General features: G+C 46.0%; 3 protein-coding genes across 3 annotated transcripts; 2 read left to right on the top strand and 1 right to left on the bottom strand.

The window, feature by feature from the left end:
- Nucleotides 1–2,327: 2,327 nt before the first annotated feature.
- LOC308150077 (lipid transferase CIDEB-like) lies at nucleotides 2,328–32,260 on the bottom strand (the record flags this gene model as incomplete). The annotated part of the gene is made up of 4 exons (XM_080522943.1): nucleotides 2,328–2,469; nucleotides 2,591–2,781; nucleotides 31,753–31,911; nucleotides 32,189–32,260. Coding segments are annotated over 4 exons (564 nt in total), but the record flags the coding sequence as incomplete, so codon positions are not given.
- Nucleotides 29,877–31,056, top strand: LOC308151724 (non-structural maintenance of chromosomes element 4 homolog A-like; the record flags this gene model as incomplete). Its single annotated transcript, XM_080524637.1, has 2 exons — nucleotides 29,877–30,660; nucleotides 30,866–31,056. The coding sequence occupies 2 exons, from the start codon at nucleotides 29,877–29,879 to the stop codon at nucleotides 31,054–31,056; spliced, it is 975 nt and encodes a 324-aa protein (XP_080380763.1).
- A 13,000-nt stretch (nucleotides 32,261–45,260) lies between the features above and the next one.
- LOC308150076 (uncharacterized protein) lies at nucleotides 45,261–47,326 on the top strand (the record flags this gene model as incomplete). Its single annotated transcript, XM_080522942.1, has 7 exons — nucleotides 45,261–45,387; nucleotides 46,132–46,192; nucleotides 46,425–46,469; nucleotides 46,648–46,712; nucleotides 46,853–46,958; nucleotides 47,042–47,153; nucleotides 47,283–47,326. The coding sequence occupies exons 1-7, from the start codon at nucleotides 45,326–45,328 to the stop codon at nucleotides 47,324–47,326; spliced, it is 495 nt and encodes a 164-aa protein (XP_080379068.1). The 5' UTR covers nucleotides 45,261–45,325.
- Between the last annotated feature and the right edge of the window lie 13,622 nt (nucleotides 47,327–60,948).

Genomic DNA, 60,948 nt, shown 5'->3' with positions numbered 1-60,948 from the left:
AACTAGCTAGGTAGCTACAGTAAGTCATATATATCATCATAACTAGCTAGGTAGCTACAGTGGCTAGATAGTCTAATTCCATTTAGCATGTTTTTGTTGTTGTTGTTGTTGTTGTTGTTTTTAGTTCAGCTGTGGAGCCTGATTGCCATCGCAAACCCTTGCAGCAACAGATTAACACATTTTGTTAATTAATTTATCTGCATTATGACTATAGGATGGTGGGGGGGGGGTGCTCAGCATTATACCAAACACAGTCCCAATTTGTGTGTTGATGAGAGATAATTTATTTGTTCTCTTTTACACCCTCATAGGAGTTCTGTAATGACCAGGCACAGGAAGATGGACTACCATCCACCAGGGGTCGTCCATCCCTCGGACAAGACTGAGACAGCAGGCCTAGTCTTTACACCCAGACCTCCCGCTGCTCAAAGACCACGCCTGGCCTCCACCCCTGTGAAAACTCTCTCCTCTCCTCCAGAGCCTGCTGAGGGTCACAAGGGGGTAACATCTGAAGTATCCGGGGGGTGTAGTTCCGCCTCCGCCCCCACCGCCGCATTCAGCCTCAACGAAAACCACATGGTGTGTCTGCCTCTCGTCCATAACGGTCAGCTGCAGTGGGCGCGCTCAGAGCAGACCCAGGAGCTGGAGGGCACAGAGAAGCTGGTGGAGGCCTACAACGTGTTCCCCTACCTGACCCTGACGGAGACGGCCGTGCTCGCCCAGAGCTGCTCCCTGCACCCCGACCAGGTCCGAGTGTGGTTCATGGTCCGGAGGCTCCGCTTCGGCATCAGCTGGGACGGCGAGGAGATACGCGAGGTTCGCAGCAAACTGCTGCACTCCATTCCACCCCCCGACGCAATCGGCGGAGGGGGGGAAGGGAAAGGAGGCAGAAAGGGAGGAGGTGGCGAAGGAAAAGATGCTGGAGGGGCGAGTTGTCCTCAGGAGGGAGGATGTCAACAACAACAACAAGCACAAACTGTCAAACTGCCACCTCCTCCTCCTCCACCTCCTCCTCCTTCTCCTCCTCCTCCTTCTCCTCCTCCACCTCCTCCTCCTCCTCCACCTCCACCTCCTCCTCCTCCTCCTCCACCTCCTCCTCCTGTCTCCACCTCCAAACCAGGGCCCCAGAAGAAGAAAAAGCCAGAGAGCACAAGTCCGTCCAAGCCAGGCCGGGGGCCGAGGAAGGCCTCAGCAGCTCAGAAGGCCATCCTGAGGCAGGCCTTCCTCACCTGCCAGTGGCCCACCAAGGAGGACTGCACACTTTTGCAGGCGCAGACGGGTCTCACCCGCCGTAACATAACCCGGTGGTTCGGCGACACGCGCAACCACGTCCAGCACGGCCTCGAGAGATGGATAAGTGAGGAGGATCGCTGTAAGATTATAGCTGAGGCCAAAGAGAGGCAACAGAGGAAGTCACAACAAAAATCTTAATTCACTGTTCATTCATTAATGAATGTGCCAAGGCCTGCCACCTCCTACAAAGAAGAGTAGCCTTCATGAGCACCGCAAAATAAACTGCCCCCTCCTTTTTTTTATACATATTTAATTGCTTTATATATTGTATTTTATTGTAATGCCAATGGTATTTTTTGTGTAATAGTTCAAGTGTAATAGTACTTGAATGTACGTTTTTAATTTATATTGCTATGAATTGTATTGTGTCTCACAACTCCATGTGAGTGGTCCTCAACTTTTTAATGCACCTTTTGTTGCTGTTCTTTATACCATACCTGTTTGTTGAGGAGTGGTGTCAATCTATCTATCTTCATTGTTTTAATCTTCATTCACTGTTCATTCATTGTTTTAATCTTCATTCACTCTATTGCCTCCAGACTCACATGTTCTTTCTCTTTTCTTAATGAATAAACTGTTTTTTCCTTGTTCTGCAACTATTTCTCCTCATTTATATTTTGTGAGCTGCATCATTGTCAACAGATGAACTACACAGATGAAATCATGTATATAAGAGAGTAGGAGATGAATGTAATTTAAAAATGCCATCTTTGTCCATCACACATTATATCATCACTGTGTTTAACATGGTACAATTGATAGAAAAAGAGGATTATATACATCAAACATATTTGTATTCTAATTTGTACAACCAACTTTTCTACATTTTACATTATACACCAGCAGCATAATGTGTTAAGCTTATCATACTCATTGTACATATTATACTCTTAGTATTCAAAATATTACTCGAACAGAAGGTTGCCACGATTGGCACAAGTACATGTTGTGATCAGCTCCACATCTTATCTTCTATTCTCATTCGACCTGATGAGTGATTAGCCAATCACAGAGGGTTAGGGTTAGACACTCCCCTAATTCCAGTACTCCATAGAGCCTGCCGGCTGGGGCTGCCAGGACTCCGCCCCCTCGATGATCCGGCGAATCACAGAAGCAGCGCTGATCATAATATGACCAGCTGCTTGGAGGAGGGTGGAGGCAACACAGAGGGCTTCTCTGAGAGAGGAAGAACGTGAGTGAATCAGTTGAATATACAGGCAGTAATTAGTAAAAAAAAAAAAAAAGTTCAATACCCCCCCCCTTACACGCACAAAGTCACACCATATCCTCTGCTCACCTGATGGTTTTCTTGGGCCCAAGGCATTTGAAGTCTGCACTGACTGAATACCAGCCCCTGAAGGTGGCCTTCACGCTCAGAGAACCAAAGAGGTCCTTGGGGTTCAGTCTGTACAGGTCAAAGGTCACACGTGCGATGTCTTTTCCTGTCCGGGGCTTGATCTGATCTTGGGGTTTGGAGTAAGCCTTTCCCTGAGGGTTTGGTTGAGAGAAACAAGGCTTTAGTTTAGACCAGGGGTCGGCAATTAGGTTTGGCCTCAGGCCCAAAAAAAATGTAGCCACTAGATGGCGGGCCCGAACATAATCAAAGGATAATTTGTAATTAAAGTAATTGATTGTTAAAAAATGTGACACGTTCTAATGCTTTGACTTTTCTTTCGAGAAATGTACACATCGCTAGTCAACTAACACAGCTTGTTTTGTGAGCCTGCTAACAATGTAAAGTAGTGTTATAATTAACTAGGTAGCAGTCCAATCCATTTCGTTGCAGTATTAGGCTTGACTAGCGAGTTTGTGTTGTGATTCTCAACAACGTTGAAACGTAGTTTCACCCTTTTCCATAGTTTTGAATAATAAATGTGTGGACTGACGATGTATCGCAGCCTAACTTATTCTAATAATTATTTAACATACTTTTATTCTGAATGATTCCCCCCTCCTCCAGACAAGGTCACATTATTTATTATTGGATTGGTTGTTTGCGTGTCGGGTGAAGTTAGCTAAACATTTAACCTGCTAACTAGCAAGAGATACATAATGTCACTCTCCAAAGGTCTAAAGAGGAAAGTTGACGGTGAAAACAGGGCATTTAAAGAGGAATGGACAGCGAACTATACGTTCATCCTACCTGGTTTCATCAATGCAAAGCCGTTGTGTGAGACTCACATCTTCCCTGCTCACAATGTTCCCTTTCTATACATGCGAGTCATCCTTTTCCTCAATGAATGTGATAAAGACGCACGAGAGGAATCGATAGATGCATAAAAATTAAAATAAACTGCCTGCGGATTAAAGTGACGTCAATATCACCAGATATCAAGCAAAGTGTGACCGATGGGAGATGCCACTTTTCACATTAAGTGAGTACCAAGCCTGTCGTTATTGTATTTAATAACCTAATTGTATTTTGTATATTTTGAATGAATGGCTTATGGCTCATTGTAATTATTATCCCTAATAGCGCGTTTGCTCTGTCGTTTCAGGAGCATAGGCCTACCACCACTTTTGCGCCGATTTTGTTGTCAATGTTTTTCAGAAAATTAAACAGAATTTGCTTTGTTACTGTTCATATGTGTGTTGCAGTCACATACGTAAACATTACGTTTGAATGATTTAATGAGCTGATGTTATTTTTTTCAAACCACACCGCATGTCGGCTATTTCAGCACCACGCCTTGTCCACCTGCTTATGATTCTCTCTGAGGTGACTCATTAACTTCGGTGCACCCCGCTGCCTGATTGTCTGTCCCTGTGTCATTCACTCTCAACATGAATAAAAGTACAATAAGCATTATTCAGGTGGTGGTAGATTCTCTATTCGGACATTATAGGCGCGGTGTGGGACTGTCGGTCCGATATTGTAAAAAAAAAAGAAGAAAAAAAAAGAGGATTCTCAAAATAATCTGCTGGGCCAAATATTATTGGTGACGGGCCAGCAATGGCCCACGGGCCGCCTATTGCCGACCCCTGCACTATGGTAACACAGGACCTAGATAGAGTTGAATTTGTGTCCATTTCAACTGATGCTTCAAATCATGGACATGTTAAGCTGATGCCAGTACTAGTCAGGTACTGCAAAATATATGATGGGAGCCTGTCAGTAGAAACAAAGCTACTTGATTTTGTTGAGCTTAAGGGGGAAACAGCAGAGCAACTGGCAGCTGAGATCCTTGTTGTCATAGAGAAATACACTGACTCTTCAGAACAAAGTGGTGGCATTCTCTGCAGATAATACAAACACAAACTTTGGGGGCCTGAATAGGGCAGGGAGGGTCAATGTCCACACCAAAGTAAAAGATTCTCTGCAGCGGGAGGTGATTGGCTTGGGTTGTCCTGCCCACATCATCCATAATGCAACCAGAACAGCTTTGGTTGGCTCGTCAACCTGAACAGTTCTAAGAATTACTTTTAATACCACTTACAGTAATGTTGAGAGGCACATTCCAGTTGTTACACTTGAGTATTCTTGCTTGAATGTGTATACATTGGTCAAAATAAGGTCAAAATAAATGAAACCGCAATTGTCCCCGTTTCTGTATTTCATCATGATAAAATGTATACATTTTTCCTAAAAAGTTGGAAATGTCCCCAGATTGCATCTGAGAAATCTGGTCACCTTACCTTAGGTGGATACAAGATAATTAAATAACATGCATACAGGCCTACTTGGGGATGATAGTCAATTGTCTACAGTGGGCCTGTTCATGTTCTTCACTGTATGGATATTGCAATCATTGGACTTATCGGGAATGTTACCCTTATAAAGTAGTAGAGGCACAAATATGTAAATTTCTAGCCTGCAAACTGCGACACTTCAAATGAATGTGCAATAACACTATGTGCAATATGACAACCCTAGTCGTCTATCTGTACAGTATAGTATAGTGGATAGTGTACATAGCCTTTATTTATGTAAACCAGCTCCTTCCCTTGTGTTTTTTTTCGTTTTTTTTTCTTTCCTAGCACCAGGGGAGCTGTCATGCCAAAACCTGCCGCTGCCAAAAGCTGCCGGCCTAACGCGTGCCAGCTGGCGACTGTGACGCGTCAGTCTAGTGTTTTTGATTAGCGAAAAGCTGTAATTTGCCTCTACAAGTGTTAATATGTCATTTTATGAAGTTTTAATATGTTTTCAGGCGAGAAAGTAACCATATATATTCACAAAATGTATCCTAATATGTCATTTTATGAAGTTTTAATATGTTTTCAGGCGAGAAAGTAACCATATATATTCACAAAATGTATCCGGTTTATCAAAATAACCCGTTTATATAAAGAAAGAAACGGAGGTCTGATCAGCAGATCATTTCTCATAAAGTTGCAAACGCAACTTGAGCCCTGGACTAAGCATCCTAAAACAATGCACAGCAATTCAACTAAATAAAAAAAATGCGCGTTTCGTTCAAGATCCATTAGAGTAGGACATGTACAGTTATGATAAGTACAGTCATATGTAACTTAGTAGTTGATATTGTAATAAAACGTGCCAATGTCAGACGATTGAGAAAACAGAATAAACTTTATATATAAATACACAACACATCAGGGGGATAACGTTTGCAAAAGAACTGTACAGGTTACAATCAGGTATATAATAATAGTTAGGGAGTAACATATCATTCACAAATTCAACAATAATAGAACCAATATACGTATGTTACACAGTCAACTGTTAAGTGGGACAATGACAAGCTGGTCTGTGTCCAGAGGGGAGAGAAGAAGAACAAAGGATGGAAGCATTGGATTGAAGGAGGAGAATTATACTTGGTGAGCTCTTGTCCTCATACATGCATTTCTTTTTTACTACAGTAAACATTGTATCCAAGAAAAGAAAAAAAATCAAAGTAAACATTGTCAACAAGAATGAAGCCCTGCATTTTTATAACTTTATATTTGTTTCTCTCTTAGGCAAGTCTAAAGGTTGTGGTGGTGGTGTCTGATATATCAATCAATCAATCAATCAATCAATAATCGTTTAGAACGTGTCAGGACCAGGTGGTGACTGTGACGTCATTCTAGTGCGCTGTGTTTAATCCTCCGCACTTTACTCCACCATTTTGCTCTGCTGCCGCACGACGAAACACCTGCTACACGACACACCTGCTACTACAGAGAACTACTAGAGAACTACTACAGATAACCCTATCATTTCCTTTTATACGTTACTCTTATATTGTGCTTGTATTGTAAATTGTTTTATTTTAGATTGTGATTTATTTCGAACTAGCTAACTTGTGCGCACACGCGCACACACACACACACACACACACACACACACACACACACACACACACAGGGCATTGATAGCTAGCTTTCCAACCATTTATATATATATATACACAATTATTATACATATCAGATAATAGATATGGCATCCTATACTAGCCACAGTGACATTTTCTTATATCTGTCCAAAGCCCAGTTCCAGGAGGATATGTCTGCAGAGAAGAAGCAGAAGTCCTGGTCTCTTTTCTCTAATCCTTTTGATGTTGTCGATCGTCTCATGTATTATAGGCCCAAGAAGGGACAGCCACAAAGGAGGGTCATCATGTCAGACGAGGAAAAGGAGGAAGTGCTGACCGAGGTCCATGCCGGTCACTTCGGAGTGAAGCGCATGATTAACAAGATTAATCAGCGCTTCTTCTGGTTTGGCATTGTGAAGGATGTGAAAGACTGGGCAAGCAAATCTATTATTTCTTTAGTTAGTTTTTATGTTTTACAAACAGTAGCAAGATTGTATTTTACACACAGATAATATTCATTCATTCCCATTTCATTTCAACTTGCACTTTACTGATTGTTTCAAGGTCCGTACCTGCGTGGCTTGCCAGAGGTTTGAGAAGGTGAAGACTGAAGCCCCTGAGCTGAAGAGCATCAAGCCTGTTTCACCGTGGTACATGATTGGTGAGTTCTACACTTTTATATCCCAATTAATTTTTTGGGTTTTGACTTGTTTCCCACCATGCTTTCTTTCAGTATGCTCTTTAAGTGTGAATGTTTTACTTCCGCTTGTCCAATGTTAGAGTATGCCAACACATTTTTCTTGCTAGGTGTGGACCTCATCGGACCATTCAAGGCCTCATCCAAGAATAGCAATCGCTACTGCCTCACAGCGACAGATTTCTTCACCAAGTGGGTGGAGGCCATTCCTATCCAGGTGTGTTATATCTGTGTTTAGTGTTGTTTTCTCAAATATAATGATCATGACCATGCTTTTTAAAATACTTGAATGTATTGTACTTGAACAGTTCATCACCATGTATCCCAATTTTCATCTTAAAATTAACATTATAAGTATTCATATAATAGTACCATATCCTGTGTGTATACACTGCTAGGACAAGACGGCAGTGGCAACATCCCAGGCCCTGATAGACATCTTCCACACCCATGGTGCACCGGAGGTCATCCTGACTGACCAGGGCAAAGAGTTCTGCAACAAGGTCATGTACTTGCTAAAACATATGATCTTGTAACAGTTATGGACATACTTGTATGGACAAAACTAATGACTTCTGTCTTACTTTCTTTTTTAGGTCAACCAAATTTTGTTTGAGAAGTGGGGGATGAAGCACCGGATTACCTCTGCCTACCATCCCCAGACCAACGGACTGGACGAGCGGACCAATCAAACACTCAAGAGGGCTATCGGGAAATCTCTGGATGGGCACCAGGAACGGTGGGAGGACAACCTTAAGTTAATCCTTTCGCACATAACACCAGCGTCCAGGCCTCCACCAAGTACTCGCCCTACCGCCTGATGTACGGTCGGGAGCCACGGCTGTCCTCTGAGGTATGTCAACTCTTGATATTATTGTTCTTATAATATATAATTTGTTTTGCAAATTGATTCTCAATATAAACAAAAAATAAAACACTAACTCTATGCAAATGTATGTATTGCGTATCTCTATTTGCCTCTCATTTCAGATCACAGGCGACCGTCCTTTTGTGGAGGTGGACGAGATTGATGAAGACACCGCTGCAGACTATCTCCACGCCAGGGCTGAGAAGGATGAGGAGGTCTTTGACGAGGTGAAAGATATTACACAACTATATACTGAACAACCACCTGAGTGATGCTAAGTAACTGCTAAAGCAATAACAATGCCTCAGCAATATACAGAGCTATACTGCACAACAGAGAATTACAATCTCTGCTGCTTCGCTTTTTCTTCAACGATCAAGGTGCGACTCAACGTGGAGAAGGCCCAGGAGAAACAGCGGGAAAGCTACCGGAAGAGGATCAAGAAGGGAACCAAGCGGTTTGAGATCCTCCCGGGCATGGAGGTCCTGAAGAAGAATGAGAGGAAACGTGGGAGACCTGGTGGCACAATGGACCCAGACTGGCCAACTACGTACCGGTAAATGTTAGACTTTTAAGAATATTCAGAATGAGAGGGTGATGTGTGATGTCCAATTTTGCCATTATTAATACATATTTTCTTCAGGGTGACTGAGGTTGGGGACAACAATTTGGTGCAGTTGGAGACCTTGGATGGCCAACAACTGGGAACCAAAACCCCCTATGCCTCAGTGAAGCCTCTGCGGACGAGTAAGTGTAACATACAGTTCACATTTTAAAGTTAATGTAATGTGAAACTGTATTTTTTTTACCACAAGATGTCATTCTAAAATTGTTTTGTTGATTGACTTAAGGATTCCCAGCCTGCCCGCCCACTCAGAAAGCTGTGTCCCATCCACCGGAGCCAGTGTGTTCTGATGACCCTGAACCGCTAAACTCTGAGCCGGAGTGGGACTCACTTCAGGTAAACTTAAAAATCCTAGCTTCATTCATTTTAAATAATCAAAATTCCAATGGCTGAGTACTGTAACATGACAGTCCCTTTAACCCAACATCATTATGTTTTTTAGGCACCATCTCAGCTGCTAGATGTCATCATCACAGATGCTCAGCTGGGGCGGGCCTGTCCAGCTTTACGTAGCAGGTTGGAGGTGCTTAGGCCTTTCGTTCTGACTCCCAATTGTTGGCTGAATGATCTCTCCATTGACAATGCTCAGGCTCTTTTACAGGCTCAACATCCCCATGTAGGAGGCCTCTACGCCACAACGTCCCTCTCCCTCCTCTCCTCCGTGCCTGCATCAACCCAGGGGTTTGTTCAGATTTTAAATGTTTGTTCAAATCACTGGGTTACGGTAAGTAACATCAACTGCGAGGTAGGTACTGTTAACGTTTATGACTCCTCTGGTCACGGGTCGACCGAGGAGTTCATTTCTCAAATAACAGGTCTCCTCTCTTTTTCAGGTCCCAAGGTCCTTCTGCAGTGGCCTGATGTCCAGCAGCAGAGAGGCAGCTCAGACTGTGGGCTGTTTGCTATTGCGAACAGTCTCACATGCTGCAGAGGTGAGGACCCAGCAAGCAAGGAATTTGATCAGTCTGCTATGCGTAAGCACCTCTTTTCCTGCTTTCAGGATGGGCACCTGACACCATTCCGCAGCTCCATACGGTGTCCACGCACGGCCCAGTCAGTGTACACTATGGACGTTAGTGTGCACTGCATCTGCAGGAGGACCATCCGACCAGAGCTTCAGGTATCCTGCAGGAGGTGTTTCAAGTTTTTCCATTCGTCTTGTGTGTCAATTAATATTATGTTTCCTAATGAATTTGTTTGTACTGCTTGTAAAGTTGTTTTTTAAGTATTTTCCAGATTGTACACAGATAGCCCTGCTACATGGTTGACTGGGGTTTCTGACAAGCCTGCCACACACTCCCAACAGTCCAAACCCACACACCTCTACCCCCAAAAAGAAACAGCTACTTCAGTCAAGTCAGTCAAGGTGTTTTGATGTAGGTTTTTCCTGGAGTACCTCAGGGGGCAGTTCCCGAACCCGTGTTTTTCCAAAGTGCTCCATTGAAAACCCCTTAATGCATGGATGTTCTCCTTTCGTTGGAAAGTGCTTGGTCAGCTGAAAATGGCTGACTGACTGCCATACAAAAAACACCTGCCAGATTCAGTAGTTTACGATTACAATTATTTCCATCGGGTCTCAAATCAACTGATGTGTTGACATTTTAATGGCGTGTATTAATGGCATGTCACCTTTGCTTACATGCTAACTCTGTTACATCTACTGTACCTCTGATGAAACTGAAGTCGTGACAGCATGTTTTAATCACTTATGAATGGAGGGTTTTTCTAAATGTTTTGCTGTGGTTGTCAGTGTTCATTGTTGTAGTGGTGGTTTCAGTTTGAAACTGTGAACGAAACATTGAGTTAAGAATCCAAGTGCAAGTTCTTATTTTTCAACAACAAACCCAACTGTGGCAACATCCCAGGCCCTGATAGACATCTTCCACACCCATGGTGCGCCGGAGGTCATCCTGACTGACCAGGGCAAAGAGTTCTGCAACAAGGTCATGTACTTGCTAAAACATATGATCTTGTAACAGTTATGGACATACTTGTATGGACAAAACTAATGACTTCTGTCTTACTTTCTTTTTTAGGTCAACCAGATTTTGTTTGAGAAGTGGGGGATGAAGCACCGGATTACCTCTGCCTACCATCCCCAGACCAACGGACTGGACGAGCGGACCAATCAAACACTCAAGAGGGCTATCGGGAAATCTCTGGATGGGCACCAGGAGCGGTGGGAGGACAACCTTAAGTTAATCCTTTTCGCACATAACACCAGCGTCCAGGCCTCCACCAAGTACTCGCCCTACCGCCTGATGTACGGTCGGGAGCCACGGCTGTCCTCTGAGGTATGTCAACTCTTGATATTATTGTTCTTATAATATATAATTTGTTTTGCAAATTGATTCTCAATATAAACAAAAAATAAAACACTAACTCTATGCAAATGTATGTATTGCGTATCTCTATTTGCCTCTCATTTCAGATCACAGGCGACCGTCCTTTTGTGGAGGTGGACGAGATTGATGAAGACACCGCTGCAGACTATCTCCACGCCAGGGCTGAGAAGGATGAGGAGGTCTTTGACGAGGTGAAAGATATTACACAACTATATACTGAACAACCACCTGAGTGATGCTAAGTAACTGCTAAAGCAATAACAATGCCTCAGCAATATACAGAGCTATACTGCACAACAGAGAATTACAATCTCTGCTGCTTCGCTTTTTCTTCAACGATCAAGGTGCGACTCAACGTGGAGAAGGCCCAGGAGAAACAGCGGGAAAGCTACCGGAAGAGGATCAAGAAGGGAACCAAGCGGTTTGAGATCCTCCCGGGCATGGAGGTCCTGAAGAAGAATGAGAGGAAACGTGGGAGACCTGGTGGCACAATGGACCCAGACTGGCCAACTACGTACCGGTAAATGTTAGACTTTTAAGAATATTCAGAATGAGAGGGTGATGTGTGTCATCCTCGGGATGAGTTTATTGTTTATTTTTGTTTGAAGCATTTGTTGTAACTCCAGTTCTGTTTTATCGATACCAATAAGACTGTTAATTTGTCTTGGCCTGTAATAAATATCCTTATTACAAAACACCAGTAATACTTTGTTACTTCTTCTTCTCCCTAGCGAACATAGAACGTAACAAGTGGGGGCTCGTCCGTTCTGGTCAGGAAGTCTGATAAGCACTCGTACACCCGCTTGTAATCGTAGGCAGGCTGGTGGAGGAGCTGGCAGACCCTGCACTCCGAGGGGCTGCTGGCGTTGTGGCAGTGGAAGGAGCAGAGGGAGAGGGGTGCGCCCCTCATAAAGCACTCGTACTCCACCGTTAGGTCCTCCCCCAACTTCAGCAGCAGAGACTCTGCCAGACGGAGGTCAGCGTCTATATCCAGGAGGTCAAAGTTGAAGACCTGCAGGTATCCCAGCACCACCTTGTCTCTGCGGCTGCTCCACTACACACTCCTCTTGTGGGCGTTACAGTGGCACAGCCCCGCCTTCGTCCACACAGAACACTCCAAAGCTACTTTATCACAGATGTAGCAGAAGCACTGGGAACAGAACATGTGGTTACTGCCCACTTGGCCTCCGGTCTCACTGTCTGTTGCAATGAAGGGGTGTGTGCAGCAGTCATATCGTGCGTGGGGCAGCACCTCGGCTTTCTGACAGTATATGACCACCAGGTCATCTTCATCCGACAGACTCAGATCTGACACCGCTGTGTTAGCTTGGTTCTTTTGTTCTTCCACGATGAAGAGCGAGTCGTTGTTGTCAACCGAGCCGTCTTCGTCGTCACTGCTTAAAATGATCACGATGTCCTGACAGTCCTGCTGCATCGTCCCAGCTACGACCTAACCCTAACCCTAACACGGAGGCGTTCAGTCTAGTAACTTAACTACAACAACTATACAAGTTGTGCTAACAGCTCACATTTATTACGGCAAGAGTCAGAAATGTATGGCTACATAAAAGTTTATTTTTGTTTGAAGCATTTGTTGTAACTCCATTTCTGTTTTATCGATACCAATAAGACTGTTAATTTGTCTTGGCCTGTAATAAATATCCTTATTACAAAACACCAGTAATACTTTGTTACTTCTTCTTCTCCCTAGCGAACATAGAACGTAACAAGTGGGGGCTCGTCCGTTCTGGTCAGGAAGTCTGATAAGCACTCGTACACCCGCTTGTAATCGTAGGCAGGCTGGTGGAGGAGCTGGCAGACCCTGCACTCCGAGGGGCTGCTGGCGTTGTGGCAGTGGAAGGAGCAGAGGGAGAGGGGGGCGCCCCTCATAAAGCACTCGTACTCCACCGTTAGGTCCTCCCCCAACTTCAGCAGCAGAGACTCTGCCAGACGGAGGTCAGCGTCTATATCCAGGAGGTCAAAGTTGAAGACCTGCAGGTATCCCAGCACCACCTTGTCTCTGCGGCTGCTCCAGTACACACTCCTCTTGTGGGCGTTACAGTGGCACAGCCCCGCCTTCGTCCACACAGAACACTCCAAAGCTACTTTATCACAGATGTATCAGAAGCACTGGGAACAGAACATGTGGTTACTGCCCACTGGGCCTCCGGTCTCACTGTCTGTAGCAATGAAGGGGTGTGTGCAGCAGTCATATCGTGCGTGGGGCAGCACCTCGGCTTTCTGACAGTATATGACCACCAGGTCATCTTCATCCGACAGACTCAGATCTGACACCGCTGTGTTAGCTTGGTTCTTTTGTTCTTCCACGATGAAGAGCGAGTCGTTGTTGTCAACCGAGCCGTCTTCGTCGTCACTGCTTAAAATGATCACGATGTCCTGACAGTCCTGCTGCATCGTCCCAGCTTAGGGTGACCAGATGTCCCACTTTGTGCGGGACTGCACAGCATTTTCACGACTTTTAGTGCGTCCCGCAAATTGGGACGATGTCCCGCATATTTAATTATTATTGGGCAAAAAAAAAAAAAAAAGGATTTATCCAATGGCTGTGGAGAAAGCAGGGAAGGCTATCGTCACAGGGCTGTGTTTGCTGTCAATCAAACTGTAGCACACGTCAGGTGCTGGGGTCAAGTGCAGCCAGGTTAACCAATGAAAGTAAGTCCCCCCCAAACAACAACGAACGCGAGTCAAATGCAGCAGGTTCTAGAAAATGGAGGAAACTCAAACCACAGTCAGCAAGAAAAGAAGATGCACCTACAACAAAGACTGGGAAAACACTTATACGTGGGTGAAGCCAGTGCAGGGCGACTCTCAGAGAGTTTTTTGCAATCTTTGCAAGAGTTCTTTTTCAATTTCACATGGCGGTGAATACGACATCAAAAGACACAGAGAATGCGATTCTCACAAGAAACGTGTCGCTCAAAAAGAGACATCCAACTCTATGGAGACATTCCTACTCAAACCGAAAAATGATGGCCACTCTGATAAGGTAACAGCAGCAGAAATAACCAATGTTTACCATACAGTGCAACACTCCCAATCATACCGGTCAATTGACTGTGTTAACAAGCTAGCTCCGACCATTTTTCCAGACTCTGAGATAGCAAAGAAAATGTCATGTGGTCGTACTAAAGCAGCGTCCATAGTAACAGATGTGCTTGCCCCTGCCTCTGTGGAGAGTTGTTTGACAGAATTAAAGACACCACTAGTGGTTCAACAACTTCCAAGTTACAAAATAGCCCAGCCCCACACACCATTTTTTTCGGTGGCTTCAGATGCTTCAAATCATGGCACGACAAAACTCTTCCCACTGTCTCTGAGATATTGGACCCCAGAGTTGGGTTTGAAAAGTAAGATCCTTGACTTCTATGAGGATAGTGATGAGTCAGCTGCTGCCATACACCGCCAGATTACAAGCAAGCTACAAGAAAAGGGCCTGCAATCTGACATGATTTCAGCATACACTGCCGACAATGCAAGTGTAAATTATGGGAAAAACAATTCTGTTTTCCAGAAGCTAAAAGCAGACAACAGTTGCATCATAAAGGCTAACTGTATGGCCCACATAGTGCACAACAGTGCAAAGCATGCTGGAGACAGGTTGAACATTGACATTGAGTCTGTAGTGAACAAAACATTCAGTCACTTTTCATCATCTGCAAAACGTACAGCAGAATTGAAAGCAGTGTGCACTTTTTTGGAAGAAGAATATCAGGTTGTGCGGAGACACGTATCCACAAGATGGTTGAGTCTGTGGCCTGCTGTCAAGAGGCTACATGACAGCTGGACAGCTATCAAGAGTTACTTCTTGTCACTGGGAGAGGATCAGTGCCCAAAGTCACTGTGGCAGCTGTTCAAAAATGATGAGGATGGTGATGGGATACCCCTTGAGCTACAGGTCTACCTGTCCTTCCTCAATAATGTGCTGAAGATCTTCCATGAAGTTGTGCTGCTGTTGGAGAGAGAGGACGGGACCGTCTGTGAGCTATATGACATGATGCTTACTCTCAAGACAAAGCTCCAACAACGACAGATTGATTCCTTCTTTGGAATGGAGACCAGTGCTATGCTCCAACAGTTTCCAGACAAAAAGGCAGCAGCAATCAAACATGATCTTTCCAGGTTCTACCAGGCTGCTCTCAACTACCTTGAGAAGTGGTATGACTTCACAGACAACAACTACCAGAAGAATGTTGCAAGCTTGGCTCTGAAGAGCAAGTTCACATTCTCCCATCTCTGTGATGCAGTGGAGGTCCTACAGATAAGGGGGAAACTAGACATGGATGAACTGTATGATGAATACTGTGTGATTTTGCCACGCCAGCAGGACGTAGTGGAGAGAGAAGCTCCTGTTGTGGAGAAGTGGTCCACCTTGCTTAAAGGCACAAACACACCAAATCTTACTGCTGTGGCATCCTTTCTCTTAAGCATCCCCATCACTAATGCTTCGGTAGAGAGTGTGTTTTCCCTCATGACGGCAGCGTGGACTGACCAGCGGAACCGGTGCTCTGTGGAGCGTATCAAGTCTGAAATTCAAATCAAGACCAACTTTGGATACAGTTGTAAGGAATTCTACACCTATGCACTCAAGGAGAAGGCCTTATTGGAAGCTGCACGCTCAAACAAAAAGTACCAAGGCAAGAAGAGCATCTAAGGTAAGATAAACTTACTAAACTGTTTAGAATATAGGCTAGACTAAGAGTAGGATATTTTTGAATATAGTATGATATTGCTGGCCAATGTGGTGTTAGATTTTAATACGGTGCTGCTATTCTTGTGTTTCTGTTTCACACCAGGTGCTTTCCATGGTGCTGGAGTGCATAGATAGCCTGTGTGGGGGGGCCCACCTGCTGTTGCTGTGATGGAGAAAACTAAAGAGATTTGTGATGGACAAAACAGAAAATATTTCAACCAGGTGCCTTCCATGGTGCTCGGAGTGGATAGCCTGTGTGGGCTTGCCTGTGTCTGCAGCTGTTGCTGTGATGGACACAACTGAAAGGAGTTTTATGTTATTTATTATTACATTTAGTTTTTTTGCCAGTTTTTGTAGTTGTATTTTGTGCCTACTTTTACAGGAAATACACTAGTTGAATTTGGCTTAGGAAGATGCATTTATAAAGACTTGAAGTGAATAATGCCTGCTGCTTTGGTTAGCCTTAGTTTACTTTTCTTTACTAAGATACTAAATTGATACTGCACTTCACTTTCTGCTCCATAGAGATACTGTTTTGTGAGTTCACATTCAAATAAAATACATTTGTTATATAACCTATTTGTTAAGTTTTTATCTGCATAGTCTATTGGATGCTACTGAATAAACCAAACAGAATAGGAAACAGAATGGAAATGCATTTAAAAAAATAGACATATCTCTCAACTCGGCCGGGGGGGTGGCGGGGGGGGGGGGGTGTAGTACCAGGGGCACCTAAAGTTCGGTCGGGGCCTGTTGAGAGGGTGTCCCACATTGTCCCACACAAACATACTCCTTGTCCCACATTTGGGTTGTTGGGACCTGGTCACCCTATGGGACCCAGCTACGACCTAACCCTAACCCTAACACGGAGGCGTTCAGTCTAGTAACTTAACTACAACAACTATACAAGTTGTGCTAACAGCTCACATTTATTACGGCAAGAGTCAGAAATGTATGGCTACATAAAAGTTTATTTTTGTTTGAAGCATTTGTTGTAACTCCAGTTCTGTTTTATCGATACCAATAAGACTGTTAATTTGTCTTGGCCTGTAATAAATATCCTTATTACATAACACCAGTAATACTTTGTTACTTCTTCTTCTCCCTAGCGAACATAGAACGTAACAAGTGGGGGCTCGTCCGTTCTGGTCAGGAAGTCTGATAAGCACTCGTACACCCGCTTGTAATCGTAGGCAGGCTGGTGGAGGAGCTGGCAGACCCTGCACTCCGAGGGGCTGCTGGCGTTGTGGCAGTGGAAGGAGCAGAGGGAGAGGGGGGCGCCCCTCATAAAGCACTCGTACTCCACCGTTAGGTCCTCCCCCAACTTCAGCAGCAGAGACTCTGCCAGACGGAGGTCAGCGTCTATATCCAGGAGGTCAAAGTTGAAGACCTGCAGGTATCCCAGCACCACCTTGTCTCTGCGGCTGCTCCAGTACACACTCCTCTTGTGGGCGTTACAGTGGCACAGCCCCGCCTTCGTCCACACAGAACACTCCAAAGCTACTTTATCACAGATGTAGCAGAAGCACTGGGAACAGAACATGTGGTTACTGCCCACTGGGCCTCCGGTCTCACTGTCTGTAGCAATGAAGGGGTGTGTGCAGCAGTCATATCGTGCGTGGGGCAGCACCTCGGCTTTCTGACAGTATATGACCACCAGGTCATCTTCATCCGACAGACTCAGATCTGACACCGCTGTGTTAGCTTGGTTCTTTTGTTCTTCCACGATGAAGAGCGAGTCGTTGTTGTCAACCGAGCCGTCTTCGTCGTCACTGCTTAAAATGATCACGATGTCCTGACAGTCCTGCTGCATCGTCCCAGCTTAGGGTGACCAGATGTCCCGCTTTGTGCGGGACTGCACAGCATTTTCACGACTTTTAGTGCGTCCCGCAAATTGGGACGATGTCCCGCATATTTAATTATTATTGGGCAAAAAAAAAAAAAAAAGGATTTATCCAATGGCTGTGGAGAAAGCAGGGAAGGCTATCGTCACAGGGCTGTGTTTGCTGTCAATCAAACTGTAGCACACGTCAGGTGCTGGGGTCAAGTGCAGCCAGGTTAACCAATGAAAGTAAGTCCCCCCCAAACAACAACGAACGCGAGTCAAATGCAGCAGGTTCTAGAAAATGGAGGAAACTCAAACCACAGTCAGCAAGAAAAGAAGATGCACCTACAACAAAGACTGGGAAAACACTTATACGTGGGTGAAGCCAGTGCAGGGCGACTCTCAGAGAGTTTTTTGCAATCTTTGCAAGAGTTCTTTTTCAATTTCACATGGCGGTGAATACGACATCAAAAGACACAGAGAATGCGATTCTCACAAGAAACGTGTCGCTCAAAAAGAGACATCCAACTCTATGGAGACATTCCTACTCAAACCGAAAAATGATGGCCACTCTGATAAGGTAACAGCAGCAGAAATAACCAATGTTTACCATACAGTGCAACACTCCCAATCATACCGGTCAATTGACTGTGTTAACAAGCTAGCTCCGACCATTTTTCCAGACTCTGAGATAGCAAAGAAAATGTCATGTGGTCGTACTAAAGCAGCGTCCATAGTAACAGATGTGCTTGCCCCTGCCTCTGTGGAGAGTTGTTTGACAGAATTAAAGACACCACTAGTGGTTCAACAACTTCCAAGTTACAAAATAGCCCAGCCCCACACACCATTTTTTTCGGTGGCTTCAGATGCTTCAAATCATGGCACGACAAAACTCTTCCCACTGTCTCTGAGATATTGGACCCCAGAGTTGGGTTTGAAAAGTAAGATCCTTGACTTCTATGAGGATAGTGATGAGTCAGCTGCTGCCATACACCGCCAGATTACAAGCAAGCTACAAGAAAAGGGCCTGCAATCTGACATGATTTCAGCATACACTGCCGACAATGCAAGTGTAAATTATGGGAAAAACAATTCTGTTTTCCAGAAGCTAAAAGCAGACAACAGTTGCATCATAAAGGCTAACTGTATGGCCCACATAGTGCACAACAGTGCAAAGCATGCTGGAGACAGGTTGAACATTGACATTGAGTCTGTAGTGAACAAAACATTCAGTCACTTTTCATCATCTGCAAAACGTACAGCAGAATTGAAAGCAGTGTGCACTTTTTTGGAAGAAGAATATCAGGTTGTGCGGAGACACGTATCCACAAGATGGTTGAGTCTGTGGCCTGCTGTCAAGAGGCTACATGACAGCTGGACAGCTATCAAGAGTTACTTCTTGTCACTGGGAGAGGATCAGTGCCCAAAGTCACTGTGGCAGCTGTTCAAAAATGATGAGGATGGTGATGGGATACCCCTTGAGCTACAGGTCTACCTGTCCTTCCTCAATAATGTGCTGAAGATCTTCCATGAAGTTGTGCTGCTGTTGGAGAGAGAGGACGGGACCGTCTGTGAGCTATATGACATGATGCTTACTCTCAAGACAAAGCTCCAACAACGACAGATTGATTCCTTCTTTGGAATGGAGACCAGTGCTATGCTCCAACAGTTTCCAGACAAAAAGGCAGCAGCAATCAAACATGATCTTTCCAGGTTCTACCAGGCTGCTCTCAACTACCTTGAGAAGTGGTATGACTTCACAGACAACAACTACCAGAAGAATGTTGCAAGCTTGGCTCTGAAGAGCAAGTTCACATTCTCCCATCTCTGTGATGCAGTGGAGGTCCTACAGATAAGGGGGAAACTAGACATGGATGAACTGTATGATGAATACTGTGTGATTTTGCCACGCCAGCAGGACGTAGTGGAGAGAGAAGCTCCTGTTGTGGAGAAGTGGTCCACCTTGCTTAAAGGCACAAACACACCAAATCTGACTGCTGTGGCATCCTTTCTCTTAAGCATCCCCATCACTAATGCTTCGGTAGAGAGTGTGTTTTCCCTCATGACGGCAGCGTGGACTGACCAGCGGAACCGGTGCTCTGTGGAGCTTATCAAGTCTGAAATTCAAATCAAGACCAACTTTGGATACAGTTGTAAGGAATTCTACACCTATGCACTCAAGGAGAAGGCCTTATTGGAAGCTGCACGCTCAAACAAAAAGTACCAAGGCAAGAAGAGCATCTAAGGTAAGATAAACTTACTAAACTGTTTAGAATATAGGCTAGACTAAGAGTAGGATATTTTTGAATATAGTATGATATTGCTGGCCAATGTGGTGTTAGATTTTAATACGGTGCTGCTATTCTTGTGTTTCTGTTTCACACCAGGTGCTTTCCATGGTGCTGGAGTGCATAGATAGCCTGTGTGGGGGGGCCCACCTGCTGTTGCTGTGATGGAGAAAACTAAAGAGATTTGTGATGGACAAAACAGAAAATATTTCAACCAGGTGCCTTCCATGGTGCTCGGAGTGGATAGCCTGTGTGGGCTTGCCTGTGTCTGCAGCTGTTGCTGTGATGGACACAACTGAAAGGAGTTTTATGTTATTTATTATTACATTTAGTTTTTTTGCCAGTTTTTGTAGTTGTATTTTGTGCCTACTTTTACAGGAAATACACTAGTTGAATTTGGCTTAGGAAGATGCATTTATAAAGACTTGAAGTGAATAATGCCTGCTGCTTTGGTTAGCCTTAGTTTACTTTTCTTTACTAAGATACTAAATTGATACTGCACTTCACTTTCTGCTCCATAGAGATACTGTTTTGTGAGTTCACATTCAAATAAAATATATTTGTTATATAACCTATTTGTTAAGTTTTTATCTGCATAGTCTATTGGATGCTACTGAATAAACCAAACAGAATAGGAAACAGAATGGAAATGCATTTAAAAAAATAGACATATCTCTCAACTCGGCCGGGGGGGTGGCGGGGGGGGGGGTGTAGTACCAGGGGCACCTAAAGTTCGGTCGGGGCCTGTTGAGAGGGTGTCCCACATTGTCCCACACAAACATACTCCTTGTCCCACATTTGGGTTGTTGGGACCTGGTCACCCTATGGGACCCAGCTACGACCTAACCCTAACCCTAACACGGAGGCGTTCAGTCTAGTAACTTAACTACAACAACTATACAAGTTGTGCTAACAGCTCACATTTATTACGGCAAGAGTCAGAAATGTATGGCTACATAAAAGTTTATTTTTGTTTGAAGCATTTGTTGTAACTCCAGTTCTGTTTTATCGATACCAATAAGACTGTTAATTTGTCTTGGCCTGTAATAAATATCCTTATTACATAACACCAGTAATACTTTGTTACTTCTTCTTCTCCCTAGCGAACATAGAACGTAACAAGTGGGGGCTCGTCCGTTCTGGTCAGGAAGTCTGATAAGCACTCGTACACCCGCTTGTAATCGTAGGCAGGCTGGTGGAGGAGCTGGCAGACCCTGCACTCCGAGGGGCTGCTGGCGTTGTGGCAGTGGAAGGAGCAGAGGGAGAGGGGGGCGCCCCTCATAAAGCACTCGTACTCCACCGTTAGGTCCTCCCCCAACTTCAGCAGCAGAGACTCTGCCAGACGGAGGTCAGCGTCTATATCCAGGAGGTCAAAGTTGAAGACCTGCAGGTATCCCAGCACCACCTTGTCTCTGCGGCTGCTCCAGTACACACTCCTCTTGTGGGCGTTACAGTGGCACAGCCCCGCCTTCGTCCACACAGAACACTCCAAAGCTACTTTATCACAGATGTAGCAGAAGCACTGGGAACAGAACATGTGGTTACTGCCCACTGGGCCTCCGGTCTCACTGTCTGTAGCAATGAAGGGGTGTGTGCAGCAGTCATATCGTGCGTGGGGCAGCACCTCGGCTTTCTGACAGTATATGACCACCAGGTCATCTTCATCCGACAGACTCAGATCTGACACCGCTGTGTTAGCTTGGTTCTTTTGTTCTTCCACGATGAAGAGCGAGTCGTTGTTGTCAACCGAGCCGTCTTCGTCGTCACTGCTTAAAATGATCACGATGTCCTGACAGTCCTGCTGCATCGTCCCAGCTTAGGGTGACCAGATGTCCCGCTTTGTGCGGGACTGCACAGCATTTTCACGACTTTTAGTGCGTCCCGCAAATTGGGACGATGTCCCGCATATTTAATTATTATTGGGCAAAAAAAAAAAAAAAAGGATTTATCCAATGGCTGTGGAGAAAGCAGGGAAGGCTATCGTCACAGGGCTGTGTTTGCTGTCAATCAAACTGTAGCACACGTCAGGTGCTGGGGTCAAGTGCAGCCAGGTTAACCAATGAAAGTAAGTCCCCCCCAAACAACAACGAACGCGAGTCAAATGCAGCAGGTTCTAGAAAATGGAGGAAACTCAAACCACAGTCAGCAAGAAAAGAAGATGCACCTACAACAAAGACTGGGAAAACACTTATACGTGGGTGAAGCCAGTGCAGGGCGACTCTCAGAGTTTTTTGCAATCTTTGCAAGAGTTCTTTTTCAATTTCACATGGCGGTGAATACGACATCAAAAGACACAGAGAATGCGATTCTCACAAGAAACGTGTCGCTCAAAAAGAGACATCCAACTCTATGGAGACATTCCTACTCAAACCGAAAAATGATGGCCACTCTGATAAGGTAACAGCAGCAGAAATAACCAATGTTTACCATACAGTGCAACACTCCCAATCATACCGGTCAATTGACTGTGTTAACAAGCTAGCTCCGACCATTTTTCCAGACTCTGAGATAGCAAAGAAAATGTCATGTGGTCGTACTAAAGCAGCGTCCATAGTAACAGATGTGCTTGCCCCTGCCTCTGTGGAGAGTTGTTTGACAGAATTAAAGACACCACTAGTGGTTCAACAACTTCCAAGTTACAAAATAGCCCAGCCCCACACACCATTTTTTTCGGTGGCTTCAGATGCTTCAAATCATGGCACGACAAAACTCTTCCCACTGTCTCTGAGATATTGGACCCCAGAGTTGGGTTTGAAAAGTAAGATCCTTGACTTCTATGAGGATAGTGATGAGTCAGCTGCTGCCATACACCGCCAGATTACAAGCAAGCTACAAGAAAAGGGCCTGCAATCTGACATGATTTCAGCATACACTGCCGACAATGCAAGTGTAAATTATGGGAAAAACAATTCTGTTTTCCAGAAGCTAAAAGCAGACAACAGTTGCATCATAAAGGCTAACTGTATGGCCCACATAGTGCACAACAGTGCAAAGCATGCTGGAGACAGGTTGAACATTGACATTGAGTCTGTAGTGAACAAAACATTCAGTCACTTTTCATCATCTGCAAAACGTACAGCAGAATTGAAAGCAGTGTGCACTTTTTTGGAAGAAGAATATCAGGTTGTGCGGAGACACGTATCCACAAGATGGTTGAGTCTGTGGCCTGCTGTCAAGAGGCTACATGACAGCTGGACAGCTATCAAGAGTTACTTCTTGTCACTGGGAGAGGATCAGTGCCCAAAGTCACTGTGGCAGCTGTTCAAAAATGATGAGGATGGTGATGGGATACCCCTTGAGCTACAGGTCTACCTGTCCTTCCTCAATAATGTGCTGAAGATCTTCCATGAAGTTGTGCTGCTGTTGGAGAGAGAGGACGGGACCGTCTGTGAGCTATATGACATGATGCTTACTCTCAAGACAAAGCTCCAACAACGACAGATTGATTCCTTCTTTGGAATGGAGACCAGTGCTATGCTCCAACAGTTTCCAGACAAAAAGGCAGCAGCAATCAAACATGATCTTTCCAGGTTCTACCAGGCTGCTCTCAACTACCTTGAGAAGTGGTATGACTTCACAGACAACAACTACCAGAAGAATGTTGCAAGCTTGGCTCTGAAGAGCAAGTTCACATTCTCCCATCTCTGTGATGCAGTGGAGGTCCTACAGATAAGGGGGAAACTAGACATGGATGAACTGTATGATGAATACTGTGTGATTTTGCCACGCCAGCAGGACGTAGTGGAGAGAGAAGCTCCTGTTGTGGAGAAGTGGTCCACCTTGCTTAAAGGCACAAACACACCAAATCTGACTGCTGTGGCATCCTTTCTCTTAAGCATCCCCATCACTAATGCTTCGGTAGAGAGTGTGTTTTCCCTCATGACGGCAGCGTGGACTGACCAGCGGAACCGGTGCTCTGTGGAGCTTATCAAGTCTGAAATTCAAATCAAGACCAACTTTGGATACAGTTGTAAGGAATTCTACACCTATGCACTCAAGGAGAAGGCCTTATTGGAAGCTGCACGCTCAAACAAAAAGTACCAAGGCAAGAAGAGCATCTAAGGTAAGATAAACTTACTAAACTGTTTAGAATATAGGCTAGACTAAGAGTAGGATATTTTTGAATATAGTATGATATTGCTGGCCAATGTGGTGTTAGATTTTAATACGGTGCTGCTATTCTTGTGTTTCTGTTTCACACCAGGTGCTTTCCATGGTGCTGGAGTGCATAGATAGCCTGTGTGGGGGGGCCCACCTGCTGTTGCTGTGATGGAGAAAACTAAAGAGATTTGTGATGGACAAAACAGAAAATATTTCAACCAGGTGCCTTCCATGGTGCTCGGAGTGGATAGCCTGTGTGGGCTTGCCTGTGTCTGCAGCTGTTGCTGTGATGGACACAACTGAAAGGAGTTCAGTTTAGCAGACGCCTTTATCCAAAGCGACTTACAATTACGAATTACAGGGACATTCCCCCTGGAGTAACTGAGGGCTAAGTGCCTTACTCAAGGGCACACTAGTAGTGGTGTGGTTTCAGGCGGGATTTGAACTCACAACCTTCCGATCACAAGTCCAACTCACTATCCACTAGACCACCACTACCCCTAGTAGTTTACTGAAGTTAAACTACCTAGTTTACTGAAGTTAAACTAACTAGTGAACCCCTAGTAGTTTACTGAAGTTAGTATGAAGGAGACATGAGGGGGTGAGGCATGGAAAGCCAGGTGAGGATGAGGCCAGTGGAGGGGGAGGCCAGGGGAGGGGGGAGGCCAGGGGAGGGGGAGGCCAGTGGAGGGGGAGGCCAGGGGAGGGGGGAGGCCAGGGGAGGGGGAGGCCAGTGGAGGGGGGAGGGGGGAGGTGTGGGAGGCCAGGGGAGGGTGAGGCCAGGGGAGGGGGGAGGCATGGGAGGCCAGGGGAGGGGGGAGGCCAGGGGAGGGGGAGGCCAGTGGAGGGGGAGGCCAGGGGAGGGGGGAGGCCAGGGGAGGGGGAGGCCAGTGGAGGGGGGAGGGGGGAGGTGTGGGAGGCCAGGGGAGGGTGAGGCCAGGGGAGGGGGGAGGCATGGGAGGCCAGGGGAGGGGGGAGGCCAGGGGAGGGGGAGGCCAGTGGAGGGGGGAGGTGTGGGAGGCCAGGGGAGGGTGAGGCCAGGGGAGGGGAGGTGTGGGAGGGCAGGGGAGGGGGGAGGTGTTGGAGGCCAGGGGAGGTGTGGGAGGCCAGGGGAGGTGTGGGAGGCCAGGGGAGGGGGGAGGCCAGGGGAGGGGGGAGGCATGGGAGGCCAGGGGAGGGGGGAGGCCAGGGGAGGGGGAGGCCAGTGGAGGGGGAGGCCAGGGGAGGGGGGAGGCCAGGGGAGGGGGAGGCCAGTGGAGGGGGGAGGGGGGAGGTGTGGGAGGCCAGGGGAGGGTGAGGCCAGGGGAGGGGGGAGGCATGGGAGGCCAGGGGAGGGGGGAGGCCAGGGGAGGGGGAGGCCAGTGGAGGGGGGAGGTGTGGGAGGCCAGGGGAGGGTGAGGCCAGGGGAGGGGGGAGGTGTGGGAGGGCAGGGGAGGGGGGAGGTGTTGGAGGCCAGGGGAGGTGTGGGAGGCCAGGGGAGGTGTGGGAGGCCAGGGGAGGGGGGAGGCCAGGGGAGGGGTGTGCAGAGAGTGCAGTTACGACGGTCCAGATGTACCTCGATTAGTTAGTTTGATTAAGCTCATTTTGAGTAATTAATAATTATTAAGAAATTACCTTGCCCCCGCCCAGCTAGGTTTCCCCCCCTTTTTTCTCTCTTTGATTTCGTTTATTGTTTTCTTGCCATTTGCCTAAAACACATGTTGTGTGTCCAAGTAATGATGCCGTAGTTCAGTTGGCGGTTTTTTGATGTATTGTGCGCTCGCAACAGCAGAGCAGCCGTCCGTCCGAAGTGCGAAGAAGGACAAAAAGAAGATTTGGTGACCGAGATTTAACGGGATAAATCAGACCTTAGTAGATAATTTGACAACGTAAAGTCTTAAGGTGAGTTTACACATTCACATCTCTTGTGCAACGTTTTCCATCATTATAAGCCAGCTAACATTCGTTAGCTATGAGTCTAACGATTAGCTAGCTTTGTGTTAGCCAAGCCACTACATTTAGGCTACTCCGTTCACGGGTAAGTCATATATATCATCATAACTAGCTAGGTAGTAATATATATCATCATAACTAGCTAGGTAGCTACAGTAAGTCATATATATCATCATAACTAGCTAGGTAGTAATATATATCATCATAACTAGCTAGGTAGCTACAGTAAGTCATATATCATCATAACTAGCTAGGTAGCTACAGTGAGTAATATATATCATCATAACTAGCTAGGTAGCTACAGTAAGTCATATATATCATCATAACTAGCTAGGTAGTAATATATATCATCATAACTAGCTAGGTAGCTACAGTAAGTCATATACAGTATATCATCATAACTAGCTAGGTAGCTACAGTAAGTCATATATATCATCATAACTAGCTAGGTAGCTACAGTGGCTAGATAGTCTAATTCCATTTAGCATGTTTTTGTTGTTGTTGTTTTTAGTTCAGCTGTGGAGCCTGATTGCCATCGCAAACCCTTGCAGCAACAGATTAACACATTTTGTTAATTAATTTATCTGCATTATGACTATAGGATGGTGGGGGGGGGGGGGTGCTCAGCATTATACCAAACACAGTCCCAATTTGTGTGTTGATGAGAGATAATTTATTTGTTCTCTTTTACACCCTCATAGGAGTTCTGTAATGACCAGGCACAGGAAGATGGACCACCATCCACCAGGGGTCGTCCATCCCTCGGACAAGACTGAGACAGCAGGCCTAGTCTTTACACCCAGACCTCCCGCTGCTCAAAGACCACGCCTGGCCTCCACCCCTGATAAAACTCTCTCCTCTCCTCCAGAGCCTGCTGAGGGTCACAAGGGGGTCACATCTGAAGTATCCGGGGGGTGTAGTTCCGCCTCCGCCCCCACCGCCGCATTCAGCCTCAACCAAAACCACATGGTGTGTCTGCCTCTCGTCTCGAACGGTCAGCTGTTGTGGGCGCGCTCAGAGCAGACCCAGGAGCTGGAGGGCACAGAGAAGCTGGTGGAGGCCTTCAACGTGTTTCCCTACCTGACCCTGACGGAGACGGCCGTGCTCGCCCAGAGCTGCTCCCTGCACCCCGACCAGGTCCGAGTGTGGTTCATGGTCCGGAGGCTCCGCTTCGGCATCAGATGGGACGGCAAGGAGATACGCGAGGTGCGCAGCAAACTCTGCTGCACTCCATTCCACCCCCCGACGCAATCGGCGGAGGGGGGGAAGGGAAAGGAGGCAGAAAGGGAGGAGGTGGCGAAGGAAAAGATGCTGGAGGGGCGAGTTGTCCTCAGGAGGGAGGATGTCAACAACAACAACAACAAGCACAAACTGTCACCTGTCTCCACCCAGGTTAGCCGCCTGTCGTCCGGGGCTTCACCTGTTCTTCGGAAGCCCACTTCCACTGTTGCTTCTCTCAAACAGCACAGACACAACAACAAACCAGGGCCCCAGAAGAAGAAAAAGCCCCAGAGCACAAGTCCGTCCAAGCCAGGCCCCCGGCCGAGGAAGAGTACAGCTCAGCAGGCCATCCTGAGGCAGGCCTTCCTCACCTGCCAGTGGCTCACCAAGGAGGACTGCACACTTTTGCAGGCGCAGACGGGTCTCACCCGCCATTACATAACCCAGTGGTTCAGCGACACGCGCTACCACGTCAAGCAAGGCCTCGAGAGATGGATAAGGGAGGAGGATCGCTGTAAGATTATAGCTGAGGTCAAAGAGAGGCAACAGAGGAAGTCACAATAAAAATCTTCATTCACTGTTCATTCATTGTTTTAATCTTCATTCACTTTATTGCCTCCAGACTCACATGTTCTTTCTCTTTTCTTTATGAATAAACAGTTTTTTCCTTGTTCTGCAACTATTTCTCCTCATTTATATTTTGTGAGCTGCATCATTGTCAACAGATGAACTACACAGATGAAATCATGTATATAAGAGAGTAGGAGATGAATGTAATTAAAAAATGCCATCTTTGTCCATCACACATTATATCATCACTGTGTTTAACATGGTACAATTGATAGAAAAAGAGGATTATATACATCAAACATATTTGTATTCTAATTTGTACAACCAACTTTTCTACATTTTACATTATACACCAGCAGCATAATGTGTTAAGCTTATCATACTCATTGTACATATTATACTCATAGTATTCAAAATATTACTCGAACAGAAGGTTGCCACGATTGGCACAAGTACATGTTGTGATCAGCTCCACATCTTATCTTCTATTCTCATTAGACCTGATGAGTGATTAGCCAATCACAGAGGGTTAGGGTTAGACACTCCCCTAATTCCAGTACTCAATCCGCTTGTTAAGTCTGACGTCACACGTGACGTTTAGGAACTTCCGGGGCCAAACCAGAAATTCTCCGCACCAGAATAACAGTTGTACTAGCGATAACTTACCATTACACTATTATTATACTATCATACTATCTATAACTAGCTAACAATTACAAAGTTAGTCAACAATGGCTGAACCTGTGAACCTTTTCACGATCACGTCTTTCTTTAGTGAGGCACCATTGAGAGTTAAAAAGGGTCTAAATTCGTTCAATTCCAACAAAGTGGTTAGTGTCACGGTTTTCTCAGGGGGTATTATCAAGGGTAGTGTCCAGGCATCCATGAAAAAAAAGATTTACGAGGTTGAGGTGAGTTAAGTTAGCGGTAAGTTAGCTAGTTGAGATGATATGCCATGTTCTGTCTGAGGTGAGTTAAGTTAGCAGTAAGTTAGCTAGTTGAGATGATATGCCATGTTCTGTCTGAGGTGAGTTAAGTTAGCAGTAAGTTAGCTAGTTGAGATGATATGCCATGTTCTGTCTGAGGTGAGTTAAGTTAGCAGTAAGTTAGCTAGTTGAGATGATATGCCATGTTCTGTCTGAGGTGAGTTAAGTTAGCAGTAAGTTATTTATGTAAGGGTGGTTAGGGCTAAAATTGTTTTCAATGCAGGTGCACGTTGAGGGTCAGTCTGTCAGGTACAGCACCTGCGAGTGCCCAATCGGCAGAGACAAGTGCCACCATATGGCTGCTTTGTTGATTTGGGTGGAGAAAAATGTGTCCCGTACCGACGTGGAATGCGTGTGGAAGAGGGCAAAGACACCGAAAACGAATGAAATTGCAGCCAAGAGAGTGTCTGAGATGACTCCATCCACAACACAAGGTTAGTAATTAATTAGCAAGTGGTGCTTACGTTGTTACTAAATCAATACAACACATATTCTCAATTAGTATTACTCATTTCATACTATTATTTCAGCTGGAATCAAAAGACCGGTCACCCAGGAGGACAAGGAATGGGCACTGGCATCCCTGTCCAAACTTGGCCGTTTTACTGGGATGGGGTGGATTTTGAGTCCAGAAATGCCTCAGGTACGACTTATGTCTTTTGTACTTTGATATGCTTTCCATGTTACCAGAAACATCCCAATTACACAATTGAAAGGCGCTATAGAAATTAAAGTTATTATTACACTGAAACCTCATTGACTTACAAGGAAATCATTCTTATTTGTACAAATCTGACACTGTGCTTAACTTTGAATCTAGACTCTCCCTATCAAGTCCTTTGATGGGCTTGTGACCAGCCCAGGTTATGCGCAAGCTGAGCACAAGGCTCTTTATGTGCTGTCATCACTTGCAGTTACTGAGGAAGAAAAGCAGCAGATTGAGATAGCCACAGTTGGACAAGCAAAGAATGTGTTATGGTAAGAAATTGCATTAATAAGAACAAAACAAGAAACAAGCCAAATCAATTACTATTAAATGAAACTGCTCAACTTTGCAGACACTTATAGAAATTGTAGCAACTGCTAGCTGCAACAGGTCAGATTGTTTTACATGTAACTGTAATCTTCATAACAGGTCAGCATATCGACTCCCGTAGACATGAAGGATGATGATGATGACCCGGCTCGAAGGAGAGAGATCCGGAGCAAGTACCGAGTCCTCATCAGCACAGTGCAACAAAACCGAGAGGACATTTTGAAACTCGACAACAACAAACTCACTGAGGTTTTGGAGGAGACCAACATACTTTATAAAGAAGTTCGTCAGGCCCCGGAGGCAGTGCTGGATGCCCAGCTCCTCGTTCTGGCAGCAGACCTTGGCAAAGAGAAGGCCAGCCAACTGCCTGCTGGGGGATCTACTTTTGACCCGGCTGCCTTTACTGAGAACCTTCTCTCCTTCATGGGGCTGAATCGATTGGAGGAGGAGGAGGAGGAGGAGGAGGAGGAGGAAGAGAAGGATGGCGCAACCGGCGGCTACCTACCCGCTGACGCCTGGCAGAAATTGGCTAAGAGAGCAGAGTGCTGCTTCAAGACAGCCCCGACCTTCCACTACATGCTGGGCTCGTTCCTGGCAGAGCCGCCGCCACCACGGCAGCGGAGAGAGAGGCAGAGGAAGGTGCCTGGCAAGGACGCCGAGAGGACCATGCCCATGCAGTTGGAGGAACACGAAGAATCCCACCAGGAGGCAACTGAGAAGGAGGTAGAGAGGATTCTGGGATACTTGCGAAGCTACTTTGCTGATGACCCCACCACACCCATCTCATATTATGAGTTTGTCATTGATCCCAACTCGTTCTCGCGGACAGTGGAGAACATTTTCCATACGTCTTTTCTGATCAGGGACGGTTTGGCAAGGATGTACCTGGATAACGACGAGTTGCCTTGTATCGCTCCTAATTTATAATAATAATAATAATTTTGCCATTTAGCAGATGCTTTTATCCAAAGCGACTTACAGGGACATTCCCCCTGGAGTAACTGAGGGCTAAGTGCCTTACTCAAGGGCACACTAGTAGTGGTGTGGCTTCAGGCGGGATTTGAACTCACAACCTTCGGATCACAAGTCCAACTCACTATCCACTAGACCACCGCTACCTCCTCCTGTGGAGGAAGGGGAGGTGGAGGCTGGAGGGTCGTCCAGCCGACAGCAGTGTGTCATCTCCATCAGCCCTAAGAGCTGGAGGGAACTCATTGACGTCTTTGACATAACGGAGCCCTTGATCAATGCTCCAAGCACACAGGCTCAGTCAGATCTGGGTACACCTGCACTAGACAACTAGACACCTGCACTAGACAATTTGCAATCGCCTCACCACATCACATGCATATACCACATGAGTTATTATTGATTGTATTTAGTATTTTACTGCCTTATTGTGTTTATTATTCTTTTATTTCCACTAATTTTGAGAGGGTGCTCGTTTCAAGCATTACATTGTACCGTTTACATCTGTATCCTGTTTCTATGATAAATATACACTGATTTTATTTGATTTAAGTAGTTACATTTCCCTGACCCATCCCTCAATTGTTTACCAAAACAGTTGGCAGGGTGACCACTTTGTTGTTGTTTGAAACAGATTGCCTCATTAAATCTTAAATGTCTAAAAAAAAATATATATATATATATATATATATATATAAGGTTCTATCTCCATTTAGGGCAGTTCAGAGATATTGAGCGTCAATGTTTTTACAATCCATTATGTTTTGTGAGATGGAACCTTTGTATTTCATGAATTACAAACTCAAAAATGTCAACATTTAAAAAAATAACACCACACATGCATTAATAAACACCTAATGGATCAGATTATGTAAAAAACACAATTTTGACAAAAATGGAGATAGAACCTTATAATTCTAACGTCACGACAGGCTAATGTACATGCACACTGAGATGCACAGATTAGGGATGAGACTATATTAGCAAAATACTCTAATATTGATACAGTATCGGGCCACAGACAACCTACAGCAGGGGGTCTCCATGTCTGGCAAGGCTCCAGGGCCATGAGGACAGTGTTGTCAGGCAGGGACATGAAGAAGTCCTCAGAGTCCACCTCAGTCCCGTCCTCCTCACACACCAGGGACAGACACATGGTGGACAGGGACAGCAGCAGAGCTTCGCACACCTGGACAGACAGAAAGCCAAGGGATATTTTCAGGAAACAGTCCAACTAAGTGAGTATGAAGTCAAATCTGTATTATGTGTTTGGTTTTTTTCTCCTCAATATCTCTTCATTTGTGTTGCATATTTTCATAATCATTGTGTTTTGCATCAAGTCTCTCTCTCTCTCTCTCTCTCTCTCTCTCTCTCTCTCTCTCTCTCTCTCTCTCTCTCTCTCTCTCTCTCTCTCTCTCTCTCTCTCTCTCTCTCTCTCTCTCTCTCTCTCTCTCTCTCTCTCTCTCTCTCTCTCTCAGCTCCTCCAGAGTGCCGGCTGTGACGCCCTTCCTGGTCTCCCTGTCTTGGGTGACCACTCTGAACGGCAATTGCCCAAGTCATTTTTCAGTGTTTTACATAGCCTGAAACTACAGATTGTAAGCTTTCAAATGCTTTTGAAATCGGATTTTTTTTTAGGACGACACAAGTATTTGAATGTTGGTGCACCTCAGACAGAGACTGGGAGAAAAATCACTCTGCTGCAGCAACAAACGCTGTTAACAGCTAGCGGCTAACAGTGGTACATCGCTACGAACGTCTAACTACGTTTTTATAACATCACACAACATGCTGAGGGAACATGAACATGCTAAAAACACATAAATAGATGAACACACAGTCCTTGATTTTGAACACATCCTAAAACAAAAGTATGTTTACAAGTAAAGTGGTCACTTACCAGTAGCCTACGGCAAACGAGAACAGTGAATCCAATCCACAAATTATAAGTATTTAGTGATCGTTAAACTGTTGTTTGTTATATCGAGTGGGTACTTGATACTAGATATTGTTGACACAATAAGTTTCACTTTACGAGCCCTTTGAGTCAGCGGGTGGTTCGCACAAGCAGCCAGCTCCCTATATCCACGTGGGGCCGTTGCCATGGGAACATGAATGCTGTTTCCTGATAGGCTGAAGACGTTCCATAGAATCTGGACGTTCTGCTGCAACTGAACATGTCAGCGCTGGGTTGCGGCGCTTTGTTGTGGCGCGATGGACACTGGCCCCGTGGCCGCGCAAAGGGGGACATCTGGTCACCCTATTTATATGGTATCGGCCCAGAATGGTACCGGCCCAAAACCAGACCGGCCCACCGGGAAAACTCCAGATCCTCCCGATTAGCCACCCCGGGCCTGCCCGTCACTGTACCGACTTCTCACAGTAAACATGGTTCTCCCTCTCTTTGGAATCATCACTTTCTTTTCTTTGTTTTTAATCAATAAACTATTTTTGTATAGGCCTATATATGTCCAATGACAACAAAGGCACATACACAACAATCAACCAACCAGTCAATCAATCTAGGTGACAATCTGAAATTAGTGATTATTCGAAAAAGCAAGATATTATTTATTAATTTACAGTTAACCCACAGATAATGTTGATCTTTCACACAATGTGGGAATGACTAAATAGTCTTGTTAAGGTTGAGGTGGTGGGCTGACATCCAAGCAGAGATGTCTGCAAGACACAAAGAGATAGGTGGTGTTGCCACCTGTGAATCAGAGGTGGTAGGAGAAACCAGATCAGCGGTTCGAGCCCCGGCTGGTCACATGTCGAAGTGTTCTTGGGCAAGACACTGAACCCCAAAATTGCTCCCAGTGAGCGGGCCAGCGCCTTGCATGGCAGCTTGTCGCCATTGGTGTGTGAATGTTTGTTGTGAAGCGCTTTGGAGCAGCTCTGGAGGAGCAAAAAAGGCGCTAACCCTAATCCTAACCACCGCTGGACTGGCCATACAATCAGGTGGGCCGTGCTAGTTTTGGGCCGGCCGGTCGGGCAGCCCCCCCCCCCCAAAAAAAATAAAAAATATATAGATATATATATATATATATATACTGTATATAAAACTAGCGCGGCCGACCCCAAACTAGCGCGGCCCAAAATAGCGCGGCATCAACTAGCGCTGAATCAAGCGGCGGCCCCATGGGCTGGCCCAATCACATGCTTAGGCCCTGCTGTCCATCGGCCCCCTCCCCCACTCTGATCCCTCGGCCGACAACCGAAGTGCATTGTCATGTTCGTAGATAAGATAGTGAAAGGGGGTGCCCAGAAAATTAGGGAGAAAAAAAGTAAGAAGCTAGCAGAGGATGTGTTAAAAAGGCTTTGGAGGACTGAGTGGTCAAAGCGGCCAATCACTGGCCAGCAGAGGCGGGCTCTAGGAATGACGAGCGAGAGAGGAGTACTGGCAGGTTGAGGGAGAATTACGACGAGGATTGAGGAGGAATCAAAACAAGCAGTTTTACTAGCCCATGTAGTTATCAACAAACGTGGAATTACCCCCCAGTTCTGTAGGGTGTGTCTATGACATGACTCAGTTCAAGCTTATTGCACAAGTTCACGGTTTTCATTAAAGCCTTTAATAGTAACCTGGTCTGGTTATTATCTCCATGCATATAAGGACATCATAGTTCTAACCGGACTACCCACAGTGATTTGAACTATCCACCAGTCAAGTCTGTCTATATTTTTCAATGGTCCTTCGAGCCGGATAGGCAAATTACTGTGAAAGATGCAACACCCCAAACCAGATGAGATGGTCACCCGACCCAGAAGACGGGGAATAGTTCCCTCCCACCTGTCGGACTACGCCCTAAGCGGACCAGGGTCCCAGAGGCGGCTCCATACTATAGAGGTAGGGCCCCTCCACTCCAGGGCCGCATCGCCGATCAGCCAAGGCAATGCACCAGACCAGAGAGAAATGTCAAAGGAGTGGGAACAGCTGACAAAGGAGTGGGACCAGACTATACAGGTATTGGGACTTGTTACTGCACTGAAAGAAATTAAGCAACAGAACAAAGAGCTCCAGCAACAGTACCAGAGCCTGGTGTCAAATATGAGAGCCCCATCCAGGTCTGCAACCCCACAGATACCTCCACGTTCCCGCCTGCCACCAAGCCCATGCGATCGGCAAGAGAGGTGGCACCCAACACCAGCCCGGATGCAACCAACTGGGTATCCTGCTGGCCATGGAGAGGAGTACTTCCCCCCTCCTAACCATGTTGAAGAGCTAGCAGAGGATCTCTCCCACCTTAGAGTTTCACACCAGGTGAAAGAAGACCCCTCTCACACACCATACTATTCTGCCTCTCCTCACACAAGCTACCCCTGTGCAGACCAGTATGGCCAGAGAACACAGTCACGGTCAGGCTACACACCACGTGGCCCATGGGATAGGTATCCAGATGGAACAGAGAGAGGGTACACCCTGCGTCATCCTTACTATGCAGAACCACCACCCCCCAGAGAGCGTACATATAGAGGACCCAAGCCATCAATTCCACAACTGACGTCGCCAGATCCAAGAGAGTTCTCAAGGATGAGGATTGCACTGGAGAACATCCTCCCGGATGATGCCACGGAGCGGTACAAGTTCCAGATCCTCACAGACCACCTGAGATGTGAGGAGGCCTTGCTTGTGGCAGATTCTTATAGTTACTCCAGACAGCCTTACACAGACACCATGTTAGCCCTCACCAAGATGTATGGTCAGCCTCACAAGCTGGCTGTGCAACGCATCGCAGAGGTGATGGATGGTCCAGATGTCCGCAGTGGAGATGCGAAAGCCTTTCGCCTGTTTGCCCTCCGTGTACGCTCACTGGTGGGCATGTTAGAACAGCTGGGGGAGAGAGGACTTGTAGAGCTGCATTGTGGTTCCCACGTCCACAGATTGCTGGGTAAACTACCTCATGACCTCACTGCCAGCTTCAAGAGGTTCATCCACCCCCTGAGAGTAACCATCCCCACGCTCATTGACTTTGCTGAGTGGCTAGAGTATGAACTCGAAGTGCAGGAAGAAATCAATCAGTGTGTCAGCTACGAGAGGGACGAGTCATCCAACCGGAGGGGGGAGAACCAGAGGGACTCAACACAATACAGCAAGACCACCACCATTCTCCTGGGTACAAATGAGACTGCAGCGACAAGTCCCCCCACAGCGCCTGCATCGGAGCCTTCAGCCAGCCACCAAAGCAAAGTGGAGGAAGGGAAAGCCTATTGTCCATACTGCGACAACACCAGCCACTTTCTGAACAATTGTACCAACTTCAAGCAGCTGAACAAAGAGCAGAAGGTGGCATGGATCAAAGGTAACAACCGATGCTGGCGCTGTGGCCGTGGTCATCACGCAGCTAAGTGCACACTGAAGGTCCCATGCAAGACTTGCAACAGAAGACACCTGATTGTACTGCATGAAGTGAACGAGAGAGCAGAGGATGAAGTGCCAGCAACGGATATCTGTCTCGTGAACACACCTAGCCAAGTCCTGTATGTCGACCGCCCAGTATCCAACTGTAAAGTGCTCCTGAAGATCAGTAAGGTCATCATAAGAAATGGAAACAGGTCATTGGAAGCATATGCTATCTTAGACGACGGATCAGAGAGGACCATCCTTCTCCAGGCCACAGCACAGAAGTTAGGCCTGAAAGGCAAGCCAGAAGATTTGGTCCTCCGCACAGTCAGACAGGAGCTGCAGGTGCTTCACGGGGCGGCCGTATCCTTCACCATATCCCCCGTTGCTGAGCCAAAGAAGAGGTACAAGATCCAGAGTGTATTCTCCGCCGAGCAGCTGGGTCTGGCAGAGCACACCCATCCTGTCGGTGCACTACAGCAGAAGTACAAACATCTAGCCTGGTTACCTCTCCAGCCACTGAATAGAGTTCATCCAGTGTTGCTGATTGGCTCTGACTACACACACCTCATCACCCCCATAGCGCCTGTTAGATTGGGCCCGCCTGGTGGACCAGCTGCGGTGAAAACACGGCTGGGATGGACTCTGCAAGGCCCAGCTCAAGACATCAAGCTTGATCGTGACCAGCCACAGTGTCTCTTCACATCCACAGCATCCCCGACAGACCCGTCCCCTCACGTGGAGAAGTCGCGGCAGATGGACGTGCTGCCATATCGTAGTGAGAAGTTGGCCGTGAGATCGGGTCAAGACCAGGAGGCCGTGCCCCTCCTTCAAGAGCAGACGGTGAGAGTGAACGTCAATGGCATTGAGCGCCACGCCACACCCCTACTTCAAGTCAAAACCATGCCACAGCTACATGCCTCACCGGAAGCTGTGCTCCCGCAGCTGAGGGGAATTGAGAAACAGTTGGCTAAGGATCCGGAACAAACCGCTACTTACCCGGCAGAGATTCACAAACTAGAAGAAGCAGGCTACGCTGTGAAATTGGAGCCACGTCAGGTGGAGAAGACAGAAGAGGCATGGTATATACCACACCATATAGTCCAACACAATGGAAAGAACCGGGTGGTGTATAATTGCTCCTTTCCATACCAAGGCCACAACCTCAACAAGCTCCTACTTCCAGGCCCTGCCTTAGGCCACTCACTTCTGGCTGTGCTGTCAGAATCGTGTCGCTACAACGTTTTTGTGAACACTCGAGTGGCGGAGATTCAAGGACTAACAGGGTCTGCCACATGGCGATACGTGCCATCAAGAGTCAACCCAGCTGACGACCTCACGCGAAGACTCGCCCTCAAAGACCTGAGTGATGGCTGCAGGTGGACCCATGGCCCAGCATTCCTGAAACTGCCACCAACAGCGTGGCCTGAGAAGCCGGGTTCACCCGGCAACGAGCTCGACCACGAGATGAGACCTGCTGTTGCTGTGCTGACAATCTCAGTTTCACCGCTGCCAGATCTACAGCAACAACAGACCCTGCGTGACTACCTGGAAGTCATTGCCCGACAGCTTCATGGGGCGGCGGACCCGTCAACTTCCCTGACAGCTGACACCTACGCTGTTGCCGAACTGGAAGCCCTGCAACAGGCACAGAGAGACTCCTTTGCGGATGAGGTAGCCCAGCTGAAGGCCAGTAAACCGGTGGCAAAATCCAGCCGCCTCATGGCACTTGCCCCAGAGCTTGACGAGGCTACAGTACTCATCAGAGTGGGTAGACGTCTCCGCCGCAGCAGCGACCTCGCATCAGACGTGGCGGACCCTGATCCCATCACCCCCAACTGTCTCCGCATGGGGCGGCGGGATGCATCCCTACCTCAGGTCGTTTATGAGGGTCCCAAGACCCTAGGTCGCAGAAGATGGCGATATAGCCAGACATTGGCTGACCACTTTTGGAAACACTTTCTCAGGCACTACCTTCCAGGACTCCAGGCCCGTCAGAAATGGAAATCATCAGCCTCCCTGCCCTTCCTGAAGAAGAGTGATCATCGCTGCTTATCTGGACCCTCTGGCCTTTTCGGATGTTCAAATTCGCTCTGTGAATTTGGGGGCGGCTGTTAAAAAGGCTTTGGAGGACTGAGTGGTCAAAGCGGCCAATCACTGGCCAGCAGAGGCGGGCTCTAGGAATGACGAGCGAGAGAGGAGTACTGGCAGGTTGAGGGAGAATTACGACGAGGATTGAGGAGGAATCAAAACAAGCAGTTTTACTAGCCCATGTAGTTATCAACAAACGTGGAATTACCCCCCAGTTCTGTAGGGTGTGTCTATGACATGACTCAGTTCAAGCTTATTGCACAAGTTCACGGTTTTCATTAAAGCCTTTAATAGTAACCTGGTCTGGTTATTATCTCCATGCATATAAGGACATCATAGTTCTAACCGGACTACCCACAGTGATTTGAACTATCCACCAGTCAAGTCTGTCTATATTTTTCAGGATGCCTCAAAATGTCAGAAACTGACAGATATGTTCTCTGGATCGACTGTGGTGGCTAGGCCTACTACAGATACAGCAGCCATGTCTCATCACCGTGGAGTATGTCAACAGTGAGTGAGTACACTGGTTTACACTTGCATTGGTATACTTGCTGTCCATGTCACTTACTCCGCTCTATAGGTTTTTTTTAAGTGATGATTGGAGTGTGTTTTATTCACACAACCAGTTCAAACAAGTTCAGTTTGAATGTTTTAAGTTAAACCCTTCATGCATTCTTTGTTTTTTTTAGCATGTGGTCAATATCAGGCGTGTTACTATTGTTCGTTTCTACCCTGGTCTTTTGTTTTCTTTTCATGTTCTGTACCTTAAGTTGTTCTGGTAGCTTCCATTGTTCATGAGGGGTAGTGGTGGTCTAGTCTAGTGGATAGTGAGTTGGACTTGTGATCAGAAGGTTGTGAGTTCAAATCCCGCCTGAAACCACACCACTACTAGTGTGCCCTTGAGTAAGGCACTTAGCCCTCAGTTACTCCAGGGGGAATGTCCCTGTAATTTGTAATTGTAAGTCGCTTTGGATTAAAAGCGTCTGCTAAATGTCAAAATTATTATTAAATTAATTATTATTTTACAAATGGTATATTCAACAGACTGCCAGCATGTTGATCGGCGGTGTCGGACCGATTGTGTTGGGCCGGTCTGAGCCACATGGCAGGGCCTAATTGTTGTCCCAGTCCAGCCCTGCCACACACTCAATGTGGAAGAGAGTCTCAACATTTGGAGAGACTTAATTTCCCCTCCCCCAACCACGTGCAAAGGCAATTTGTTTGTACAAAATTATTTGTGCAAACTACTGACAGGAATAATTAATTTAAAAGGTAGATATGGGTTCTGTCCAGGGCTGGACTGGGACAAAAATTAGGCCCTGCCATGTGGCTCAGACCGGCCCAACACAATCGGTCCGACACCGCCGATCAACATGCTGGCAGTCTGTTGAATATACCATTTGTAAAAAAAAAACTATAGAGCGGAGTAAGTGACATGGACAGCAAATATACCAATGCAAGTGTGAACCAGTGTACTCACTCACTGTTGACGTACTCCACGGTGATGAGACATGGTGCTATATCTGTAGTAGGCCTAGCCCCCACAGTCGATCCAGAGAACATATCTGTCAGTTTCTGACATTTTGAGGCATCCTCTGCTAGCTTCTTACTTTTTTTCTCCCTAATTTTCTGGGCACCCCCTTTCACTATCTTATCTACGAACATGACACTGCACTTGGGTTGTCGGCCGAGGGATCAGAGTGGGGGAGGGGGCCGATGGACAGCAGGGCCTAAGCATGTGATTGGGCCAGCCCATGTGTTAGTATAAACGGGGGCCGCCGCTTGATTCAGCGCTAGTTGATGCCGCGCTATTTTGGGCCGCGCTAGTTTGGGGTTGGCCGCACTATTTATAAAAATTTAAAAAATGGGGGGGTCGGGCGGCCCGACCGGCCCAAAACTAGCGCGGCCCACCTGCCAGCGGGCAGGTAGATTGTATGGCCAGTCCAGCGGTGGTTCTGTCCCAACCTCTGTGATTTGAATAAACACACAAGTTGCTTTTAAAGTGCAAAACTCACTCCACACACACCACACACTCAATGTGTAAGAGAGTCTCAACATTTGGAGACTTAATTTCCCCTCCCCCAACCATGTGCAAAGGCAATTTGTCTGTGCAAAATGATTTGTGCAAACTACTGACAGGAATAATTAATTTAAAAGGTAGATATGGGTTCTGTCCCAACCTCTGTGATTTGAAGAAACACACAAGGTGCTTTTAAAGTGCAAAACTCACTCCACACACACCACACACTCAATGTGTAAGAGAGTCTCAACATTTGGAGAGACTTAATTTCCCCTCCCCCAACCATGTGCAAAGGCAATTTGTTTGTACAAAATTATTTGTGCAAACTACTGACAGGAATAATTAATTTAAAAGGTAGATATGGGTTCTGTCTCAACCTCTGTGATTTGAAGAAACACACAAGGTGCTTTTAAAGTGCAAAACTCACTCCACACACACCACACACTCAATGTGGAAGAGAGTCTCAACATTTGGAGAGAGTTAATTTCCCCTCCCCCAACCATGTGCAAAGGCAATTTGTTTGTACAAAATTATTTGTGCAAACTAGTGACAGGAATAATTAATTTAAAAGGTAGATATGGGTTCTGTCCCAACCTCTGTGATTTGAAGAAACACACAAGGTGCTTTTAAAGTGCAAAACTCACTCCACACACACCACACACTCAATGTGGAAGAGAGTCTCAACATTTGGAGAGACTTAATTTCCCCTCCCCCAACCATGTGCAAAGGCAATTTGTTTGTACAAAATTATTTGTGCAAACTACTGACAGGAATAATTAATTTAAAAGGTAGATATGGCTTCTGTCCCAACCTATCAAGAATGTTTTTTTTTTAAAAAGTCAAGCAAGACTGATATCATAAAAGGTGTAAGGCGATCAACTTCTCCAGAATTGATTTAATTGAGTCGTCACTTACAAGCGAGTCCGTTTAATCTCAACGAGACGTCCTTGATATAACTTCTAAGATAAAATGATCCAATCAAATATTCGGCACCACTACTGAACTGTTCTTTAAGAGAATATTTATTCGAGCACATCGGCAAACAATAACATCAGCATACAATAGCATTTCATTCCATGGAAAGGGGTCTTATCTAGCTTCACCTCCGCAGACCAGGATCAGCTGGTTAACTGCAGAAGTTTCACCGGACAAGAGCCCCCCTTCGCCTGGGACCACAGTCTTTATATATTTTTCTTAACATTTTGGGATGGGCTGTCCCTCTCTGGTAGGTTTTATGGTAAACGTCTGTTTTATATCGGAATGTGGCTTTCGACTCCTTTCGGTGTCCGTGCGAGTGTGTTATCCTCTTCTTCTGACCCCCCGGTCGTTTGTCATGGTGGGAGTGTTAGGACACTCTGTCTGCAACGGTATCCTGAGCAGCCCAGCACGACGCCAGACACACACACATTCCAATGTTCTTTAAGGAACCAGTAAGCATATGCACACAGCTATGTTTTTAGGATGCACAGATATCCTGATAGTTATTTTGGGTGTACTCTACATACGTTCTAAAGCACTAATTGGCCAGTTATTTACACTTTGTTCCTTCAAACACATTCCTTCCATGACCAGGTCCGTAAGCTCTATGTCCCTATCAGGATCGCTTGTGTAAACATCACTGTTGCCAGGCCCACAGACTCCCATGACTTGGGACTCGACCAACTAGTCAAAACACAATATTGAAGAATAGACCCATCATCAATCATTAGTTATGATAGTATAAAATGAGTATAGGAAAACAGAATATCATAACAGCAGGTACAAAATGGTTGTTAGCACATAGGTAAAAATAAGCAATCTACAGGCGGTTTGAACCACAACACCCTCTCCCAGTCAGGAGCCCCTTCCCCCCACGTCGCTCAAAAGCAGAACCTCTCTTCCATGACTCTGTGAGACTTCAACTGATCCCAGTCACATATTATTTAAATGAACACACAGTATTTAATACAAATCCCTAACAAAGGCTTAAAAGAAAGAAAAAGCTCCAACGTTTACGGTGTAAGTACCGGAATTTCCGGCCTGCGAGGTTTTTCCGACCCTACCAGATCCGGTCATAGGTTCAGCCCTTTCCGGCCATAGGTAGCGCTATGATTCGCTGACGACGATGATTTCCGATCACATGATGACCGCCATTTTTACCCATCAGTAATTTTGGCTGTTTATAGATCTAATCTCTGTAGCGACCTTAAGATACATGGATGTTGCGCGCGCATCCGCGCGCGACGTGAGAGAGTTTAGGTGAAAACAAGATGGAGTTTCATACAGCACTCAAGTTTTACATGATGCATGATATGTATCCTCCTGGCATACCCAAGGCTGGACACCTTAAATCAAGGATTCTAAAGGCGTCCAAGAATTACTTGATGAAAGGTAAGTCAGTGTGAATAACTATGTTATATCCACTCTTGAAGCCACTGCTTGAAATGTCGAAAATGGCGAAAATGCATAGGCCTGTATCAAAATTGAGTGTCTCATTAAGCATCTGCTAACTATTGTGTGCATAAAACCTGTTTCCAGTGGCTTTATATTTGCACTTCTAAATGAATGCTGTATTTTCCTGCTGCATCAGGTGAGGAGTTGTACTACAAGGACAAATACAAGGACAAATTAACGATGAATTGAGAATCAAGGACCCCAATTGAAATAAGCCAGTGGCTTTCTTGGGTTTTTATCCTGTTAGTTGACCTTGTATGTAATATGTACTTTCATGTACCTACTTCTGCAAATCTTCTAATAAAGTTTTCAATCAATCAATCAAAGACAAACATCGCTTGGTGGTGTGCAACAAAGATGGAGTTCGTGATGTCCTGATGGTAACTTTCTTATCTGACTTGAGTTCTTGTCCATCATCTTTCCCAATTATGACAAGATTATCATTGTTGGAGACCTCAAAACCTACTTATTCAATCTCGCCTTTTAAATGTCTGTCTTTATTGTTATTTCATCTGTACTATTGTTGTTTTATCTTCTTTGCTCTCTGTGAAGCACATTGTGTCACATTTTTGTGAGAAATGGGCTATACAAATGAAGTTTGATTTGATCTGAAGGAGTGCCACGACAACCATGGGACTGGGGGTCATCCAGGGAGACGCCGAACGCTGGAGAAGGTGACTGCGTCCTACCTCTGGTCCACCTTGCGGGAGGATGTCACAAAATGGGTGAGTTTTTGATGTTATTAGTGCATGATGTGTGTGAACATTGTAATTTATACACTGCCCATTAGCAATGATCTTTTACTCAAAGATCTCCAACTCTTGTGTAATTCTCATACTGACCACAATCTGATTCTGCACTGGAACACCCAGACCATCATACAGGCCGCGGCCCCTCAACCACAGCGGTTCTGCACCTAAGGCACTAAGCCCAGCAGCTGACCACCACCACCAAAATGAAGCCTCAACCACATCAAGAATTCTCTGACTCTAGATAATTTCCTCTGAAATGTCACTGTTTTAAAGGTTGATGAGTGCCCCCGCTGTCAACATCATGAGAAAATAAAGACAGTTGCACCTGTACTCCATCCCATCCAAGTGAAAGAGGCATGGAGTGTCCTGGGGATTGATCTCATTGGTCCACTTCCCACCACTGCAAAGGGCAAAAGGTAGCTACTGAATGTTGGGCAGAAGTATGTGTAACCCCTTTTGGTTAAAGCTAGTGAGATAAGCTGACATCATGTATTGGATAAGTCAATAAAAGTTATGAAGCAAGTTTTTGGTGGACCCCATGAGGAATAGCTGCTGCAATGCTGTAGCTAATGGAGAACAATCTGCATTTTTCATTGCAGATACATTCTGACTGCAACCGACCTCTTCACCAAGTGGGTTGTGGCAAAAACCCTCAACACCAAAACAGCCAATGAGGTGTCCAGGAAGATAGTCAACATTCTTCTTGACTTTGGACTGGTAGAGAGGATCATTACCGACCAAGGACGGGAATTTGTGAATGAGGTACAGTTATCTATATAAGACACAGTGTATGTGATGTGTGACATTTGATAATTGTAATTTAATCTAATTTAATTGCATACACTAATGCATCTGCAGGTCAACCGTGGTGTTTTTGAGGCTCTGGGTGTCAAACACTGCATCACGTCACCCTACCACCCCCAGGCCAATGGACAGGACGAGCGCACAAACCGCAACGTGAAGACTGCGCTTGCCAAGTACTGTGGGGAGGGACAGAACGACTGGGATGTCCATTTGAGGGGCGTCATAATGAGCATCAACACCTCTAAGCAGGTAGCCTACTATTGTGTAACAACTGCATATGTAAACAATTCAAACAAACATAGAAAGAAACAAAAAACAATTTAAACAATAAAGAAAGATGGTGAAATGCTATTGATTGTACTTTTGTTTTGTTTTACAGCGATCAACCAGGTACACCCCGTACATGGCACTGTTCGGACGGCACCCTCGCAGCCCAGGTGTCATCAACACAACACAGACTGAGGAGGGTGACGACTCAGCTGTGGTTGTGGTTGATTTGACAGAGGAGGATGTACAGGCGAAGACTGTCGAAGTTACAGATCTACATGCAAAGGTGATGTAAAAATGGCAATTTATGCATAATAATATCTAATAATAACAAATATGCATACAATGGCAATATATGCTATAAAATATGAATATGTTTTATCAGTAACTTATCGGCACAAGTTACTTACTTATATTACTCTGTTGCAGATTGGAAACGCATGTTTCAGATTCATCAAAGAGGCCACACAAAAACATGTAAGGTTTTGTTATTTGTTAAAACATAAATTATGCAGATGTATGCCGGTATTCATTAACACCTGTAACGTCTTTTTCAAAAAGTAGTGCAGTTTTCCCTTGATATTGCACTAATTAATTACAACATTTCTTTTTTGTGAAAAACTGTCAATATAGGGAAAAGACATCCACATTGTGGACTTGTACGTAGTCCCAACGTGGAAGTCCAAGACTGAGGACCCAATGGCTGGACTTCCTGTAAGTTCCTTTTACCTGTGACCTGTGTTGCTTGACATTGACATAGGCTTGGGCGGTATTGATGTATATCATGGTATTTGGAAATCGATAAAAAGGAATTAAAAAATAGATACCACCCAAGCCTAAAAAAATGCAAAATAACTTCTAAAATGCTAGAAGGACCTCCTGCACAAGGATGCCATCGTCATCCCTGCCTGGAGTCGACAGCCAGGAAAAGCGGATCACTTTTTGCTTTGTGTGAGTGTAATCCAAATCCTCTCAACAGTCAAAGTAAAAATGTACTCAACTTGTGCTGTACATTTCTATTCTGTTTTAGGAGAGCATGTAATGTTATCTGCTTTGTAAATGGTTGACAGATCATCAAACCTAAAGCAAAGGAGCTGCTTTTGGTGGACTCGCTAAACCCCGATAGTTTTGGCGACAGCTGTTACCATGGCGTCTTTAGGTTTTGTAACATAACGACAATAGTCAGCCCTGTTCTGTGGCTTATAAGGGAAATCTACATAATTCATAGTATTCTAATAATACAGTAAGACAGCTTATTGACCAGGGTTGTCAACTAATACAATTTAATTTATAACACATGTTCTTAGCAAACAACATGTCTGTAACAGGATACTATGAATTATAATGTTCGGCTTGTTCCAAGAAGCCTTGTTCAAAGCCTCGTTCAAAGGCTGTTTTCAAGTTATTTTGTTTACACCATGTTCAGTGGCTATCGTAACATTCATCTTTCTTAAAGCATGCAATAGTATGTTGAATGTAAGGAAACCCAGTAATATTAATTCTCTTGTCATTCTTTCACTAAGTCATATTGCAAGAGTAATTAATATACCATGTTCTGGTGCTATATTTGGGGGAAAAGAGACATTTATTATGTGTCATAGGTGACATTGTTAGGTGTTCTTGTATTGTAGCATTTTTCATATAGTTAAGAGTCAATTTGTCTGACACAAATACTCTTATGCTGGATTTTGACAGTGATCTAGCTCATCGCATCGCCCCAGGCCAGTGGGCAACCATGTACGGCAGAGACATCAAGGTACTTTTGTCCTGCATCTCATGCACTTGCACATGTCTTTATTATCCTTTTGACCACATAACTGTTATATTGCTATTAACACCTTGTCCAATTCTTTCAGGGTTTCCCTCGCCAAAACGCAGGGATTGATTGTGGTGTCTTCATATTGATGGTAAATTCCTTTCTATTCTATTGAAAATGTTGTTCATTTGAAATGGTCATAACCTAATAAGCAGATCTTTGCCTTTCACAGTATGCATTCTGTCTCACCACTGACGCTCCACTTCAGTTCACAGAGGTCAGTGTTTCTCTTCTCCGACGGTGAGGAGAGTCAAGGAGGAAACTAAATCTGTTACCATTAACATTCTAAACCATAACGGTTTGGCTGTTGTAGCATATATATATCTCTGGAAACACCCATTGCCCAAGCGCACAGAACCATTTTGACTTTACATTTCTTCTCTCAATTTTTTTAGAGGGATATGGGACGCCTGAGGAGATGGTGGTGCATCGTTCTAATGGAACGGTTCCAGATTGAGGGGTAAGACTTCACTTTAAATGTAACTTCCGAAACCGCATTTGTTATATATATATGTTATATATATATATATATATATATATATATATATATATATATATATATTGGCTTACTTTTTTATTCTGTCACTATCTCACTCAAAGCCACGGGCAGAGGTTTGCCCACTGGACCGATGAGGCCAGAGCGTTGCTCCAAGGGTCACTGCAGCCGGTTTTCAGGGTCCCCAAGAAGCGGAAGAGGGAACAGGAGGTGAGCATGATGCTGAATGGTAAATAATAGTGGTTTTTGTTAGTTCAATAGTTGTGATTGCACCATGCATTTTATTCCTTCAGTGTGAGCGGTCTGACAGTGTGGTGGGCAGCAATGCCATAAGAAATGACCACAGCTATGCAACAATGCAAGAGGAAGACGCCAAGAAAAAGAGGACAGAAGACGACAACTTCGGTATGTTTCTCTTCACCAGTACTGTATATTACTATAACCTTATATGAAAACGGTGCCACTACACCACTGGCTGTAGAACTGTTTCTATGGACCACTGTAAGAGGACTTTAAACTGTTTTTGTCTTGTAGACCGCGGCAAGTCCACCCTCCTGGGAGCGGAGTGGATGAACTAGAACGCCCACCGGCTGTAAGGGAAGGTCCAGGAGCCTGCTTTTCTGCAATTGGACAAAATACAGAGAGAGGAAATAGAGGCTAAATTGACACTGATTGAAGACGAAGAAGAACGTCAAGAATTGCTGGAAATATTTTTGTTTGAATTTGAACTTAAAATTGATTATGATTTATTTCTGTTAGAGGTCAAGGACAATCTTGGCATCCCTGTGTGCGCAAGTTTCAAGGCTCCCAGTTCGGAAGAGTGATTGATTAATTAGTGTGCTTGCAGTCGCAAATATAAAACTGAATCTGAACAATAGTGTGAACTACATGTTGGTCACATTACCCCAAATGTTAACGGTGGATGACCGATGGCCTTATTCACTTATTCCTTCCAGCTAGAGTCTGGATCTAGCTAGAGTTAGAGTCATGTCAGAGGGAGGGGCTTTTGACACGTGCATGCTGTCTGAGTCAGTCCATCCTCTCCATGGGCGTGGGTTAGATGTGGCTACAGGCCCCAAACATTTCCCAAATAAGATATATATGTATATGTACACATGCTATATTTCGGTTAACCTACACAATGTTTTTACTTGATTCCAGCTAATTTGTGAATGAATACGTTTTTGTTTGTGTATGGTCAATCCATTTGTATGTAAATATGGTTTCATGCTGTATTGATTTACAATAAATTCATTGCATTTCATTAAATCGTGTTGCTTTACTACAAAAAACACATCTGATTGAGGAAGACTACAAAACATTGAGAAAGGATTTGGTAAACCAAGTATTTCTTGCATCATATGGTAAGAAGAGGGGTGGCCATAGTAATTAATACATCTCTACCATTCTCTGAAGAGAAAGTGATAAAAGATAATAGGAGAAGATATGTAATGGTTGACCCTATTACATTAACCATAGCTAAAGGTAATGAATCTTTTTTTCATTTCATACCCTAACTCTAACCCACTCTACCCATAACTAACTCTAACTCTACCCATACTCTAACGAATTAAAATGATTAACAAGCATAATGGCACAGAGAATGCAGAGATGTGTATATATACAAAGGGTTGAAATATATGTTATTATTATTATTATTATTATTATTATTACTTTATTATCACATAACAGCTATTTGAAGCAAACTATGGAAAATGTATAACTGAGTAGTGAAAAACTCAGAAATAGTGAAATACATTCTTAGAAATGTCTACCGTGTCATAGTAATTAATAAATCTCTACCATTCTCTGAAGAGAAAGTGATAAAAGATAATAGGAGAAGATATGTAATGGTTGACCCTATTACATTAACCATAGCTAAAGGTAATGAATCTTTTTTTCATTTCATACCTATTAGTTTACTCTAACGAATTAAAATGATTAACAAGCATAATGGCACAGAGAATGCAGAGATTTGTATATATACAAAGGGTTGAAATATATGTTATTATTATTATTACTTTATTATCACATAACAGCTATTTGAAGCAAACTATGGAAAGTGTATAACTGAGTAGTGAAATACTCAGAAATAGTGAAATACATTCTTAGAAATGTCTACCGTGTCATGATTACAAAGATACCACTTGAACACACACACTGTGACACATTGGTCACACGCGCGGGCACACACGCGCGCACGCGCGATGCGCGCGAAACACACACACAACACACAGTTTCAGATCTACTAATGATAGTTATGGAGATAGACTCCAGTTCTATGAGTGGAGCGGAGCCCCATAGGGGAGCTCTGCTCCTATTGGTTTACCCGCTACCTAAAGTAGCCAATGACTGAATTTTTCAATGCCTGCGCCCGCCTGGGGTGCTATATAAAGGGGCGTACTTCGCTCCATCATTCTCCCAAACATACAAAACAGCCGGGTTTGAACAAGTCGAAGTGGGCCAGCAGCCCTATGGGGCTCCGCGCAGTGGCGTAGCGCAAAATCCCGGGGCCCCCCCGCAAGGTGGCGGCGGGGGCCCTTTCGCAACGGAGTAAAAAAAAAAAAAAAAAAAAAAACTTGCGTTTTTTAGAGGCCGATGCGTTATTGACGTTGCGAAATTTCGCAATATGCACTCTACATTCTAAATGCTTGACTTAGCAAAAGGTACAAACAAGTGAGAGCAATAGCCTATAACTAAAACCAAATGGTAGACTACACTACATCAGTAGAATGTATTATAAGTAGAATAGTACAAGCTTTATTTCTTTTAACAAAGTGTGGTGTGCACAGCAGTGTGATATCTGTAAACATATCTGTAGACTCTCCGCTAAGGGTTGCCAGATGGGATTGAGAATTTCCAACCTAACCAATCTAAACACTTCTAAATCCACCAAAAACCAGCCCATCTGGCAACCCTGTCTCCGCTGCATCAGAGTCTACTTGTTGCGTAAAATTGGCCAGGGTTAGTCAAATCCTTTGTTGGACATCTCGTATATTGGTATATTGTGGCATTTCTTTACTGTTTGCCATCTGGTCTAGGAATACCCAGGGAGACGCAGACAGCAGAAGTAGATTCGAATAGTAGAATAGAAAAAAGAAACAGCTATATATAGCCTAATCATGCTGAATTACAGTATGTACTTCTGCCTGAGTTTGAGTATGATGCTGCCCAAATAAATGTTATTGTTTAGTGCTGTACGCTTTCGTGGTATTATATTGTGTGAATTATCATCTGTATGTTGTTTTTCTTTCACTCGACTAACCGCCGAGATAATACTTGAGACATGTACTTCCGTAAACATACATTTTTTATTAGATTTTTTTACAATATCGGACCGACAGTCCCACATATAGCGGCTATAATGTCCGAATAGAGAATCTACCACCACCTAAAGAATGCTTATTGTACTTTGTATTGTATTTTCGCTTGCTCATTTTCCTTGTGTCTCGCTGCCTACGTGTGACGTCAAAGTCATGTTGCTATTGGATACGGCTAACTATGTATATCTTTTTTAATATAGGCCTATATATTAAAATTAAGGTTGACACAATGAAGGGCCACTTATTTTATTTATTTTATATTTTTTTAAATTATAAAAAAAAAAAAAAAAAAAAGTTTGGATCCAATGTTAGGGGGCCCCCTAGTGGCTGGGGCCCCCCCGCGGTGCGTCGCTTGCGGGCCCGTCCGCTACGCCACTGGCTCCGCTCCACTCATAGAACTGGAGTCTATCTCCATAACTATCGTTCTATATCGTGGAGCTCCGCCCCATAGGGGAGCTCTGCTCCTATTGGTTTAGGCGGAGCGAGCGAGGCCAAATGTACCCCCACTGAGACTATTAGTCCGAAAACAATCCCAGCGGCACCCGGAGCTGACCACTGATGTTGGTTCAAGACAACCTTAAAAAGTTGGCCCGACCCACACTGAGTCTGCTCCACTGATCTAGCCCTTACGTGAGCACGTAGGGTTGTAGATCTAACGGAACATGTCCTGGAGGAGGGTCCCCTCCCCAGGCACATCCGTAATCATCCTGACAGCACTTGAATAGAATCCCCAACCAGGGTAATCCAAGTGCCTTCCCCACTACATCAGTCATCAGCAAAACTGAGGACAGAATGAGACAAGGATGAGGAAGAAATATCACTTACCTAACCCTTACGTTGGGTTGTTGATCTAACAGAACATGTCCTGGAGGAGGGTCCCCTCCCCAGGCACATCCGTACTCATCCTGACAGCACTTGAATAGAATCCCCATGACCAGGGTAATCCAAGTGCCCTTCCCACAACATCAGTCATCAGCAAACTGAGGACAGAATGAGAAAAGGATGAGGAAGAATATCACTGATCTAGCCCTTACGTGAGCACGTAGGGTTGTAGATCTAACGGAATATGTCCTGGAGGAGGGTCCCCTCCCCAGGCACATCCGTATTCCTCCTGACAGCACTTGAATAGAATCCCCATGACCAGGGTAATCCAAGTGCCTTCCCCACTACATCAGTCATCAGCAAAAACTGAGGACAGAATGAGAAAAGGATGAGGAAGAAATATCACTGATCTAACCCGTACGTGAGCACGTAGGGTTGTTGATCTAACCGCGGAACATGTCCTGGAGGAGGGTCCCCTCCCCAGGCACATCCGTATTCATCCTGACAGCACTTGAATAGAATCCCCATGACCAGGGTAATCCAAGTGCCCTTCCCACAACATCAGTCATCAGCAAAACTGAGGACAGAATGAGAAAAGGATGAGGAAGAATATCACTGATCTAGCCCTTACGTGAGCACGTAGGGTTGTAGATCTAACGGAACATGTCCTGGAGGAGGGTCCCCTCCCCAGGCACAACCGTATTCCTCCTGACAGCACTTGAATAGAATCCCCATGACCAGGGTAATCCAAGTGCCTTCCCCACTACATCAGTCATCAGCAAAACTGAGGACAGAATGAGAAAAGGATGAGGAAGAAATATCTTTCAAGTAATACCGTACAAAAGGTGATGGCGACGACCAAGACGCCGCCTCACATATCTCCTCCACTCCCACTCCCCTGAGAATGGCCACTTATGTGGCCATGCCCCTGGTGGAATGAGCCTGAATGCCAGTCGGCACGGGCTGCCCCTTCGATTTGTATGCGAGGCTAATAGCCTCGCAAATCCAATGGGACAGCCTCTGCTTCGAGAGTGGTGCCCCGGCTTTCTGTCCGCCGTAGCAGATCAGAAGCTGGGGAGAAGATCTCAGTCCTGCTGTGCGCTTCACATATTGTGCCAACGCGCGCACCGGACATAGACAATGTAAACGCCTCTCCCTCTCTCCGTCGTGAGGAGGAGGAAAAAAGGCGCTCAGAGCACAGCTCTGAACCCTAAACCCACGATTAACCTTAGGGATAAAAGCCGGGTTAGGGCGTAACACAGCTTTTGTTTCGTCATCAGATATGATCAAACAATCTGCCCGTGTCGAGAGAGCACATCAATCACTCACTCGCTTAGCCGTAGTCAAGGCGAGGAGTAGACTCGTCTTGAGAGACAATAAACGCAACGACACAGTGTCAATGGGTTCGAATGGGGGCACGCACAGCGCCTCTAGCACAATCGACAGGTCCCATTTTGGCATTAGAGTCCTATGAGGGCGTCTAAGCCTACACACTCCAGTCAAAAAACGCTTAACCAGCGAATGACTGAACAGTGTCGTTGTCGCAAAACCCTCATGACAAGCTGAGATGGCAGCCGCGTAAACTTTAATAGTTCCCGCCGCCAATCCCTTGTCAAACAGCGACTGTAAGAAGCACAAGAACGTTTCGACCCGACAGCAGACTGGGTCAAAGTCCTGTCCCTCACACCACTGTGTAAACACTCGCCAGCGCGCCGCATATCCCTTTGCAGTGGATTGCGCGCGCGCACTCTGAATGGTCTGAATGACCGCGTCTGTCAGACCCCTGCGTTCTAACAAATCCCTCTCAGTTTTGATTGATTGAAAACTTTATTAGAAGATTTGCAGAAGTAGGTACATGAAAGTACATATTACATACAAGGTCAACTAACAGGATAAAAACCCAAGAAAGCCACTGGCTTATTTCAATTGGGGTCCTTGATTCTCAATTCATCGTTACATGTAAGACAGACAAAAAAGCTAGTACTATCTACAAGATAATACAGACAGATAACTATTACTATCTACAAGATAAACACACATCCATCATGGGAAGAACAATACAACGAAACATAAGGTATGTACAGCGGGTAGGACAGGTGGGGACATACACCACAGGTGGGGGCGGGGGACAAAACACAAAGTATGTACAGTGGGTAGTTCGGGTCTTTTAATCTGATTTTTGATTTAGAGGGTCCAGTTACGGATTGCAGCCTCCTGTAAATGTTTTTTGAGAGTGGTTTTGAAGGTGGGCAGTGTTTTGCACTCCTTTAAGATTATAGGAAGGGCGTTCCACATTTTTACTGCATAGTTTGCAAACGAGTTTAACCCCTTGTTTGTGGTGCAACGCGGTTGAACGTGGTTCGTGGAGCTTCCTCTGGTGTTGTATGTGTGGACGTTGTTCACATTTTGGAAGTATGTTGACAGGTACTTGGGTGTCTTTGTGGTGTAGCGTATCTTGAAGACCAGGCCCAGTGCAAGCTGCTGCACTCTGTCAACTACTCGTAGCCAATCAAGGCTCAAAAAATGAGCAGCGGTTAGATGTGTCCTAGGGTTGAGGCCTAGCAGAAGCCTAACCAGTTTATTTTGGGCTGTCTGGAGTCTTGTTTTATGGGCCTTTGTGGTTCTATAGTACCATGATGTTACGGCATAGTCGAAGTGACATTGAATGAGAGCTCCTGATAGGGTCCTCAGTGTGTTTTTACTGACAAGTGAGGATATCCTGTACAAGAATCTAGTTCTATGGTTCACTTTTTTGATTACTTTTGCTGCCATTTTATCTCCGGAAAGATTTGCCTCTAAGATGGAGCCCAGGTATGTAATATCCTCTTTTCTTGTGATATTAATGTTACCCACTTTTATTTTAAAATTTTCAGCCTTTCTGAGTTTAGATGGGGATCCGTATAGGATGGTTTCAGTTTTACCTAGGTGTATTGATAGTTTATTGTCAGCTAGCCAGATGCAGATTCTACTCAGTTCAGTGCTTAGCGCTTTTTCCACCTGCAATATGTCCCTGTCAGAGACCAGCAGAGCCGAGTCATCCGCGAACAGGAACAAATTGCAATCACATGCTGATGACATGTCATTCACATATATTAGGAACAGTAAAGGTCCCAAAATGCTTCCTTGTGGAACGCCGCAGGTCACTGGGAGGGGGGGGGACAGTGTTCCGTTCACACTAACCACCCTCCCCTCTAAGTAGGATTGCATCCAGCTCACCGATGTTCTATCGAACCCAATTGCTTTCAGTTTATCTAACAATATGTGGTGATCTACTGTGTCGAAGGCCTTCTGGAGGTCCAGCATGACCATGCCGCAGTACTTGCCCGAGTCCACCTCATGGTTGATGTGGTCGTTCAAATAGAGAAGGCATGTGTCAGTGGAATGGGATGTTCTGAATCCTGATTGAAATTCATACATCAGCTTTTTGTCGGTAAGGTACCTATCGACCTGTTCATAAACTATTTTTTCCATAAGTTTCGAGATGGAATTAAGAATAGAAACAGGTCGGTAGTTGCCTGGGTCTAATTTGCTTCCTTTTTTATACAGTGGGGTTACCCTTGCTATTTTAAAGTCAAGGGGGACGTGTCCCTGTTTGATGGAGAGGTTTATTATGTGGGTGATGATTGGGGTAATGGAGGCAGCTGAGTCTTTTAGAAATCTGGCTGGAATATTGTCATGGCCCGTGGCCTTTTCTGAGTGTAGAGCGCCTAGCTTTTTAAACACCTCATCGTTTGACACCATGGAGAGTTTAAAATCATCATTGCGTACACCCAGTTTATTGTAGAACTCACGGATGTGCTCTACACCATAACGCCCTGAGTGGGGTGGTAGATTGTTAACTAATTTAGTGGCTATGGTTGTAAAGAAAGTGTTTAAGCACTTAGCCACATCCAGCTTGTCTGTAAGGAGAGAATCACCAGATTTTATGCTGATGTTTGTAGACCTGGTTTTGAGTTTTTGACTGCAACCTAGTTGGCTATTAAGTAGCTTCCAAAGGTCACGTGGTTTGTTTAAGTTTTCTTCGATTTTGTTATCGAGGTATTCTTTCTTAGCAGATTTGGTCATGGTAATTACCTGATTGCATAGTTTGTTGCATTGTTTTTTAATTTTCTCAAAGTGGGTTTTGTGATCTTCGTTTAAGTGTTTCACTAATTTTGATTTGCATTTTTGAACTTCAGAGCATTTTAGGTCTCTGACTTTCATAGCATTTAGAATGTCCGAATTCATCCATGGTTCCGATCGGGTTTTAACCCTGGTGGTTCTCATGGGGGCTATACTGTCAATAATATTTAGGAATTTGGTTTTGAAACCTAGCCATGCCTCTTCAACCTGTGTGCATTTTAGTTCATCAAACCAGTCTTGATTCTCCAGTTTATGGTTTAAGGCCTCACTAGAATAGGATTTAAGGGATCTAGTGGTTACAGTTTTATGACCGCCAGCCTTGGGTTTTTGTTTTTTACGAGTGCAAAAGATCATGTAATGATCACTTAGCCCACATACAATAACCCCACTCTTGGAGATTTTGGACTCATCCGATGTTAGAATGAGATCTATGGTGGTTTGAGTAGAAATACACACCCTAGTGGGTTTGGTAATTTGTTGACGGAGACCGTGTAATTCAGAAAACCTAGTGAAGGATTTGAAAACGGATGCTTCATTTCTGAGCATGTCCGTGTTCAAATCTCCAATAAGAATATTTTCCACACAGTCAACGTCATCCATGCACCCCTCAAGAATATCATAGAAATCACTCTGATCGGGAGGTCTGTAGATAGTACCAACCAGCACTGGTTTTGCTTTGTTAAAGATAATTTCAACCCAAACAGATTCTAATTTGTCATGATTCAGGTCATCACGGGTGTTAAAGATAATATCGTTGTGAATGTACATGCAGACACCACCCCCATACCTGTTCCTGTCGTTTCTGATGACTGTGTAGTTAACTATTTCAATCTCTGGGTCTTTGATGGTAACCAGGCCATGAGGGGGCCCCCCATCATAGGCGGCCCCCTCACCAAGCCTCTGGCTTGAGAGAGTGCATCTTGTCGATGAGGTATGGGCCATGGGCCCTCTACCAACATCTCCATCAGTTCCGGAAACCACAGGGCTCCGGGACGGTCCGGGGCTACAAGAATTAACTCTAGCCTCTCTGACCTCACTCGTGCCAACAGTGGGAGGATAGATGTCAGGGGTGGGAACGCGTATAACAGGACCCTCGGCCATGGGTGGTGTGCGAATGCATCGACTCCCAATGGCGGGTTGTCCTGTTCGCGCAGGGAGAACCAAAGGCGACACTGCGCATTCGTCCGGGACGCAAACAGATCCACTTCTGCTTGCCCGAACCGTGCCCAAATCAGAGACACAATGGAGGGTGCTAACCTCCAGTCGTCGTCCCTCGGGCCTCCCCGTGATAACAGATCTGCTCCTTCGTTGAGCAGACCTGGAATGTTGAGAGCTTTTAGCGAACTCAGGTGTGTGACAGCCCACAGCCATATATCTGTCGCCAGGCGATGAAGTGACGCTGAGCGTACTCCCCCTTGACGATTGATGTATGCTACTGTTGTCCTGTTGTCGGATCTGACTAACACGTCCAGATCCTTTAACACCGGGGCAAAATGAAGTAGCGTTAACTTCACCGCCTCGAGTTCCAGCAGGTTGATGTGACGCGTCTCTAACGGTCCCCATCTTCCTGCCACCGAACCTGCCTGACACACTCCTCCCCACCCAGTCAACGACGCGTCCGTGAAGACTGGGTAGTGGGATGCCGGTCTGCCCATGGCGACTCCGCGCGCGATGACGCGCGGGTCTCTCCAGTAGCTCAGGTCGGTCTTGACCGATCTCGGTATTACAATCAACTTGCGACGGTGTCTCACTGGATCCAGTCGCAGTCGTGCGAACCACCTCTGCAGTCTGCGCATGTGTAATAGGCCTAAGGGGACCACTACATGGGCTGCAGACATCAGTCCTAGTAAGGACATCATTGACAGAGCGGTGATTGTATTTGTCACTCGACACACCCGGAGAGCTGACGTCAGTGTCGCTCTCCGTGGTGCCGATAACTGGCCCTCATCTTGGCAGTATCCAACTGAATGCCTAGATAGGAAAACTGTTGAGCCGGCCACGGAGCACTCTTTGTCCAGTTGACAGCTAACCCCAGCTGAGTGAGGTGCTGCACCAGTGAGGTTGCGTCCCGAATGGCTCGATTTGGGCATTGGGCCAAGACCAGTAGGTCGTCGAGATATGCTAATATGCGTATCCCGTTTCGCCTCAGTGGTTCGAGTGCTGTCTGCACGCATTTGGAGAAAGTTCGAGGAGCAAGCGCGTACCCGAAGGGCAGGCGCGTGTACTCGTAAACCTTCCCTTGGAAGGCAAAACGTAGAAATTTCCTGTGCCTCTCTGTGATTGGCACATGAAAATACGCGTCCCTCAGGTCTATGCTGATTCCGTAGTCGCCCTTCTGTATACAAGACAGAAGGCGCCTCGTCGTCAACATACGAAAGGGGCGTTTCGCCACTCTCTCGTTGAGGACCCTTAAATCTAGTATGGGTCTCATGCCTCCGGATTTCTTTGGGACAAGGAAATACGGGGAGTACCACCCCATGTCCCACTGGTCCCTCGGAACCATTGTCACTGCGCCCTTTGTTAGGAGATTCGTAATCTCCTCCTGGAGCGCACGTGTTTTTATCGGGCAGGACAAAACAGTCTCTCTCACGCCCCTGAAGGGCGGAGGAGGCTGAATGAACTGTAGTGCATATCCCCTCCTCAATGTCCTGTCCAGCCAGCCCGACAGAATACCTGCCCATTCTAGCCATTCTGCATAACGCAACGACAGCGGCTGGGCCGTCTGTTGTGGTGCAGTCGACAGAAAAAGCTTGAATTTCTGTATGACCCCAGCCGCCGCTGCACACCGAGGAGGTGGCACAGCCCAAGGTGGGGTCATTTCGAAAGGGATGGGCAGCCGTCTGTAAAGAGTGTTTGCTATGTGTAACAATGCCCTTTATTGACGCAGGTTTATTATGCCTGATAATCAAAGAACCGGCCGCACGCTCATGAGCTGGGCCAGATCCTGATAGACATGGAGGGGTTATTGATGTAAATAACGGTCCCTCTATACGGCTACAGACAGGGGTGTTTAACCCCGTTTGTGTCGTGATAGGGGTAAGTCTGTTAGGCAGAGAGCTGGCCACACGCTGGTACGCTGGGCCAGTCTCCGCTTTGTTTCTAACCGGTAGCGATTGGACCACGCTCCGACAAGGCAGGCGGGTCTCCGCTCCGGTAGATAACATGGGAAAATCACCTTTACTGAAAAAGTAAGGTGGGGATTTTCCTTCTTTTACCTCTTTATGAGGTAGCAGCCATGAAGAGGAAACCGGTGGTGGGGTCATTACCGACCCCTCCGCCAGTGAAACCGGGCCACGCTGCCGTGGGGGGCCGTAGCGGGCCCTCCCAGTGGTCAGCGGCGGGGGCTGGGGATGCCGAGTGGGGCATGGCTCCGTCTGTAGAGGTGGAGCCAGTGCCGCATCACACCGAAACCTCAGTTTCGCAGCCGTTGACGGTCTAGTCATCACCACGGCAGAAGAAGAAGAGGTGGAGGGTCGCTGGAGGGGGAGGTGGCTGGCAAGGTGCCTCTTAGCCTCCTCCATCGCGGCCAGGCGCACCGTCAAGGTGTCCATGGCGGGACCGAATAGCCCTTGTCTCTCTATTGGAGCATTCAGTAGGGCCATCCGGTCCGCCCCGGTCATGGTGGTGAGAGACAGCCACATCTGTCGCTGCTGCACCACCGCGTTTGCCATCAGGCGACCCCCACAAACCGCGACGCCCTGGGCCAGGTACATCGTCGCGGCACTGAGCTTGCTCAGAAGCACCGCCTCCGCTGCAGACAAACCGTTGGGTCGGTCTGTGGCGATTTTCGCAATGGCGGCGTTAAACACGGCGATGTTATTCGCCGCTGCCGCCGCCTGCGCACCGAGAGCGTAGCTCTTGTCTACCAGGGTGGCGTTAAACCTGTCACGCTGGTTGGGCGGCATAGGTTTTTTAGGCACCGACCAGGCGCTGGACCCCGGTACCAAGTAGGTGGCTAGCGCTGGTTCGAGCGGCGGGGAGCCGTTGGTCATCCCCTCCGCGAGCCCCTCCACTCTGGTAAAGGGCAAGAACGCCTTCACCGGCGCCCTGCCTGTGAGTGGTTCTCCCCACTTGTCCTCCACGAACTTATCTAAGCCCGGGAGGACAGCGTTAGGAGGTTGGTTCTGTCGCTTCGCCCTTTTCCCGTAAAACAGGTCCTTCACCCAGAAGGACTCCGTTGGGGGAGGGGAGGCGGGACGGGGAATTGCCAACACGCCTGCCGCAGCTTCCAGGAGGCCCTGGAAGTCGTGGTGGAGTGATGGGGGGGCGAGGGCGGGGAGCACGTGCTCTACCTGCCGCTCGCTCTCATCAGAGCTTTCTGATTCTGACACCGGCACCGACCACTCAGCTGGGTGAGGGCGGCGTGATGTCAGGGCCGGTTGAGCGGGCGGGACCATCCCTACTTGGGGAGGTGCCTGCCCAGAACGCCGTTCTTGCTTGTCCTCCGCTGCTAGAAAATCGCAGCGGCAGGTGTCCCGGAGGAACTTCTTCGTGGTCGGCGGCGGACGATCCATCGCTGAAGGGAAAAGTCTCCTCCGCTGAAAAGTGTCCTCCGCTGCTTGGAAGTCGCAGCGGCCGGCGTCCCGGAGGAACTTCTCCATAGGCGGCGGACGATCCATCTTGAAGGGAAAAGTCTGGCGGGTCCTCCAGTCTTAGTAGTCGTCCTTCTCAGTCTTCAGATATAAACCCGTGCTGAACTTTTTGGGAGAATGATGGAGCGAAGTACGCCCCTTTATATAGCACCCCAGGCGGGCGCAGGCATTGAAAAATTCAGTCATTGGCTACTTTAGGTAGCGGGTAAACCAATAGGAGCAGAGCTCCCCTATGGGGCGGAGCTCCACGATATAGAACGGGTCTTCGTTGTCATCGTTGTCATCGCGAATCATAGCGAATCATAGCGCTACCTATGGCCGGAAAGGGCTGAACCTATGACCGGATCTGGTAGGGTCGGAAAAACCTCGCAGGCCGGAAATTCCGGTACTTACAACGGCACACTGTGCCTTCATCAGGGAGAATTGAAGAGTGAATCAGGAAGAGGAAGTTTAAATAGAAAAAGGAAAGGGAGGAGTTCAAAAAAAGGGAGGGGGGGGGGGGGAATCCACACCTGAAAACCAAGTAGCGACTAATTATAGCGTGATTTTGTCTAATAGAGTGGGGAAATGAAATGATAATTTGGAAAAAATCAAATAATGATGTTAAGGGGTCCCAGATCCATAAACCACATTTTTTTACTACACTCCTATACTATCCCCAAAATAGTGTAGCTTTTCCAGGATACTCCAGACCTCTGATTCCAACAGCTTAATATAAAGTCTGGGGTTCCTTTGGAAATGAAACATTTTTTTCAAAGTTTTTGCAACACCATGGAAGTTAGGTAAGTAGCTCAGGCATGTGGCACTGGCAGGTTAGGTAAGGGGAATGTTGCCAGCCCAAACGCTGGCCAAAGCACGGGCTCACAAATCATCCTGGTTTTTTGGGGAACTAACTTCACCTCTTCCATCTAGGCTTTAGATCCACACCAGGACTCCCTCCACCACCCTTCCACTGGTAAGTATCCACAGGTAGGTATCCTCATTTCCTATTGTTATTGTTTAATTTTTCAATTCCTTTCTTTTTCAAAATTCGGTTCCAGGTGAGGTGATAGATAACTGTTCTACTTTTCCTCTATTAGGTCTGTGATACAGGTAAGCATTCCGGTTCCAGGTAAGTAGTAGGTAAGTATTCTACAATCCTCTTTATTTCATATCCGATATACAACAAGCTGCTGCAAATGTTTTATCAGTCGGTGGTTGCCAGCGTTCTGTTCTTCGCCGTGGCCTGCTGGGGTGGAAACATCTGTGCCAGGGATGCTGCGAAGCTAAACAAACTGGTGAAGAAGGCCAGCTCTGTGGTGGGGACCGGGCTGGACAGCCTAGAGGTGGTGGCAGAACAGA

This window comes from Nansenia antarctica, assembly GCF_963989245.1.
Source record: "Nansenia antarctica genome assembly, chromosome: 2".
NCBI lineage: Eukaryota > Metazoa > Chordata > Actinopteri > Argentiniformes > Microstomatidae > Nansenia > Nansenia antarctica.
The sequence above is the reverse complement of the archived record's forward strand: the minus strand, read 5'-3'. Positions and strand labels throughout refer to the sequence as shown.